Source organism: Megachile rotundata, chromosome 2 (assembly GCF_050947335.1).
Source record: "Megachile rotundata isolate GNS110a chromosome 2, iyMegRotu1, whole genome shotgun sequence".
NCBI lineage: Eukaryota > Metazoa > Arthropoda > Insecta > Hymenoptera > Megachilidae > Megachile > Megachile rotundata.
In genome coordinates, this window is record NC_134984.1 from 4,133,083 (window position 1) to 4,205,171 (window position 72,089).

The following is a 72,089-nucleotide window of genomic DNA, read 5'->3' on the forward strand; positions in this document are numbered from 1 at the left end:
CTATTTTTATTTAAAAATGAAAAATAGTACTTACCTGTCAACAGTATGGTGGTTGAACTGAAACTGAATAAAACATCTGCGGTATGTGACTTCCAAAGGAAGAGAATTGGTGGGGCAAATTCCAGGATTCCATACTTTGTTTATACGTTTCGTTGTAAGGTCATTTAGATTGTAAATATAGAATACGCAACAAGAGTGCAATACGCTTTGGGACAAGCCGTCCACTCTTCATCAGCTCCTACATTGTTTCAAGTTTGCCGACCGCTTCGAACGTAAAGAAGGACAGCCAGTGAAAAAGAAGACACAGCATAAACAAATCGGTATATGTCGGCGAAACAATACCAATGCAATGCAGTATTCTCTCCGTAAATGTTAAAATTGTATCGCCACAATTGAAATCAGTCAAGAATTAAAACACGATCGGTCACCGAAACGACGAGGATCGAATATCGGTGAGACATATACTAATGCAAGCAAAGGAAAAGATTGTAACTTTCTTATTTCAAACTATTTTTTCATGCAACTTTTACTGTTGTATTTGTCTAGATTTCCTGATTAAAATGACACCAAACATGATATAATTACGTTAACAATTGTGTGTGTAACGAGTGATTAAAGTTTTTAACATAAAAGAGGACGGCGAATGGAAAAGAAAGAGAAGCAGAAGATTGACGCGTTCGGCAAACATTAAACACTCGTGCGTCTTCTGCCTTTTAAATTCAAAAATCAAAATTCTTTATTTTTGGGGTTTCATCAATGAAACTTTGATTATCGTATTCGTTTCGTTTTTCTGATTAAAATGGTACCAAACACGGTATAATTAAAATCATAATTACTTGTATAGCAAGCCTTTAGAAGGAATTCGCACCCCTACCATAAATGTTACATCCCAAACTTTTATGGCTTGTTACATAAGTAATTACGATCGTAATCATATCGTGTTTGGTGTCATTTTAATCAGAAAAACGAGACAAATACGATGGTAAAAGTTCCATTGACGGAAAACCAAAAATAAAGAATTTTCATTTTTAAATTTAAAAGACACAACAGGCACGAGTCTTTCATGTTTGCCGAACGCTCGAAACTCTATCCCTCTTTGTCTTTTGTATGGCTGTCTCTTTCTACGTTCGGCACACTACAAAGAATGTAGGACCTACCGTAAATGTACAATCGAGACCGGCAAAAGTAACATTTACGGAGTGAATACTGTATTAGTAACAATAGTTTTTCGCTAATAACTCGAAAACTAAAGCTTCCCCTTAATTGCGGATAAGGAAAAAGTTGTTCAGAATCGTGTCCCTGATAACATATTAAAAGGACATTAAAATCGTTCAAAGTTGATTTCAAAACTTTTCAACAATTTTTCGCTAATATCTCGAAAACTAAAGCTCTCCGCGAAATTTTTATATGAACAAAATTGTTCAGAATCATGTCCCTGATAAGATATTAAAAGCGCACTAAAATCGAGAAAAGTTTATTTCAAAAGTTGCCGGTTTTTTTGCAATAACAACACTTTGCAATTAAAAAATGAAAAATTTTTTGATAATGGTACCAATGGGGAGTCAGAATCTACCAGATGCAAAAGGTTTCGTTCCGATCGGTCCATCCAGCTAGGCGTAATCGGCGGGCACACATAGAAAATAATAATAAAAAAAAAAAAAAAAAAAAAATATATTGATCGAATTGAGTAACCTCCTCCTTTTTCGAAGTCGGTTAAAAAATATCCGCACAAGAAACGTATGCAGCTATCGCGGCGAAAACAAATGAATTAATGACCATGATCATGCAATTATTAATATCAAAATGTAAAACAAATGCACGGCGCCAAAAGGCGCTGTTCGTTCAAGGGAAGTGTCCATAGTCGAGCGCCAGAAGGCGCTGTTCGCTGAGAGAAAGCGTCTATAGCCGAGCGCCAAAAGGCGCTGTTCGCAGCGAAAGGGTTAAAGAGACGTTTGGTGAGACCACAGTGGTGTCGTGCGCGAAATGCTGGTGAACGGCCGGCAACACCACAGTGTTGTCGTGCGCGAAATAAAGGTCAACGGCCGGCAACACCACAGTGGTGTTGTGCGCATAGTATCGCTTAGTGGCTGGCGACAAAACGTTCGTAGTGTTTGCATTCTGTTGGTGTCTTGTTTCGGTAACAATAAGTTACACGCAGCAATAAGTTTTTCATATTTATAAGTACTTGTGTCCTTTTATCATGGCAGACGAAAGAGACGATACAATTATTTACGATGAATGTGCTGACATCTTGTCTGACGTTCCGGACGAGTTGGCTGATTGGGAAAAAGACATTAAATATAAAGAAAATGAAAGTGGAGCAGAATCGTCTGAAGATAGCGAAATTCTTACAAGAAGAATTCAGCGAACGCTACAGTTGGCAAGTGATTCGGATGAATCAGACGAAGAAGACAGTGCACAATGGTCAGACTTTGATTCACCGAGGACCAATAATAAATTTGAAGGGTCTCCGGGTCCAAACATATTTCCCAAAGATACAAAGAACATCGAAGATATCGTAGAATTATATATTGGTAACGACCTGTTCGAATATATTAGCAACGAAACCAACAAGTACTACAGCCAAAATTGCAGTAGAAGGAAAGTGGATAAAAAAAATGCCAAATTTGTCGACCTTACGGCACCCGAACTTAGAAAATGATTTGGGCTTACTATTGTTATGGGAATTGTAAAGAAAGCAAGAATCGATGATTATTGGTCAAAGAATCCGTTGATAGACACTCCAATATTTCGCAAAACAATGTCCCGCAACCGATTTAGACAAATATTATCATTTTTACATTTTTCCGACAACAACAATAAACCGGATAATGCCGACCGGCTTTTCAAAATGCAATTCATAACTGATTATTTTTCCAAAAAGTTTAAAGAAAATTTTAATCTTAGCCAAAACATTTCAATTGATGAAGGAATGATACCGTGGCGTGGACGATTAAATTTTAAAGTTTATAATCCGTCGAAAATTACAAAATATGGCATACTCATTCGGATGCTGTGTGATTCTACTACAGGATACATTTCCACATTCAAAATATATTGCGGCGCTGGACAGCCTTTAGCAAAAACAGTGATGGAACTACTGACACTTTCTTATGGAAAGTGGCATCACCTGTACATGGACAATTATTACAACAGTGTAGAACTTGCGGAGAATTTACTTAAAAAGAAAATTCGTGTTTGTGGAACAATACGGCAAAATAGAGGATTTCTGGAAAAATTAAAGCGCGCAAAGGTCAATGTATTTGAAGCTTGTCATCAACGGAAAGGTGAAGTACTCGCACAGCTATGGAGAGCTTCGAAAACTAAAATGATACGAATGATCTCTACAATACATAATGCGACTTTGACTGACACTCAAAGAAAATGTAGAAAAACCAATCACACAATAAGAAAACCTGAAAGTGTATTAGACTATAACAAATATATGAAGGGGGTGGATCGGGCAGACCAATATTTGAGTTATTACCCTATATACAGAAAAACTATAAAATGGTCAAAAAAGGTTTGCATGTACCTCTTTAATTGCGCATTATTTAATACATTCAGTACATGTGTAACGTCTCTGGGGAAACCTTTTTTTTCTTTCTACCGGCATCATCGCGACAATCTTCTATCCATCGATTAGAATAGTAATTATCGACCGTAGTTGCCAATTATCGACAGTACATTAGGTATCTATTACCATATCTATCAAATTCGACAGTCGGTAATCAATATATACAGGGTGTCCCGCAATTAGTGTAGGACCCGAAAAGGGGTGGTAGGTGGGGCGATTCTGAATAACTTTTTCCTTTGCCAAAATATTGGTTGAGGCTCCATTTTCGAGTTATTAGCAAAAAACACTGACCAATGAGAGCGCGCATAGACCAGGCGCGCGACAGCTTCGAATATGACGGCCGATCGTCGTCGTGAACAAATATATCAATACCGTCGGTATAATGTCGGTATATCGTCGGTATAACAGGAAGCTATTAGGTGAAAGTTAAATCGAATAATGAATTAAGAAGTTAAGAATAATATTAAATTCTTCGTAATTCGTGAATGGGAGATAAACCAATTAGTTGTTGCTTACCCAGACCAAGTATCTTGTATTTATTTTACGCCTTCAAAAAGGAAAAAGAATAAATTCATGAAAATTCATTCTGTCGATTATTCGACAGAATAAATGAGTACCTTCCCTATGAAATGGGATAAAATTGGAAAAAAATATCTAATGCAGTACCTCATTGAAGTGAAATAAATCAATTGCTGCGTACGTATAATTTTAAAAATACAGAAACAACTTAAATAAAACTTACCCATTGATTCATGAAAAAACTAGCTTCCATAAAAAATATTTGTGTCACCGGGTAGATCCACCGATCAGAGCATCAACAGCTGATACCCTGGCAGGGTCAATGAACTCTCAATTTATTTCACTGTCTCTTTCTAAAAATTGCACAACATAAGCACGACCGGTAAACGAACCGAATGAAAACGCGTGAACGATTATTCATAGATATGTATGTTTAACGATACATTCTCTATAACGCTATATTCTCATTATAAGGTATCCGAATTGAGGAATCGATATTATATTGTATTTTATTAGAAGACATTGTTAATACCGACGCGGTATCGATACATTTGTTCACGATGACGATCAGCCGTCACACTCGAAGCTTTTGCTTACGCTTTCGCGCGCCCGGTCTATGCGCGCTCTCATTGGTCAGTGTTTTTTTCTAATAACTCGAAAATGGAGTCTCAATCAATATTTTGGCAAAGGAAAAAGTTGTTCAGAATCGCCCCACCTACAACCCCTTTTCGGGACCTACACTAATTGCGGGACACCCTGTATATATACAGGGTTTGTCCAATAAGTATCCGGACTGATTTTTTTCTGCTAGTTTGGTAGGTCAGGGAGCAATCTCTATTAGCTAGATCGATGCGGAAAGTTGTTATGTATAATAAAAATCTAGGTTCATTTGTTTTCCACCATTTGTTTCGTTTATATCGTGCTTGAAGTAGAAGCGTATTTAACGTTCGCGTCGAGAATCAAAATGCAACGAAACATCGAGCAGCGTTGTGCGATTAAATTTTGCGTTAAGCTAAATAAATCTGCTACGGAGACATTTAATATGATTCGTCAGGCCTACAAGGATGATTCCATGTCCAGAACGAGTGTTTTTGAGTGGCACAAAAATTTCAAAGATGGCCGTGAAGACGTTGAAGACGAGCAACGCGTTGGACGACCGTCGTCGTCGCGATCCGATACGAATGTTGACAAAGTGCGGGAAATTTTGAATTCCGATCGCCGTTTAAGCATTCGTTTAATTGCACAGGAATTAAATTTAGCGAAATCCACTGTTCATTCAATCGTAACCGACGCGACGATTTGCAAATGCACCATCACGACAACGCGCCGAGTCACACGTCGTTAATTGTGAGACAGATACTGACGAAGCATAACATCACAACACTACCCCAACCACCCTACAGTCCAGATATGGCACCCTCTGATTTTTTTCTGTTCCCTCGCATTAAAAGAAGCCTTAAGGGCAGGGCCTCGCAGTAACTGTGCGCGTACACTAACACGTGACGACACGTGTACATATAGGCGAATTCGAGAGAGAGGTCCGATTTCGTACTTTTCGTTTCACGTCTCGAAAATTGCATAAATTCACTTTCTGAGGATAGCTTTAGCACCGGTAGATATGCCCAATATCGGGCTGCTATCGATTTTACGCCAACAAACCTCACATTTTGAATGAAACGAAAAATTCTTCGGACGTCAACGTGAGACAGACAATCAAGATGGCTGCCTCTAGACACGTTGCGCCGTATTTTCCGTTTTACGTAAAATTTAGGCATTTACTCACCGAAAGCGATAGCAGCCCGACATTACTGTAATGGTACGATGTCGGCTTGGTCCATTTTTTGTCAATTTATCGCTTTTTGAAGACGTGAAACGAAAAATACGATTTCGTGCACTTGCGCCTGTCAACGGTGTTCCGCCATACAATTATAGTTTCACGATTTTCCACTTGCAGCGCTTGTAGTATTTGTCGTGAGTTTTCCTGGTTTCGGTCAAGTTACCTACCACGTCGAGGAAAACACGAAACTGTCGGTAACTGCATACAGTTTTCTGGACTAGGTATGACACTGCGCATTCCACTGCGCACGTCACGTATTCAATTCAATTTTCCACCTTTAACTTTTCCGGGCTTTATTAACAGAGATAGTCTTCGACCATTCGCTTTCGCCAACAGTGACGAACTGACTCGCACGAACAATTACTCATCTCCACGCACGCTGACGCATTCTCGCCCGAGATTATTCTTATCAGGCATTCCTCGAACTCGGACACCCAACGCGACATTCGAACCGGTCATCTAAACAGCCTCTCGCAAACGCAACTCAATATCTCATTTCATACGCACCGACATTCTTACAGCTAGACTAAATAAAAATTAATACCATATAGTGTATATACCAAAGCAAAATAAAATCTCAATTTCATCAGTATCGTCGGATCTTATTTCTCAAAGAGAAAAAGAAGTGCCATCTCGGTTACCGGGAATCGAACCCGAAACTTCAAGAATCGTAGTCGCCGACTCTACGCATTTACCCATACAATTTCATGGAAATTCGTTTTCTAACAGTCGTAATGGAGGAATCACATTACACCGAATTTATATAACAGAAAATAATATAATTATATATATAATAGTATATGCAATAGTATTTAATATAATACTGGAACTATTATGGGCAATATCACTTAACTCAACCCATATTAAAAGTCTTACAAAAAAAAATTTAAAAACATAACATGCAAAGTAAATGTTTTCCCCCAAACTACTCTATAGCGGGGGGATTCGATCCCACTCCTAGAAAACATCCACCGATTACGAAGCAAGAGTCCTACCGCTTTCGCTAATAATGCTGTTGTAGTATCATTTTACGTTTCTGAATATATCCAGATATGACGTAAAATTAATAAATGCGGTTTTTCATTTTTTACAACTACAATTTGCAATATAAAAATCTGAAAAAATTCTATAATATGCGCTATATGAATCTCAATGTTTTAGAATTTTTTCAGAATTTTTATACGAGATTAAATAGGCAAAATAGACCAAAAACCAAAATTTCGTTTTTTCCTTTTTACTGCCCCCATGATTGAGATAGGTGGTTGAAACTTGGTATAAGGTGTCTTCTTTTTTTATATGCTATCGACTGGCGTATTGGATATTTTATTTGGCTCAAGTGCATTTTTGATTATCCCCTCCCTTTCCTCGAGTTGCGCTAGCTAGGTTTCGGAAAATTGGCTCGAGCCCGTATTCCTGGAAGTTGCTTGACGTCTAAAAATAGATTGATAGATATGGCAACAGCGTAACAATCCGGCAACGATGCCTTCGGGTCGATGACTTTCTTTGCCAAAAATTGGTGGGTAACAGGAGTAGGAGTAGGTGGCTAATAGAGTTTAGGTATATTTCTAGATCTAGTCGATAGAGGACGCAACCTGAGTTGTCTACTTTATTTCCAGTTTTCTCCGCTCATAGACATTGTCTCTTCGATCGATTCGGAGGTAAACAAAATCGAGGCCCTGCCCTTAAAGGACATCGTTTCGGGACGATTGAGGCGGTTCAAGCGGCTTCGACGGAGTGCCTGAACAGTCTTACGCTTGCCGACTTCCAGGAAGCGTATAAACAATGGAAAACCCGCTGGCAACGGTGTATTGATGCAGGAGGGGCATACTTTGAAGATTATTAACTCAATGTACGTATATCTTCAACGCACTTCATTTTAGGACATCAATCCGGATACTTATTGGACAAACCCTGTATATTTTCATTTATATTAATTAACTTATGATTTTGATTTAGAGTAGGTAATATCTTCCATAAAAGTAATTGAATATTGAGTTAGAATAATTAAAACAAGATAATATATTATTTTATTTTATTTTTCTAATAAATAGTTTTGTATACGAAATTTCCGTTACGCTATGATGTGCCTACGTGCCGCGATACTCGCCCGAAATCCTTGAGATCAGCGCTAATCCTAGAAAAGGATAGCGATACTATTTCTATTTACGGCATTATCAAACATTAAATTTATTAATTAATTAAATTAAATTATATACGTAAAATCAGTCATTACTAAACTATTTATGGCCGGAACCACAATTATTTCCTTCAATTAAAAAGCTGTAATTCGGAATAGATTCAGCTCTCGTAGAATTCGTGCGCAGTTGATTAGAAAAGGATAGAAAATATATTTTTCGCTAAAACACCGTTATACTACTATTTTAATATCAAATTGTTAGCCAGAAATTAAAAAGCGACATTTAAATTTTAACTAAACCGTTCGATTTTATAATTAATGTATAATAACCAAGTTATATGAAAATTTAGATATTCTGACGTCACAGAAATTCCAGGAATTCGCGAACCTGCGAGTATAAAAGGGCGAGCGAAACCCGTCTAAAATCAGAACAGTTTTCGCAGTCAAGCTAGTTAGAAGTCTCATTACTAAGAATTTGAATTAATAAAAGAATACTGTTCTCGCTTAGCGTCATTTCCGTAATCGATTACACCGCATTAGATAGTAGAATAAATCTGTCTAATTTTGCGAAAGCGTATTTAGGTGCGTTTAGAGAATCTCACTTAGGTCGAATTCCTCGCAGCGGTAGACTATAAAGCGCTAATATTAATTAATATCGTCAAAGAACATTTATACAAATCAATCGTACAAATTGAAATAAATTTTGTCATTGCGATAGCTTCGAACACGAGAATCGAATACGTATAGAAGCGAAGTTAACTTTATCAGAGACCAGAATTAGATACGGTCCAATATAAAGTATTAACCAGCGAGTTTTATATCGTAAATTCAAGATTATCAATCACATATTGTTTAATTTATCAAATTCTATTATTATTATTATTTCAAGATCTATTTAGTTTCTCTATTCTAATTAATCATTTATAATTTCTATACTTTTCTTTATTTGTTGTTATTGTTAATTGTTAGTTTCATTTTCTTATCGTTTTATTGAATAAATCTAATTGTTGAAAGATTTTGACCTGTGGATTTCACTCCTTAACTGCACACCACACGAATCCCACAATCTTTATTTGCAAAATCGAGTCGTTTAGGGGTGAAAGCCGCTCTTTACCTTTTAGCGCTTGTAACTATCTGAACTTAGGTTCCAGGGTTGTTACACGATTAGTGAAATTTTACTCAGGTATTTTTAATTTTGCGCCGCTTCCGAAAAGGTTGAAATGTATTTAATACACTACCTAACGAGTAAATAGGTTTCATTCATATCTGTGACGTAATTGTATGATTGAATGAAATAGAAATTATTTTATAATTTTTAGTGTATTTCGAAGTTGGTGTATTTTTTTTCTTAAAATTATTTTATATTATTTTCTATATCGAAGGCTCTGGAAGCCCTAGCTCTCAATTGTTTATTCCGTTTTCCGGTCGCCACGTTTCCAGAACATTTGGGATCCTTCTCGATGCTTCTCGATGCACCATGCGACGGACACGCACACTCACACACACACACACACATACAAAGCGCACAACAAATTAACGCTTACAATCTTATACTTTATTTTCGGAACTAAAGTGGGTCACTTGAAATTACCAAATGTGTCACTCGGTGACCCACGGGTCATAGGTTGCCGACCCCTGATCTAGACCATATTTCTGTTCATGGCCTCTTGCCACAAGTCTGGCCTTGTATCTCGTTATTTGGCCATTCTCATCTCTTTTAATTTTAAAAACCCATTTGTTGGTGAGCACACGTTTATTTTCTGGTCTTGTTACAAGCTCCCATGTATTGTTTTCTCTTAACGCTTCCATTTCTTTTTCCATAGCATCTAGTCATAATTGCTTGTCGTTTCTCCCAAGAACTTCTTCAACCGTTTGCGGCTCCACTATTTCTGCTATGTTTGCCGCATGATATATTTTTCTTGGCCTTCCCACATTTCCAGTTTTCAATAATTTGGGTCTTCCTCGTGCTCTCTTTGGCGAATTGCGTATCTCTTCTAAAGCATCTTCAAATGTTTCTTCCTCGCTGGTTATTTTCCTAAATTCACCTTCTTCTTGCTGTTCAGGCGCATCTTCTTCTCGTTGAGATACATCTTCTTTTGTAATGTCATGTGGATTAAGTGTGATTTGTAAGGTTTCTTCACTTCCTGTAAATACTTCTGCTTGATCATTTAATATGGACTGGGGCTGACTGTTCTCAAAAAATCGTACATCACAACTTTTTATCACTGTCTTTGTACCCGGATACCACAGTCTGTACGCTTTCGACTCTGGAGAATATCCAACCATAACGCACCTTTGTCCCTTAGCTTGGAACTTTCCTGTTCTTCGATTCTTGATTAATGTGACTGCTCCGCTTCCAAACTTGCGAAGGAAACCAACATGTAGCTTTCTTCCTGTCCAGGCTTCAAATGGAGTCATCTTATCCAAGGCTTTTGTTGGACATCTGTTTCTTAAAAATGCAGCAGCATTGACTGCTTCAGCCCATAGGCTTTGAGGTAAGCCTGCTTCAATCATGAGACATCTTGCCATTTCAACTAATGTCCGGTTTGCCCGTTCGGCTATGCCGTTCTGTTGTGGTGTGTACTGTACTGTCAGCTCTCGTTTTATTCCTAATGATTTCAAATAAGCAGTAAATTCACCAGATGTATATTCCTTACCATTGTCTGTTCTCAATGTCTTGACACGATGACCAGTTTGTCGCTCCACTCTGCTTACATATTCCTGAAAGACTCGCAAAGCATCTGACTTCTGCTTTAACATATTTACCTCACAGTACCTTGTTTTATCATCTATGAACGTAATGAAAAACCTTGCTCCGCCAAGCGAGGGAGAACTCATAGGACCACATATGTCAGAATGTATTAATTCCAACACTTCACTCGCTCTTCTTGTCGATGGAGGGTGTGGACTCTGATTTATTTTGCCTTTCGCACAAGTTTCACAATCGTTTAACGAGTCTAACAACGTTTTTGACAACCCACGCACCATATTTTCTGTTTGCAGTCTTTTCAAGTCACTGAAATTTAGGTGTCTAAACCTCCTATGCCACTTCATTGTTTCACCAGTTTTTCTACATTCTGCCACTTGTGCAATGTGGCTGTGCTTATCGATTATTCTATATAAATCACCTTCGCGCTTTGCAATCATAGCCACTGTTCCATTCTTTCGACGCACTGTTGCAATGTTTCTTCCAAAGTTTACTGAGTAACCACTTTCAGTAACTCGAGCCACGGACACTAAATTGTTTCTGAACTCGGGCACATATATTGTATTTTGCAAGTTTATATCGTTCACATACTTTCCTAATTAATCCACTTACCCGCAGTCTCACATTTCCGATTCCTCTCGATTCGAGCGAACTTTTCGCAGCTGTGAATACGTGACTGTTATATCGTTCATCAAACTGTTCAAATTTCCCGCGATCATTGCACATGTGCTTCGTCGCACCACTGTCTAAATACCATTGTCCTTGTCACGTCCTGGCATGATAAGGATTATGAAAAATAAATTTTGTGGGATTAAAAATGGATTTGAACAGGCTTTCGGCCACGCGGCACTTCCGTCCGACGCGACGTTCCGACCGGGACTCCCTCGGGTGAGAATTGTACGGCAGAAATTTTTGCGCCGCTGCCTGGTGGGGCGAGTCATGCGCCGCCCATTGAACTTAGAATTTTTCCTCTCTCGCGTATTAGGGATTCATGTGCAATAATTACGCAGGACTTCCTTATCCGCGGAAAGCGCGATTCTGTCGGCTTTTTCGCTCACGGACATTTCAGAAGTATATATCACTTGAATTCGCACTCTTTAATTTTCGCCGAGAATATGTATGACATTTTTATTCCTACCCTAAGGTGGATTGTCACACGACACATAGAAGTTGCAGATCCCGAGGAGAGAGACATAGAAGAATATATTTTGATTTAATGAATGAATTTTATAGAGATGAAAAACCACGCTGCACTTTACCTAATTTTTAACTTGACTCGAAATTTAAAGACTCTGGAATTTCTGACATCGCTTAATAATTACGCATTTTACGCATTTTACAAAGATTTCGCCGGAATACTGAATATTAATTAGAACGATTAATGATTCTATATAATTAAGAAAAATATTATAATGTAAATAAACAAAATATGAGCTTAAAACTAATTCAAGACGATTCGCAGATCGTCACATCCCCTTTCGCGTGACTGTGTACTCAAAACCACTTCAGCCAGCATGGCTTCACCTTGACCGTATGATGGTTTCTTCTTTGAAATTTGATTCGTTCGGCAATTCACTGCTATATGTCCCTTTTTGTTGCATTTGAAACACGTTGAATTATAGCTCGACTGTTTGAGGTTATGTTGCGTGCGCGCATGCTGCTTTCGCATCCGATTCTGCTCTCTCGGTTTTGAACTTTCTTTGAGTAAAAAGGCATTATCTTGATTTTCATCTTGCTGGATTTGTTCATTTTGTCTTGCTTCTTGTTCTACCAACTTGACTTTCAAAACATTCATTGTTGGCACATCGTCTCTCGACTCGATCGCGACGCAGAAACTGGCATACTGCGTCGGTAATGCATTCAGCAACGTTATCGACAGGAGTTCTTGCGTATCTTGATGCCCGCTTCTTCCAACTGTTCCGCTTTACTTTGAAAAGCAGTAATAAACTCCGCCATACTTTGGTTGTCTTCTTTTTTCAATTTATATAGCTGTTTATATAATACGGCCTTTCTTATTGGCCCCTTTAATTCGTGTAGCTCTTCTAAAGTCGTCCATGCTTCTCGAGAAGTCTTGGCCTTTTTTACGTGGTTTAACTGTAGATTGGACACACCGAGGATGATTTGCGCCAGAGCCTTTTCATCTTTGTTTTCCCACTCATGTGCATTTTCTTCCGTCTGCTCTACTTTTCCGCTAACATACTGCCATAAATCATTCCACACTAAAATACTCTTCATCTGTATCTTCCACGATTCATAATTCGAATCTGTTAGTTTTTTTATGGCGTGGTTTCCATGCGTGGCCATTTTACCTTCTTTTCTTTTTCTTTTCTACGCGTCGTTTTACCTGAATTTCCCTCACACTCACTCGATTTTTATTATCCGCGCAGGGGTAGCGTTGCCTGGGCCCATAACCTGATAGATTTGAGCTTTATTTTATATATATATTTACATTTATGTATACTTTATACAACACGTGTCTGATGGGCGAGATAGAGAGACACGAACAGAAGCACGCACAACGCAACAGATCGGTGACGCACACGCCGAATATCTTCTCTTTCACCAAGTATCATTTTTTCTTAGGCATTCGAGATCATGATCCATTGCTTCCCTCCATTCCTTACTCTCGCTGCACTTAATAGCCTCATTATAATTTTCCGGACTTTCTGCACTAACATAATTTACATAAATACAACTAACATTCGCTTGAGGTGTATACCGGTCTGGTTGTTTTCTGTTTCTAGTAGTTCTCCTCAATACAGGTATTTCCTCATTATTATCCTCATTTACACCTTCACAATTTTCGTTACTATTATCTGAATTTACACTTTCACTTTCAGAATTTTCATTCATTTCTTCATCTCCATTAAAACCTACTAAATTTTCACTATCTTCTACAATATCAACATGATGAGCAACGATGACTTTGTTATTAACTAATACCCTATATCCTACATTTTCATAGCCTACTAATATACCTATATCCGCTTTTCTATCCCATTTGTCGTGTCTTTTAATTTCCGGTACTCGAACGAAAACTTTACTCCCAAATAGCTTCAAGTTACTAATATTAGGCCTCTTTCCCATGAAAATTTCATAAGGTGTCTTTTTTTCTAAACTATTTGCTAAAGTTCTATTCTTTAAATACGCTACAGTTTTTACTACTTCAGGCCAAAATCTTTTGCTCAACTTTGTATCTGACAATAGACATCTAACTGTATCCATTATTGACCTTGATAGAAAGTGAAATCGAAAAGTAATAATCTCGCGATGTTGAATATGCGGCAGACGCGTGGAGACTGGTGCGTAAAAGAAAGAAAAAACAAAAGAGCAGATCGGCAAACGCAGGACATTACTGCCGAACTGCACGTTGTTACGTCCCGGATCGCGGTTCACGTAAAATAGGAGAGGAACTCACCGGTATTGACGCTAATTGTACAATCTTTTTGGCCATGCGGTACGTACGCCCGTCATCTGCCAGGGATCCCGGGTGTTTTAACGTAGCACAGTGACTTATTCTCGATACTTCCCGTTGATTGTTGATTTGGTATGTCGATTGGTATTAGTTTCCACTCTATGTTCGCGACGCGGTTATGAGTAAGCGGCGCGACTTGTACTGGGGTTGGGAGATGGAAGGATCTTACTAGCTTGCGTAATTGGTATCTACGCCCTTGTCACGCCGAAAGAGTTTAAAGAAAAAGGAACAAACGCGTACGCTCGAAAGCCTTTATTATTATGTTGTGTTGCGCAAGAATGCGGGGCCTTATATATATACATATAGTGGAAGAAGAGCCCCCTTCCTTATACCAGCTCCAAGGGCCGTCCTGAGTCATATGAATGACTCCTTAGTTGCAGGGATGACTCCAGAGTCCAGGGTTTGCCGGATTACTCATGGAACTGAATCACGGGAGGATTCAGTGTCCATGATCTAATCTGCCCTTATCGGCTCGTTACACCCTCCTCGTCGCTTTCTTTCCATGAGCCAAAATAAATGCAAAGACGTCAAACACACTATTGATACCGTGCGGCTGATTCTCGCACCACCGTATCGTGCGGACCGAAGTAGCTTGATTATGTCTCTAGGAAACCCGTGCGGCTGATTCTCGCACCACCGGTCTCGACTAAATCAAGGTAACTGCTCTAGAATATAATGCTCGTAGGGATTATACGAATAGGAGGGTTTCTTGAGGCACAAATAACTGTATGATAAAGATAAAATGAAATAAAGGTATATTCTTGAAACGAAATATGACCAATTTTACAGAGATATACTTAATGGTTACCGCGACGTAATAATGTAGAGTTGGAGGTGAGTAGGGACGGGAGTAACAGTTAGAGAATCTAACTTGTCGGGGCTTGAACCCGTGGTTTGGAATATCGGGGCTGGGACCCGTGACAGAGTAGTGCCCTGGAATGATCCAGGCACCGGAAAGAATCGGAATGGAAGCGCTACCGTGCGATCTCCAGGCCCTTTTATATTGCCTACTGATCACGGAGAGGGGAAAGAATTTTGTCAGTCGTTATCTGTTGTTTTGTCTTTTGAAAAGGATGTTTATGTCAGAGATATTGATTCGGCGAAAGGACTTAAGGGGTTGAGATAAGGTTTATAGGATGTTATCTGGGTAGTTCTAATGTTACTTATGATTACATTGCTGATTTGGCGGTCGATTATATGCGTAACGCAAAGCGTGAGAAGCTCGAAGTAGCGAAAGTATATGAGTATAACTTAATAACTAACTCCAACGTTGGATGACGTCACATGACTAACTCCAACGTCGGACGACGTCACAACGTATACTCTCACGCACACACACATACACAGTAAACTGCGAACAAAGGATTTTATAACGGAAATTTGACCATTTCTAACAGACCTATTGTATCTTTCGGCTGTTCCATTTAATTCGTGTACATACGGTGAACATGGCTCAATATAAATTCCTTTTTCTTTTGCAAGTTTATACATGTTATTATTCAAAAATTCTATACTAAGACAACAACTTGCGAGACCTAAATCTTTAATGTTAAACACTTCGCTCAGTCCTTCACGAATCTCTCGCAATCTTTTCTCACTCTTTGACGCATATAAAATATCATCGACATACAGAACCAGAAAAGTACGTTCTTTCTGATTCGCATCAAAATAAAAACACGTATAAAATATAAACAGCGACTCTTCTATGTACTCCGGTAACTCCATGAATATTTCTTCGTCCAATTCTCCATTCAAGTACGCGGCAACTACATCCAATTGATGAATTTTTAGATTTTCTCTCGCTACCAGAGCCATTAGTAATCTTACAGAATCTAGACGAGCTACAGGTGCAAAAGTTTCGGCAAAATCAATTCCCTTACTTTGGGTGAATCCTCGCGCCACTACTCTTGCTTTTCTACTTTCCAGGTTTCCATGTGGTTTCACTTTATTTCGTAGAACAATTTTGCATGTAAAGACTTTTCTACGAGGGTTGTCCGTAAAATAAGGTTCCCAATGATTTTTCACTATGAAAAACATGTTTATTGGCATTGAGTAATATGTTTTTGGAAAGCTTAGACTTAACCCTATTTTTCGACGCAATTGCCGTTCAGATCAATGCATTTTTGCATGAGGTGCACCATCTTTTTTATGCCCGCATCATAGAACTCTCCGCCACGTCGCGAAGGTAGCTTAGAACGGATGGCCGTCCGCAACGCTGTTCGTCATGGACATCTGTACGTCCGTCTTTGAATTTTCTGCACCATTTTCGCACGTGCTTTACGCTCATACACTTTTCTCCGTAGATTTCACATAATTGGCGATGAATGTCCACCGCTGCAATGTTTTTTGCACACAAAAAACGAATCACAGAGTGTAATTCGCACCTAGCGGGAGAAGCGAGTGGGAGCTCCATTTCTAGCGATTGTCATGCTAAAATGGAGAGTCGCAGATAGCTCGACGTGGCGGGGTCTGAAAGAGGAAGGACCAAGCTACACGTCAGTACCGCCAGATTTCACGTAACACCGTTTCTCGCAACTACAGCTCTTTGGGAACCTTATTTTACGGACAACCCTCATATTTTTCGGTCGCTCAACCAATGTCCACGTGTCATGTTTTATTAACACTCTCATTTCCTCAGCGATTGCTGCTAACCATTTTTCGGATTCTTCGCCGTTCATCGCACCTTTTAACGATGGACCGATCAAGTTTGCCATCTCCATTGCTTGCAATGGATCATCCGTAACGTGAAAGAACACGTCATCGTCTGTATCGGAGTTATCTTCCGTACTGGATTTATCCCCCTCGGCTCATTATCGCTGTTCTCAGGCTCCTCGCGTGATCCTCGAGTTTCGTCGGGAACAGATCTGAAATGGTACGTCCTTTTCGGTCTCCCTCGATTACCTATACGCAGTATCTTTGGTCTTCCCGTTCCTCAAACAAAACGCGACGGTGACGATGGTTCCATGGCCGGATCGTCAGCGCTATGCGACAACGGGTGAACGGGTTGTGTCGCAGGTCGCTCATTGTCTTCGTTCAGGCGTTCCGGCTGGTTTATCTGTAGCTCAATCAAACCTTCTTTTTCTTCATCAAGCTTCTGCGTTGTCCCGTTGGTGTCTTCGGCGTCTCTTTCAGCTTCCACCAACCCTTCTTCGAGAAATTTGACATCTCTGGTTACCACAACCTTTTTATCTTCCGGAACGTACACGCGATACCCCTTGGACTCTTCAGAATAGCCAACTAGTACGCCCTCCTTCGATCTGGGCTCAAATTTTCCTCTGCCTGGCTCCTTCTGTAGAACGTACGCTTTCGCACTGTACGCTTTTAAATTATTCAAGTCCGGTATACGCTTGTACCAATACTCATGGCCTTCGAGACTCGCTGTCGGGCAACGATTTCGCAAATAATTCGATGCGGTAAGTGTCTCCGCCCAAAACGCACCACTCAGTCCTGTCTGTGTGAGCAGACAATGCGCCATATCTACGAGAGTCCGATTCTTTCGTTCAGCAACACCGTTCTGCTGCGGCGTGTGAGCCACGGTCAAACGCCGACGGATACCGCTTTCATTTAAAAATTCATCGAATTCGCGATTGCAATATTTACGCCCGTTATCTGTCATTAGGTATTTTATTTTCTTACCGGTCTGGTTTTCAACCCGTGCCTTGTACACTTTGAACGCTCGTAACACGTCACTTTTGTTTTGAAGGAAGAATACTTCGCACCACCTACTATAATCGTCGATAAAAGTAACGAAGTATCGCGCGCGCCTAAATGACTCCGTTCTTGACGGTCCCCACACATCCGAGTGCACTATATTCAACACTTCCGAACTCCGTTTAGAACCTTTTGGAAACGGCAACACTGTCATTTTTCCGCGCAAGCACACATCACACGGCTGAGACCATTTTTCACTGCTAATACTCATGCCGGTTGCTAATCCTTCTTTCGATACCTTGAGAACGTCACGCACATTTAAGTGTCCTAGTCTACGATGCTTCACATCTATATTTACAGCACTAATGTTTTTGTTCACAAGATTTGCCCGCTTGAATTTCTCACAGAAATAATACAGGTTTCCTTCGCGCTCAGCTAAGAGTTTTATTTCTCCGCTCTTTCCGCGCACAATTGCTCTATCTTTTTCGAATAAAACTGTACGTCCATAGTCCGTGATTTTCGCGATAGATAATAAATTTGTACGTAACTAATTTACTAATAACACGTCGTTGAGCGTCACTGACATCGTTTGTTTTCCGTCCGTTGTTACAATGCTCGCCGTACCCCGCGCGTCTACGTTAATTTTCGCATCACTGGCCAATAACAATTTTTCCTTTCCGACGGTCGCATTCATGCTTCGAAGGAGAGTTTCGTCGTTGCACATGTGTGACGTACAACCACTGTCTAAACACCAGCGTCTCTCAACAACACTTTCACGGACGCGTTGCACTTCTTCCGACGGAACCACGTGAAACGCGTTTTCTGTACTTTCGATGACGATTCGCACTTTGTATTCTCACGCGAACCTTTTGAAGGACATTCCGAAGCCTTATGCTCAAAACAATGACACTTGAAACACTTAAGAGGGGAAATACCTTTAGATCGATGAAAATAGGCTGATTTTTGTGAATTTTTTTATATAGGATATCTTTGTTTTGCGTTTTTGAAATTTCAGGTATAATTTATTATAACTATTGCCTATTACACAATATTTTTTGTTTTTAAATACATTTAAAAATGGCGGAATTATAACAGTCCTTCCTGGAAGTGTTTGGCGCATCTCGTGAATCGGTGTGGGTTCTAGCCTTAGATCCATTGGTCTGAAACAAGTTTGCAGACAATGTTTCGAAAACTAACATTCACAGTTAGTAGATGAACCTCAGAAATGTGCAAAATGTGTAAAATTAAAGAAATGGCGCGCTTTTAAAGAAAAACTTTGAATTTTATTGAAAATTTTTGCACTATTTTGCAATAAAAAGGACTTTAATGTTCAATTTATTTCATACATTTAGGTTCATATGTTAGATAGTATTGTCATGGATACGTGGAAAAAATTTGAGCGCGATTGATAAACTAGTTTTTGAGTTATCAGCCACACCAATTTTAAGAACGTAGTTTTGAGAAAAACGCGTTTAAAGTTTCAGTCCTCCGCACTGAGCGCGTGTATACCCGCGGCGCTAATCGGTCATAACTTCAAAAGGGTTCCGCATTTCGGTTTAAAATTTTGAGACTATATTTTTAAGATGTTGCACTAACATTTTATGGAAAAAAAAATTTTCAATTTTTTAAGATTCTAAAGGTATTTCCCCCCTTAAAACGGAAAGTTTTATTTTCTTGTACCGTACGTTCAGTCATTTGACGGGAATTTTCTTTCTTTCGATCTCCGCGGCCACCTTGAAATCTTTCTCGGCTTTTCTGCACCCACATTGCTTCGGATTTTCCATCGTCTTTCTGCTGAATTCTTGAATCATGTTCTTCAAGAACTTTCTGTCTTATAATTTCAGCGCTCGGCACAGTGTCATGCGATTCCATTGTGCATTTCAGTATAGCGAAACTCGGCGGCAAACTGTTCAGAAACATGTAAGACAATAATTCTGGATTTATAGGAATATCCAAAGATTCCAACTGTGCTGTGACATCGAAAAATTCCATTAATTGCGTGCGAAGATCGACGCCTTCGACCATCTTGAACGTTGAGATACGTTTCAGCAAGCTTGACTTCTTTACAGGTCCCGTCGATGCAAATTCCGACCTCAACCTACACCAAACTTGCGCCGCTGTATCTAACCCTTTTACTAATCGCAATAAACTTGGATCAATTGCGATTATCAGATCTGCCCTTGCTCTTGCGTCATCATCATCCCACTTTTCCTGATCGATCTTGAGCTGTTCTTCTGTTAAACCTGCTTTCATTGTCGGCCTAGGTATTTTACCGTTGACAAATTTCCAGGTACCGTTCTTTACGGTCACAGCTTCCATTTGCATTACCCAACTATCGTATTTATCTTTTGTAAGTGGTCTGATATTAAACGTTGACGACGCCATCTTGAAATCTTTTTAACACTTTAACAACTATTACTTTAACTTAACTCGTCTCTCGTCTAAAGACCTGGGCCCATAACCTGATAGAAAGTGAAATCGAAAAGTAATAATCTCGCGATGTTGAATATACGGCAGACGCATGGAGACTGGTGCGTAAAAGAAAGAAAAAACAAAAGAGCAGATCGGCAAACGCAGGACATAACTGCCGAACTGCACGTACACGCTCACGCACACACACATACACAGTAAACTGCGGACAAAGGATTTTATAACGGAAATTTGACCATATCTAACAGACCTATTATATCTGTCGGCTGTTCCATTTAATTCGTGTACATACGGTGGACATGGCTCAATATAAATTCCTTTTTCTTTTGCAAGTTTATACATGTGTAACATCCCTGGAAAAAATTTTTCCTTAAACACTACGACAGTCCAATACCCCCCGGTAGGATAATTAATTACCGACAATGATCGCCAATTACCGACAATAGATTACGTATCGACTATAGATCCTATTCGACTCGACGATCGATAATCAATATATATATATATATATGTTAATTAACCTGCAATCTTGATTTAGGATAGGTACTATTTGCTATAAAAGTATTTGAATATTAAGTTATAACAGTTAAAACAAGATAATGTATTATTTCCTTTTATTTTTCTAATAAATAGTTCGTATAAGAATTTCCGTTATGCTATGATGTGATTACGCGCCGCGATACTCGGCCGAAATCCTTGAGACCGGCGTTGATCCTAGAAAAGGACAGAGATACTACTCTTTGTCTCCTACTTCTATCTACGACGATTATCAGATATCAAATTAATTAAATTAACTAACTTAATTTATATATATATATAAATTAAAAAAACCAATTAATATCAAATTACTAATAATCGAAAACAGAATTATTTCCTTCGATAAAGAAAATCGTAAATCGGAATAAATTTGACTCCCGTAGAACTCGTGCGCAATTGATTATAAAAGGATAGAAAATACATTTCTCGTTAAAACACCGTTATACTATTATTTTAATATCAAATTGTTAGTCAGAAATTAAAGAGCAATATTTGAAACATAGTTGAACCGTTCAAAAGTAAAATTAATATATAATAACGAAATTATATGAAAATCTAGATATTCTGACGTCACAGAACTTCAAAATTCAACGAACCTGTGAGTATAAAAGGCCGAGCGAAACCTGTCTCGGAACAGAACAGTTTTCGAAATCGAGCTAGTCACAACTCTCTGATAAGGAACAATTTTCGCTGTTAAAGGGCCAACAGATTCATAATACTTGACTGGTCAAGCGGGTGTTTGCCATTCGGGTACTTGGTCGCTGGGTCGTTTAGTAGCCAGTGAACAACAGGCTCCCCGTTCAAGCGATCTTGTAACCGGAACTCCGTCAGGAGAGCGCGATACTTTGCGCCAGGAAAGGCCAAGACATCGAGCGAAAGCCCACAGCTACTCATATTTGATCTTTTGTCAAATTGCTAACGCGCCATCAGTTTCTTAGAGCTCGCTCTGAGAGTCCTTTTGGCGGCGGTTCTGCAATTACGATTTCATAATTAGAGTCAAGTTTGATTTGCTACCCTGTTGGACGTATATTGTTCATCTGACTCTGGATCGCTGGGTCGTTTAGTAGACAGTGAACAACAGGCTCCCCAATTAAGCGATCTGGTTTGGGGTGTCAGTTTGCGCTCTGACAAAAAGGGCCATGGACCTTAGTTGTCGAGTCAAATCACAAGAGTAATTATTCCGAATAATAATTCATTAGATTTAGATAAATTTTGGTAACTTGAATTAATAAAAGAATACTGTTCTCACTTAGCGTCTTTTCCGTAGTCGACTACACCGCGTTAGATAGTAGTTTAATCTGTCTAATTCTTGCGAAAACGTATTTAGGTGCGTTTAGAGAATTCCACCTAGGTTGAATTCCTCGCGGCGGTAGATTACAGAGCGTTATCATTATTAATTTTATAAAAATTTCATATATATATATTTGCGTCTAGAAACCGAATTATACTTAGATAGGATTCAATACTATAAGCAATAGCGTCAAACGCGAAAATTGAATATCAAATTTAGTTAATATTACGAATATCAGAGGCCCGATTCAGATACAAAGTATTAACCAGCGAGTCTCATATCATTATCTATCACATATTGTTTAATTTGTCAATTTCTATTATTTCTATCATTATCTGTCTTATGTATAATTTCTACTATTATCATTATCAAGATTTATTTAGTTCCTTATTAATCATTTATAATTTATATATTTCTCTTATTTTGTTGTTATTGTAGATGATAGTTTCATTTCTTATTGAATAAATTTAATTGTTGAAAGATATTGATCTTTGGATTTCACTCCTTAACCGCGCACCACACGAATCCCACAATCTTAAATTGTAGAATCGAGTCTTTTAGAGGTAAAAGCCGCTCTTTACCTTTTAGCGCTTGTAACTAGCTGAACTTAGGTTCCAGGGACGTTACACATGTGTAACGACTCTGGAACCTAGATTCAGATAGTTACTAGCGCTAGTAAGGTAAAGAGCGGCTTTTACCAACTGAACGACTCGTTTTGGAAAATAACTAAATATAAAGATTGTGGGATTCGTGTGGTGTGCGGTTAAGGAGTGAAATCCACAGGTCAATATCTTTCAACAATAAGGTTTATTCAATAAAATAACGAAGATGATGAATTTAACAAATAACAAGTAACAAATAACAACAAAATATGAAAAGTATATTGGTTTGATCAAAAGAAACTAAATAGACTTTGATATAATATTGATAATAGAAATAATAGAACTTGGTAAATTAAACAATATGTAATAGATAATTGTGAATCTAACTAAATCTGATTCTCGCTAGTTAATACTTTATATTATTTCGTACCTAAGTCTGATTTCGGATAAAGCTAACTTCGCTTTTATATAATTACTGAATTTGATATTCTATATTATTTAATTCTTGTTTCGAACGCTATCGCAATGACAAAGTTTATATTGATTAATACGTTTGTAGTTTATATAATGAATATTCTTTACGGAATTATTAATATTAGCGCGTGATAGTCTACCGCAGCGAGGAACACGACCTAAGTGTGATTCTCTAAGTGTACCTAAATACGCTTTCGCAAAGTTAGACAGATTAACGATTTTATCTATTATCTAACGCGGTGTAGTCGACTACTGAGATTACGCTAATGACAGAACAATATTCTTTTACTAATTCAAGTTCAAAATTTATTTGAATCTAAATGAATTAATTACTCGGAACAGTTACTCTTTTAATCTGACTCGACAACTAATTGTCCATGACCCTTTTTGTCAAAACGAACACTGACAGCCAAAACCAGATCGCTTAATTGGGGAGCCTGCGTTAGCTAGCTACTAGAACGACCCACGACCAAGTATCCAAATGGCGTATACCCGCTTTACCAGTCAAGTATTAAGAATCGTTGCGGCTCTTCACAGCGAAAACTGTTCCGGTTATACTTATCTGAAGACTTCTAGCTGGCTCGACTTCGAAAACTGTTCTGCGATTTTGGCGAGCTCCGCTCGGCCTTTTATACTCGCCAGCCTGGCGAATTCTCGGAAAACCCCCATAACGTCGAAATATAATAATTATCGTATAAATTCGTAATTAGACATTAATTGTACAAACGAACGATTTAATTACATTATAAATATCGCATTCTACATTATGGTTTACATTTCTGATATAAAAATAGTAATTTAATAGTGTTTTAATGAAATTGCATTTTCTATCTCCTTCTATGTACTACGCACGACTTCTATACGGATCGGAGCTAAATGTATAAGCATAGGATGCTTCTAGAACATTCCATTGAATAATATTATAATTTACAATATATTCTGCAATAAACTAACATCTGACTCTATTTTCGGATGACATAATATTAATACGCCTGATATGCATTAACTGATTTGTTCAACTAATATTTTTTGATAATTAATAATATCGAAATTGTAAAATGTATTTCTATCCTTCTCTAAGACTACGCGAGAATTCCAGGAAATTCGGGGCGAGCTTCGCGGCACGTAAACACAGAGCATTGCGGAATTTTCCTTATAGAATTATACATTTATTACCGACAGTTTACTGAATTCTTATGATACTCGATTTGTCTAATGTCGCGGTCGGTAAGGGAGAAATACAGTCGATAATTGAAGAAATGACACTGCAATAAAAGTTTAAAAATTCTTCAGGGATGTTACACATGTTATTATTCAAAAATTCTTTTCCGTTATCACACCTGAGTTTCATTACCCGTTTTTCCGTTAAATTTTCAACCAAATTAATATATTTTTCAAAACAAACATAAACTTCATCTTTAGACTTAATCGGATAAACCGTTACAATTTTACTATAATCATCAATAATAGTCAAAAAATATTTTTCCCCATTGAAACCTACTGTATTGTGTGGACCATTTAAATCAGCATGAATAATTTCTAATATATCTTGAGCTCTTTGTCTGTTGTTTTCAAATCCTACATTGTGCAATTTTATTTCGTACACATGTACCACATTTTAATCATTTTCAATTTGTTCTGGTATACCATCAACTAATTTTTCTTTACTCAAAATGTTTAAATATTTGAAATTTACATGACCAAGTAATTTATGAAATCTTTCTTTAGCTGACATTTTCTTAAACATTTTCTCTGAACTATAAGTAGACATTACTTTAACAAAACTTTGCATTTTATATAAATTATTTACCTTTTCAGCTATTGCTATCAAATCTCCTTTTAGATTGAATATTCTAGATGTGTTTCCTTTTGAAACAATTTTATTATTATTTGTTACTTTTCCATAATTTATTAGGTTTCTATCCATTTCCTTTACAAAAAACACATCTTTAATTGTTACTTCACTCGTACTGTCACCTAAAATGAAGTCACAAATTACATGTCCAACTTTAGTCGCTTTGAGAATTCTCCCATCTCCTATTTTTACATTTATGGGATTCTGCAACACAATAGATTCATTATAATAATTATCATTGTTAATTATATGGTCAGTACATCCACTGTCTAATATTCATTCGACCTTACTTTCGCAATTATTTACTTCGATTTTGTTACCTGCAATTTTCCTATTTACTTCTACAAAAAAGGAATTTGAACCGTCGTTACGATCGTTGTTGTTATTGTTGTAGCTGAAGCGTCGTGGGCCTGCCTGTTGAGTACCTCGCTGCCATCCTCGCTGCCATGTGCCGCGACCGAGTTGCCATGAACCTCTGGCAAAACGATGTCTCTGTTGTGTTTCTTGGATATTTCCACCTCCTCGCTTATGACCTCCTCCTCTTGCATCTCGTATTGAATTTGGAGAAAGACTCAAGTTTGTACACTCGTTCATGTAATGTCCTTGTTTACCGCATTTAAAACAGCATCTGTCTCCTTTTCTTTTACTCTTGAACACGTTAGCACTATTGTTATCTTTTCTAGCATAGTCTTTGTTTTGCTGTTCAAACGATCTTATTTTGCTTTCGACAAATTCAACCGTCTGATCTTCTGTTTTCATAACATCTGTAAGGTCACCAATATGACTCATGGAACTTGGCAATGTTCTTAATAAATAATTTAACTTTTCTTTTTGAGTAACCGTTGCACCAGCATTTTTTAAATCGATTATTAATTTTTCAAATGCAAATATTTCTAAAGTGCGTTAGAAATGTTTTTAAATAAGTAATATCCATTGTTCTATAATTAGAATTAAAAAAATTAACAATTTAAAGAAAAAAAAATATAAGTTCAGGTGGGATCGAACTCGCGCCAAAAAGAGTATGCAGCAGTTTACGAGTCAGACGCCTTAACCGCTGCACCACCGACACCGTTGAAAAACCTTCAAACATTTAGGTATATAACGAGCGTACCATAAAACTAATTAATTAAGTTAATTGCATTGTTGGAATCCATAGATCAATTGTGTGAACGTGAATCCTCTTAAAATTACTTAATGCATCTTTTATGGGAAAATGGCATAAAAATTCAAAGCAGAAGTTAGTTTTTCGCGCGAAAAAATCGGTTTTTGATTTTTTTAACTACGGCGCACCTCACCGAAAAATCTGAAAAAATTAGAGAATAATAGTTGTACTAATACCTAACTACCACATTAATATAAAAGTAGTGCTCCGACATCTTCACTAAAAAATCGCATTTTTTCGGATTTTTTTTCGGTTTTTGATTTTTCACGACTACAGTTTGCGATCAAAAAATCTGAAAAAATTCTGTAAGATGCGCTATCTAGACCTCAATGTTTCAGAATTTTTTCAGAATTTTTGTACGAAATTAAATAGGCAAAAAGGGCCAAAAACCGGAATTTCGTTTTATCCCTTTTACTACCCCCACGGATGAGATAGGGGGTTGAAACTTGGTGTGAGATGTTTTTTTGGGATATGCTACCGACTGACAAGTTGGGTCTCAAATTCGACTCAAGGGCACATTTGACCACCTTATCCGGCTATACCCTCTCTTATGCTGAATGGCAATCAAAACTTTAAACGCGTTTTTCTCGAAACCACTTTATTTGAACTGGGCGGACAAATAACTCGAAAAGTTTTTAACTAATCGACTTGAAATTTCGTGGAGAGGTGCAAAATAATATAACGCAGTGAACATCGTACGGATTTTTTGACTAATTAAATACTTAACTTTTTATTAACAATTTCATGCTGAATTTTCTGTCGTTTTTCGAAACTTTTTGTTCATATCTACACTAAATTAACAATTATTAATATTTTTTAATTTGCATACGATGTTCCATAGATTTTGGTATATAATATGAGAAAATTTTGGATTTTTGGTCTTAGGACCATGCGTTAATGAAAAAACAGTCCGGCCATGTAGCCCTTTCAAAGAAATAGTGTTGTTGCTTGTCAACACCTACAGCCGCCATTTTTATTGCAAATTGTTTATAAAAATTTACCAACCATCTTCAAAACATATCTAATAAAGCCTTTTTTATTCTGACCTTATAACTTGTACGGTTATTACTTTAAAAATTCCCGAAAATCATCTTTTTCTGTGACTTCTAGAGTGGTGTTACCCCTTAAATAACCCTTTAATAGCAAATATAAAATAATTTTCAGAAAAAAAATACACCGACTTCGAAATGTACTAAAAAGTATAAAATAATTTCTATTTCCTAATGAAGTAATTTCTATTGCATTGAATCATACAATTACGTCACAGATATGAATGAAACCTATTTACTCGTTAGGTAGTATATTAAATACATTTCAACCTTTTCGGAGGCGGCGCAAAATTAAAAGATTTTCTTGAACATGTCAACCTTTGGACAGCCGAACATAGGCAAAGCTTGTATAGCTATTTTTTTTTCTATACATATAACTCGACAGCACGCCGCGAAATAGGTATTAGTGCGTATAGAATGTAACTATGGTCTATCTAGATTCATAAAGTATGCGACGGAAAGACTCGATCGCCGCATATGCTATAAAGATAGAGCCCATCTGCTGCAAATTTGGTAATTCCCGCGTCGTGGGCTCCGTTTATAGGTTCTTAGATCCATGGCTTCCACATGCGAACGAAGTCGATTCAATTTCATTTATATCAGAAACGTTGCGAAATGAAGATGCAGTCGTTACATTTACGTATATTACCAGATATATCTATAATGGTTCGTATTCTTTCTCAGGATTTATTAATTTCCAATACGCCATACCACAATCAACTGGTTATTGGCAGCAACGTTTACTGAGGTATTTTTAATTTTGCGCCGCCTCCGAAAAGGTTGAAATGTATTTAATACCCTACCTAACGAGTAAATAGGTTTCATTCATATCTGTTACGTAATTGTATGATTGAATGAAATAGAAATTACTTCATTAGGAAATAGAAATTATTTTTGTTAAACAGTAATCTCAAACATTCTATTCATTTCACTTTATTCACAATTAGACTTAACTACACGAAACCATGTGAACTCTTAAGGAACTAACATTTCAAGGAAATTAAAACAGAGTAATATAACATCCGGTTTTATCGGATCACAATCGATAGAATTCCTGATCGTCAACGGTAGATGTCGCGAACATCCTTCAATTTTATACTTTTTAGTGCATTTCGAAGTCGGTGTATTTTTTTTCTGAAAATTATTTTATTTCACGCATTTTAGTGAAATGGGAAGAATTGTATAGGATACTGTAAGACAGTTCTTCCGGGCTTTTTTTTGTCTGCGTAAATACCATGAGCATAACGCTGTCACCAAATTTTGTTACGTGAACAAGTTGAAACGGATAATAATTTAGTGGAATAATGAAATTTTTACAGGCTTATGGCCACGCGGCACTTTCGTCTGTCGTTAAGGCCGGGACTCCCTCGGTTGAACTATGTTCTTTCGGTTTCTGTTTCAAGGACGTCCTCCCTTTGTGGCTGCACGCCGCATGTTTCGTTACAGCGGTGAGCGAGATAGCGCGGTGTCAGGTTTAACGGCACTAGACTTAGCGACTGGGCGAACGATTCTGATGTTTACATCGCGCACGGATATTGTGTTTATGTTTCACAACTGCATGACACTGACGATTCTTGACGTACTTGGTTTCCCGAAAAGATTATTCACTTCCGCGTGAGAGTTCAATAATTTACTGAGTACCCATTCCATTTATTTACTCGTATGGCAGGGAGACACGTTAAAGTTTTAGGTTGAATAGAACTAGAATAAAGAAGGTAATATACTATTGCCCAAACGGCTAGCAAACTCTACTATGGATTACCGTTGCGTGTAACCCGTGTTTATTGTCCTCAGCTATCACAGGACAAGAACAATGTGCGGCGAGTCCAGATACCAGAGTCCTTGTTTGGGTAAGAGGAATATAGGAAATAGGCGGTGAGATAAAGTAATACGCTTGAATTATATTTTATCAGAAACTTTAATTATACTTCTTAAGCACTGAAAGGTATGTCTTTACTCATCAAAGAAAACTGTAAGAATGAGAAAAACTCGTCGAAGGAAAAATCCGTTACGAGTCTATAGACCCTATGGGTCCTATGGTGAAAAACAAACATCTGCAACCTCTTGAGTCGAAACTCCAACGAAGGTGAAAGTTTACGACCCGATGATTTTTGCTAAAGGCAACACTTATTGTGTTGAATAAATCCAACAAGGAATGAAGCGTGCGGAGCGTCCAGTCACCACTTCGGAATAGATTTGAGTTGAAGGATATCTACGGCGTGCGGCGCGTCCAGACACCACCGAGATATAAAAGGGTTGGAATGATTTGGAAATAAAGAGCCGAAAGCAATAAACCCGTATTTGGTTCCACGAACTGATTATTAACAATCGTGATTTTACTGCTAAGTACTTTATTTTATTTCGATATGCAATTACTCAAAAGCATTCAACCGAAGGTTGAATTTAAATGTTGGAACAAGAATCGATAATATTTCTAAGTACGAAATCGCGAGAACTGAATGTGTCGAATATTTCTAAGTATCAATCGAATGAATCGAAATATATTCTAAGTTCGATTTGGTGGGTTATAGAAATAATTCAAAGTATCAAAGTGGTAAAATCAAAATATATTCTAAGTTCAAAATATTAGAAGACAAAAATAATTCTAAGTATCGAGTAAAGAAATACGAATAGGTTCTAAGTTAGATATTGGAAATTGAAATAATTCTAAGTTCTGAGATTGGAAATTGAAATAATTCTAAGTGTCTAACGTCGAAAAATGATTTGAACCTAAGTCCGAAAATGCCAGAGTTATATAAGGAATTCGTTGAGGAGACCCATTGCTCGGGCCGCGAGAAGTGACCTGCCGGAGGTCGGAATTAGAAATCGCTCTAAATGCATGTCACCGTGGCTTTTTATATCGTTTGATCGAAGTAGTGGGAGTAGTCTCCCGAGTGGGGAGCGTTGTGATCAGCGCGGTGACTAGAGACCGACTGCTGCTTGATTGGACGAATCGAACGCCGCCTACTGGGATTTTCCTTATGCTACTCTCTTTCGCTACGCTACAGACGCGTAGGAGGGGTTGCCTGCGTGACGCAGAACTACCTGCTCTGCGCGTGAACTGTGTTCCGCTTGCAAAGTACAGGAGTATGAATTTGTATGAATTAGGAATCGCTTTAGAGAATGCATGTGACAATATTTCGTTATCCCTAAGGATAACTTATCACATATCGAAGATTTCGCAGGTCCCGAGGAAAGAGAGCACACATTACATTATTTAAACGAAGAAAATTAGATGGAATAAAAAGCCACGCTGCTCGATTACTAATTGAAATAAAAATGATTTTAGAATTTCAACTTGCTCTGGAATTTCCTGTTACAATATTAGTTCTAAATCTCAAAGATAAATTCTAAATTACGAAGAAAATGATTCTAACATGTCTAATACTTAATAAAATAATACTAATTTGACGACGACCGCAAATATGAACAATAATAGTTAACTAATTCGACGACGACCGCAAATATAAACAATAATAATAATTAAACTAATTCAACGACGACCGCAGGTCATCACACCCCCCCCCCCCCTTACATTTCAAATTTTGAGGTACGAAAAAATTCACTTTACACGCACTTAAATTTTAGTGTCTATGTAGAATGTTCGAAATTAACTTTTCATCACTCACGTGTCAGTTTTTAACGTTGATAACGCAACGACGTTTCCACATGTCAGTTTTTAACGTTGATAACGCAACGGCGTTTTGACATGTCAGTTTTTAACGTTGATAACGCAACGGCGTTTCCACATGTCAGTTTTTAACGTTGATAACGCAACGGCGTTTCCACATGTCAGTTTTTAACGTTGATAACGCAACGACGTTTGTGTTGCACTCGCGCACTGTTTGTTTGTGTCCATCGCGCACGTCTGTAGTTTTCCGGGATCACTTTTCATGTTAAATTCGGGGCTTCAGGGGTTTACAAGGATCGACAGTTTTTCTGCTACTGAAGACGACGGTTTCTTAAGTGGGCTTGGGAGGGCATTTGGGCGATGCTTTGATGTCTTCCTCTTCTTTGGTCGTTGATCTCAAGGGAGGGTGGGTTGGGAAATCGCTCGCTTTTAACTATACTTTAAATGATTAACGCGAAATATAGAGAATATATACAGGGTGTTCAGAGATTTAGTAGCCAGCGTTTATCTCGTAAACGACTGGTACGAGAAAAAAATAAAAGAGGAAAAATTGGTAGTGTTTTTTATAATCAACATAAAGAAATATACATATATATTTTTCGTGTTTATACTATTTTTTAAGATATGAAGGTAACCTTCAGTTTTTTTAATGGAATGGTATATATTTTTTTATATCATATGAAAGAGCATATCGAAACGAATTCAACGATGTATTATATCATGACCTTGAAATCCATTTTGAGTCAAAAGCAAACGAAATATTTCGTATTACTGTACTTACCGGTATTTCTTACTGATATGTTTACATTTCGTGTTCAATGTGGTTTCCATTATCATAACACCATTATCATCACCTAATCATAACATAAAACCACCGAATATGCTTTCTAGCTAATGAAAACCACATTGAACACGAAATGTAAACATACATGTATCAGTAAGAATTATCGGTAAGTACAGTAATACGAAATATTTCAAATATTTCGTTTGTTTTTGACTCTGTAACGTCTCTGGTACTAGACTCAGGTATTTTACAGCACTTATGAAGCAAAGAGCGGCTTTTGCCTATTAAGCGACTCGTTTTTACTATAACTAATTCTAAAAGAATGTGGAATCGTGGTGGCGTGTGGTTAAAGAGTGAAATCTACAGGTTAATACCTTTCATTAATTAGGTTTATTCAAATAATGATGAGAAAAAGAGTTATAATTAACAATTACTTTAGTAAATATAAAAATGTATGTGTGACTGAATTCTATAAGCAAATTGGAGTATAATAGACTTATTGGTGACGCAAATCGCAGAACGGTAGCTAACTACTTCAATTACGTGGTTTTTATAATGATATACGCAACGCAAGAAAATAACGCAATTTAATAATGGATCTGGATCCTAACGAAACTGGCAGAACAACATTTGGTTAATTACAAAACTCTAAAATTTGTATTAAACGTGGAACAGTCACTCCTTATTTGACTCTAAACTAATTAGATTCATGGCCCTTTTTGTCAGAACACAAATCGACACCCAAAACCTGATCGCTTAATTGGGGAGCCTGTGTTAGCTAGCTGCTAGAATTACCCAACGATGCAAGAATCAAGTGACCGACGTGTGACCAACAGGGTTGCAAATAAAAATGACTCGACTTTAATTATTTATTGAAATTACTGAAACGCCACCCAAAAGACACGGGCTTCAGAGACCAAGCCGCTCAATGATGGTGAGCCTGCGTTAGCTGGCTACTAAACTACCCAGAGCGAACTCCGAGAATCTGACGGCGAATTAGTAATTCAGGAAAATAAGAAATATGTATGAGTGACTGGCGAGCTCTCGTTGATGTCTTAGTTTTTTCTGGGGCTGAGCATAGCACTCTCCTTATGGAGTTTCAGAGACAAGATCGTTTGAACGGGGAGCCTGCGTTAGCTAGCTGCTAGAATTACCCAACGATCGAGTATCCAAATGGCTGATACCCGCTGTCCAGTCAAAACTAAGAATCTTGTAGGCTCTTACTAGTTAAAACTGCTCCAGTTAGTCGCTTCCTAAGAGGTCCGGCACGTAGTGTTACGGCCAGGGGTGTCCAACGAAATAATCCTTTATTTCGTTCGTCTCGCTGACTGTATCTTTCGATTATTTCTCTCAGCTTTCGGGTTAGCGCAGCTCTTAGGCGTACGTCGTGGCCCTGGGTCCCGTGGAAGCAGCTGTCATTGGAGACGTTGAAATATTCCTATGTCTTCGCCGTAGTTGGTTAACTACGTCTCGCGTGATTTATCACTGAAGCTCGGAGGTTTGATAGTATAGTTCAAGTCGTGCAGGTATTGAGTATTGAAGGAACACAGTATAATTACATATCAGTATATTCTTCAACAACAAACCCTCGAATAATATATGTGTGGTTCTTGTATAAATGTCGTTGTCTTTGTACTCACTCGACGGAAATGGGTAGTCGATTACGACTCCCTGGGAGATAGCCGGATATGATATGTCTGTAGATAGATCGCTGATGGACGGCCCTGGAGCAGGATGACCTGTCTCCTAGGTAACCGGTGGACGAACTGGCGTATCGGGTATGAAAAGGGGTGGCTTTTATATTGATAGCGGACAGAGGAAATCGTTCTAGAAGGTTCTGATCTGATGCAAGAGGACGTTATGGTTAGGTGTGATAAAGGAGAAATATCTTTGTGCGGAGGTTATCTAGAGGATGTTTATGTAACGTGACTAAAGGAGTAAAGGAGTTTTGTTCTTGAGAGGATGTGGTCTGGAGTCGATAGGGATGTTATGATCGCTTTTATCTGGGAGGACGTTTATGAGACGTGGCTTCTAGGAAAGGAGTTTATCTGGTGGGAACGGAATGTCGAGTGGTGCCATTATTCCTACGCTACTTGATTACATGTGATCCCTAACTCTAAATGATTATACGCATGGAATACAATATGTCCTAAAGCTACGGTTACACGTGGAGTAAATAATATCTTACAAGCTATGGTTATATGCGGTTTGACTATACGATGCGTCTTACATACTATGGTTACATGTGCGTCTTATACTCTATGGTTACATATGTGTCTTATACTCTATGTAAACGTCGGAGGCCCGACGTCACAGTAGTACTTCCAAGATTGTTCTGCGCTCGCAACCGCTGCTGCACGCCCTTTTATACCCAGAATATCACGGGTTTTTCCCGCTCAAAAAGTAGTTATTATTTTATTACGCTTTATTTAGTAGCAAATATATATTAGTTTGATTAATAAAAATACGCATTGATTTATTATTAATTAGTTTTTTACAAGTTTTCCCGTTAAATTGTATTTTTAATAATTTTTAGATACGCAAATTATAAGTGTTTTAATAGAAGAAATAATTAATCGCAAACAATACATAAAATAATAGCTAAAAATATAACGCAATTTATAATAAGTGAATAATTAATAATATATATAATATAAACATTTTGTTATAAGTATTGAGCTTCCTTCGCACAAATGCCGGATGCTTATAAAGAATAAGGATTAGGTTCGATTTTATTATACGTGAGAAAACATGCTTCCACTGCGTAAATAAAACTTTATTCGAAACAAAAAAAAAACTCCTTTGTTCGAGCGAGAGCTCTCCTTCTTTTTTCATACAGGGTTGCCAACTGGCTAAGTTCGAACTTTTAGTTAAATTGTTTTCTCTCAATTTCAACACATTTAAATAATAATTTATAATAACTGTGTTTCGAAGTATATCTTCTGTCTCTTTCTAACTAACGCGCGCGCCATCGATCGGTGATCTACTCTAAACAATGTTGCGCGCGTGAGCCTACCCCATCCCATTACCATGCGAATTTTTATGGCGCGGTCGGTAATTTGCGGTCGGTAATACAATAGAGAAAGATGTTAGAATTAAAATGCTTCTCTGTTTATCGGCTGGATGATGTACCCGGGGACGTTACAACTCTGAATGAGTCTCAAGGTCATGATATGGTACATCATTGAATTCGTTTCGATACGCCCTTTCATATGATATAAAAAAATATATACTATTCCATTTAAAAAACTGAAGGTTACCTTCATATCTCAAAAAATAGTATAAACGCGAAAAAAATATATACTTCTTTATGGTGATTATAAAAAACACTACCACTTTTTCCTCTTTCATTTTTTTCTCGTACCAGTCATTTACGAGAAAAACGTTGGCTAGTAAATCTCTGAACACCCTGTATATGTATATGTATATAATTATTTATGCTATTATATTTTCCTTTAACGAAATTCTAAACTTAAATCATGACCTTTTCAATCGCGTAGTCGTTTAACATTTTCAATTTGATAATTCAAGATTCAATTTTCAGGAGGATGTTCTTTTATATCGTAGTACTCAGGATCGGGGGGTTCTCCGAGTAAGAATTCATCGTCGCTAAAGTCTAACTCGTAGTTAAAAATTACATCATCGTCGTCGCTACTATAACTAGAGTCTACTCTATCAAACTCGAAATATACAACTTCGTCTTCTTCTAAATCTATGTACTCTACATTATCTTGCGGCGCTATATTTTCATTATTTTCAATAACATCACTATCTTCAAATTCTAAGTCCATATTTTCATAAACTACACTATTTTCACTAATTATGGATAAATCTGAGATATGACGATCTGTATCGTCCATATCTACATTTGATTCACTATATTCTATATTACCTAACCTAGATATTTCCTCCGCGAATATGTCTTCGGAGGTTGAATTTAAAGAACTTTCAGAGGTCGAGGCAGCCGAATTTTCAGGGATTGCAACCGAAATGCCTTTTAAGAGTTCAATATTTTCACTTTTCGGCTCCTTCTTTTCAGGGGTTAGGGGTGGGGTTACGTCACCTTCTGATGAGTCGAGATCGATCAGGATGGCTGTGGGGCACTCTTTCTTCCTATCATCGGTGATTTGGTCGGGGCCTGGGGGTTTCAAGAAAGTAGACACGAACTTTGCTGCTCGTTGAGGTTCTGGCTCGTTGATGCTCGTGCTCGTGCTCGTACTGTCCAGAGCACGAGAGAAAAGTAGCGGGACGGGAACGGGGCAAAGAGGGTAGGCCGCTAGGACCACCTAATCGCCACTTTTCGACTCACGCGTAGCTTCCACCGTTCATCCGTAATGGTGTGGTTTTACATAGGTATAGAAACAGATATTGCTACTATATGTTAAAAAACTCTATCTTTTTCCTCTTACGCGATGCGTAAAACTTTTGGACACTACGACAATGGAATGCCGCTCAACGTATCGCTCGTTCTGTCTCGCTTGTTCTACATATATCTGACCCACTCTCCGCGTCACGCGACCGATTAATGTATGTGTGCGCCTCGACAAATAGCGTGTTGTTGCCGAAAATGCGTGTGACAATAGGCGGCAACGTTACAATCCGACCACTGCGATGCTCTTTTCGTCCCTCTAGCCCCGTTCCCGTCCCGCTACTTTTCTCTCGTGCTCTGGACAGTACTCGTCTCCGGGTTGTCTCGAGATGTTTTGGGGGTTGATTGAAGACGTACGTGGGCGTTGGTGTACACATCGAAGTTCCGGAACATTGCCGCTACATCACCGACTTCTGGCTCGGACTCCATCTTGGGACGGCCTTCCTCCATTGGTACGCTCGTCTCGGGCTGCGGTTGGTCCACCATGCAAGGGGGCGTGGTCGGTTCCTTCGTATTTTCCGCAGCGGGGCCGAACCTTTCGGCGTTAGAAAATGGAACTCACCTTTCACCCAAGAAGATAGCTCGATCTGTATATGATATGCGGACGCCTCTGAAGCAAAAGTCCGTTCCCAGTATCCCTTCTGTGATCATATCAATATGGGTAGGGACAACGTAAAATTTTATGTCCATTCCAAGAATATTTAAGGTTACAGTTCCTAACGTCTGTAGGATACCAGCGGCTACTCCGCGTACTTGCACTGATTCACTCATATTTATCTGTGTCCCGATTTTTAAAACAGATATTTTCACTAAATTTATTTCCGCACCCGTGTCGATCATAAACTGTGTTGTACCGATTAGCTTCGGTGAATCTATCGAAACCAAAGGCACTAACGGTCCTGGATGTATGTATACTTGCGCAATCTTTTTTACGTGTTCTTCTGGACCTATTGTTGTTCTCTGGCCGCCTCCCGCCGTTGGTCCGCTGCCGACTGAAGGGGCTCGCCGTTTCCCGCCTGCCGATTATTGTACTCACGTCGCCTACATTCATGAATATCATGGCCCCGTATTTTGCAGTAATTGCAAAATTTCGGAATTCTGTGTGGATGCTGGTCCCTTTGGAAACTATTTTGCCTTTGTAACGGCCCTGGTTGATTGTACCGTCCCGGTGAAGATTCCCTTAATAGTGGACGATTTCCTGGTGGTGCATTTCTTGATATCTCGGGAGCTGGGCTTCTCCACGATGCTACTCGACCTGGAGAATGATTCCTGTCTTTGCGTGTTGTGGTTTCTCTCACTTCGAAATGTACGCGTCTTTGTGGCGCGGACGGTTTTGCGTAACGTTCGCGATCTCTCTCTAAAAGTTTATACGCGTCTGCGGCTTCGTCTATCAATTGATTTAACGCGTAATATCTACACGCTTTCACCTCCGCACGGATTGAAGGATGTAATCCCATATAGAAACAATCGCGCACAAAACTATCGGTGTCTCGCGCCTGTTCAATCGTCGCACAAAAATCTAAAATGGCTGATCTAACCACACGTACTCGCTGCGCGTAATCTAAAACGTGTTCACCTTCTGCCTGGAAGATAATCGTCAATTGTCCTCTATAATAATCCACAGTACGATGGAGTCCGAACACTCGTTTTAAACGGTCACACAGTTCATCCGGCGTATCGATTAGTCTGTCTTCGACCGCGATAAGAGCCCGACCGCGTAGTTTATTTATTAGGAGTCGCGTAAGCGTCGGATGCGCGACTAACGGCACTAGTTTTTGAGATCGACGAACTGATTCTGTATACACGAACATGTCATCTTCCTTTCCATCGAACGCGGGCACTGACTCTACAGCTTCTTTCAAAATTAACCCGATCGATTCGAATTCCCTTTGGGACGGTAGAAAATCGCGGGTTTGGGAAGCCCTGTCTTGGCTGTTTGGGATGGCAGAACTTGCACTGGTGTTCGCCCGGAATTGTTCAAACTCTCGTTACACAATTTCTAACTCCCGGAGAGCTGCAATTGAAGCGTCGTCACTGGATTGGGTGATTCTTTCACGCTCACGCTCCAAAGCCTGGGCTTGATCCTAAAGTCTTCTTTCCTTATTGGCTAGTTGCTTCTGTAGATCCAGCAAATCTTGTTCCGAGGGTCCACTCGTCTTCCCCGAACGAAGATCCATTTCCGAAGTTTTCCTCGTATCCTTGGGCATTGTGGAGGTTACTGGGCAATAACTGGTGCGCCTAACGGTACTATGGTAATTAGGATACCGGGGAGCGCCTGTTCGAAAATTCCCATGCCCTTACGGACTGGAATATTCCACCGCTGTCACCAAATTTTGTCACGTCCTGGCGTGAACAAGTTGAATAAGATAATAATTTGGAATAAACGACATTTTTACAGGCTTATGGCCACGCGGCACTTTCGTCCGTCGTTAAGGCGAGTGTCCCGCGGCGGCCATCTTGTTTGCATAGATCAGCGTCTGTCTCACTCATGCACCTTCGAAAATTCGACTTTATTCTGTACAGAGTATTTATTACTATCTAAAACGACCAGAGCGGCCTGTAGGGAAGTCCACTGATGGCCGCTGTACTCGGAAAAACTTCATTTTCGCAATATTCAAGCGTTAAAGTCGAATTTCAGAAATCGCCTCGTCTTCTTCGCACATCGCATTGGTGTGAGAGAAACGACTCGATTTTCTGAAATTTTTTTGAAACTCTTGTACGAGAGAGAGAGAGAGAGAGAGAGAGAGAGAGAGAGAGAGAGATTTTTTAAAAATTAAATCAAAATTTTCATTCAATTTATATTATATATTTATTACAAAAAATTTTATAAAACAACTTTATAATTATTAGTGAATTTAATGATTTTTCCTCGGCCACCGCGCCGAAACCCGCCTCCGCGCTCGCGCCGCACTCCTGTGCCGCGACTCTAGTGCCGCCACGGCCTCTTTGGGAGCTGCCACGGCCTCCTTGGGAGCCGCCACGGCCTCCTTGGTAGCCGCCACGGCCATCGCCTGAATTTGCGCGCCTGCCTCGGCGCGACCGGCCGTGGCCTCCCCGTCCGCGCCCAGCATGGCCTCCATACAATAATTTTTTTAATAATTTTTTTAGCTGAAACAGAATAATAAATATTACACATTTTAATTTTCAAAAAAGGATCACCGACATGTATTATCGACAGTAATTATAAGTTTCTGAAATAATTGCGACAATATATATTGTTATGAACGCATTGAATTCTACTGTTTTTCATCGTTTGCCAGCTACTTGTCAACTGTTTCGTTTCTTCACGAAATCGTTGAGCAATCAACATGGACACACATTTCCAGCCAGATTTCGATATGTTCGTAATAATAATATTCCACGAACATGTAATGTGTTCTAAATAAATGCATCGAAAGAAAGAAATATCAAATGCTTGACTTACCGCGCCTGTTGGCGGCCCGTCGTCTGAACTATTTCTTGGCTGCTCCTCCGTCGCCTTGTTGTCCGTCTCCTTCATTTCTCTTTGTTCTTCTTCTTTCGATTTTCTTTGCTCTTCTACCACTTCCATCTGCATATAAAACGATTTATTTATTTTTTTATCGTAATTACTATCATGTAATAATATTATTTTCTTATATTCATAATGTTGTACATACCTTGCTTGATGCGGCTTCGGCCATGATTTCTCTTGTAATGACGAACAAACGATGATCGCGACCGATGGCGAGTCCCGATCATCCACACACATACAGGGTGTCTCACAACTCGTCTAACTCAAGGTAAAGGGATGGTAGAGGATGTAATCCTCACGCTATGATTGGTGCATGCTTTTCGCTAATAATTAAAAAACGAAGCTTCAAAGCCTATTTTTGCAAAGGGAAATCTTATTCAGAATTATATCCTCTACCACTCCTTGACGGGAGTTACACGAATTGTGAGACACCCTGTATACAAGTATCGAGAAATAAACAAATGCCTTCTCACCAAGCATTTTTCGACCGGAAAAAAAATATATCACAGTATAGTTCGCGACATTTTACTGCGATAACGTACAAAAGTAAGGTAAAACGATCGCGAATTATATTTTTTTTTCTTTTTTTCTATTTTTTTTTTATTTCACTGTAAGTGTACACTGTGTGTTTCAAACAGTGGGTGAAAAATTGTGAGAAAAGAATTATAATATTACTATATTATAATATTTTTTTTTCTTTTTTTATATTTTTTTTTTTATTACACTATAAGTGTACACAACTGTGTGTTTCAAACATTGCGTGAAAAATTGTGAGTAAATTTTGTAATATGAACACGATAAATTTGTGCATTGCCGAAGACGAAGAAACGGTGGTAAATGTGTATAATACGAAAGGAATGAAGAAAACATTGCCCCTTTCAAAAAGAAGATATTCACAAAGAAGGGCGTGGCGCAAAAGAAGAGAATGCTTATTAGACGCTCAGAAGAAAAAATTGGAACATGTTGACGGCATAACTAACAAGAAGAAGAATATTGGTGTGCAATTTGTAAATCAGCCGTCAACATCCGACAGGATTTATTGTCCGTCGGAAGAAATTGAGGAAAATACCATATCCGCGGATAATTCAGACCTGGAAGAAAATTTAGTAATAGAAAAAATAAGAACGACCCAGTCAGAAAAAATGTCCCCTATCTACAATGGCTCGAGCATTGTGAATATGCACCATATGTTTGAAGAATTGAAAAAAATGAGCAACCATGCCGAGAACAGGGAAGACTGTGGAATAAAATATCTGGAAATAACCGACATAAAACGGTCGGGCCTGAGGACAACCCTCAGCGTAGTGTGCACTATGTGCCATTATAAAGGTGAAATCCATAGTCAACCTGATGAAGTTCAAGAAATGAATATCAATCAAAGTGCCGTGGCTGGTACGATATTTACTGGTGGCAGCTACGCCCAATTGGAAAAATTTCTTGCTGCAATGAACATACAATGTATGTCGAAGAGGCAATATGTAAAGCATCACGATGAAATCGTGAATTCGTTGATTGCTGCAGCAGAAAAAGAAATGATAGCAGCAGCTGAAGAAGAAAAACAATTAGCTATTGAAAGAGGAATGCATGTTACCGGAGTACATAGACAGCCGGTATAACAGGGGTATGCCCATTAGGGAACCCTCATTCATAATAGAGGCAAGAGAGCGCTTGAAAAAGCGAAAGAGAACTGTTTCAGAATCTAGTACAGAGGTTGTAACAGTCCGGCGTCGCACTGTACTGTAAAGTGCAGTACCATCGACCTTTACCTATGGTTGACAATTGCATTCTGCAATTGTACTCATAGATCATGCTATCTATCGAGTTTCTGGACGCTGGTAAACCGCAAATAACTAAAAGCACTTAAAACCCTTTCTCTTCCTATAAAGCAGAACTCGTAATTAGTTGCACATTTCGGAGCGATTCCTGAGTAACCGCCCACCGTACCCACACTCCCGGTGTAGACTGCCGTGTGACGTCGTTCTCCAGGGGCATCGTACGATAGATTTGTCAGAATCCATCCGTGAGTAAAAATTTTGCTTGCACTGTTAATAATTTTTATTGTTACAGATTATTAAAGTAATTAATACTATATTTACGTCTATAAATATCTTACATATATACATAAAATAACAATAATATATGTTAGATATTGTTTTTATATATCACAGACTTCGTTCATTCTTTCAGCATCCTCGCCTTCCCCACTCTGCAGCCACATCCATAATGAACATCGTTCCCATTCATAAATCGTTCAAGGACAAAATACCAACGGCTAATTGACGTCAACGATTCCACAAAAATACATTCAAGCTAACATACATGTTATAGTAATTATTATTGTGCAAGGGCAGTGGCGTTCTGGGTGGGGGCCCAAGACGCCCTGCACGCTGCCCCAGGGGGGACGGTGGTGCCTCGGTGGTTCGGGCACTGCCGTAAGGATTAGTTTTGGCTTTATGGGAGGGAGGTCTTTTCCGATCTTCCACGGGATGACAGAAATGGTACAGAGGCCCCAGTCGCACAGTGGTCCAAATCGAGAAATTCAGTGACATTTCATGAAAAAATCAACTTTCTAATATGAATACCTACCTAGTACACATTGATTCCTAAATGTCCACTGATGTCGGAAATGAAAAAATTAAGAAAATATAGTACCACTTTTGAATGATATGAGCATTCAAAGTTGGATATTTTAAAAGTACAACTATCCGCCCGAAAAATCGGGTCTTTTTGTTGAAGATTTACTCAGGGTCTATTTGAATATTTTGCCTTCATTTTTTTTTCTTAATAAAGAGCATTCTTTCTACATTAGAAATATGCCCTCCGTTAATAGTTACTGTACATAGTGCCTTTAGGACATAGCGTTAAATGAAACGAAGAAAATTCTTAAGAATCGTTATAATTAGCAAGACAGATCTTTCAAGTCCCAAGGAGTCCCAGTATGTAACAAATTGGAATGTTTTCAGTAGATCTTCTTCTTTATAATCATATAAAAATTGTTTCCCCCCACGTGCCACTGTTGAAATTATCACTATTTGAAGTTGAGCGTGGCATGTCCTTATTCGCGTATGCGTTTGCATCCGCTATGGAATCCCTGCATCGCAGTAAGTTCGTTCCTCGAACGAACTGTTTAGATGAACACACTTAAGATGTTTATACTATGACTCTGAGAAGACTTCGACTAAGGCTACAATTTTCTGACTGCAATCAGTTATAAAATACTTTTAAGAAAAAAAATACACCGACTTCGAAATGCACTAAAAAGTATAAAATAATTTCTATTTCATTCAATCATACAATTACGTCACAGATATGAATGAAACCTACTTACTCGTTAGGTAGTGTATTAAATACATTTCAACCTTTTCGGAGGCGGCGCAAAATTAAAAGATTTTCTTGATCATGTCAACCTTTGGACAGCCGAACATAGGCAAAGCTTGTATAGCTATTTTTTTTTCTATACATATAACTCGACAGCACGCCGCGAAGTAGGTGTTAGTGCGTATAGAATGTAACTATGGTCTATCTAGATTCATAGAGTATGCGACGGAAAGACTCGATCGCCGCATGTACTATAAAGATAGAGCCCATCTGCCGCAAATTTGGTAATCCCCGCGTCGTGGGCTCCGTTTATAGGTTCTTAGATCCATGGCTTCCACATGCGAACAAAGTCGATTCAATTTCATTTATATCAGAAACGTTGCGAAATGAAGATGCAGTCGTTACATTTACGTATATTACCAGATATATCTATAATGGTTCGTATTCTTTCTCAGGATTTATTAATTTCCAATCCGCCATACCACAATCAACTGGTTATTGGCAGCAACGTTTACTGAGGTATTTTTAATTTTGCGCCGCCTCCGAAAAGGTTGAAATGTATTTAATACACTACCTAACGAGTAAATAGGTTTCATTCATATCTGTGACGTAATTGTATGATTGAATGAAATAGAAATTATTTTATACTTTTTAGTGCATTTCGAAGTCGGTGTATTTTTTTTCTTAAAAGTATTTTATTTCACGCTTTTTAGTGGAATGGGGAGAATTTTATAGGATACTGTGAGACAGTTCTTCCGGGCTTTTTTTTTTGTCCGCGTAAATGCCATGAACATAATTAAGTAAAAGACAACATGGATATTCGTTTTTCAATTTTTTTTTTTATTAATTGTAAAATTGGTAAATAAAATCGGCGATTGCATGTTGACTCATACACCACCAGAGGCACGGAGGCATACATAGAATTCAATATACAGTATTCACTCCGTAAATGTTAAAAAGATTACCGTAAATGTTAAAATTGTATCCCCACTACTGAGGGGATCCCCCTCGAAATCAGTCAAGAATGAAACACGATCGGTCGCCGAAACGACGAGGATCGAATATCGGTGAGACACATACTAATGCAAGCAAAGGAAAAGATTGTAACTTTCTTATTTCTTACTATTTTTTCATGAAACTTTTACTGTTGTATTTGTCTAGATTTCCCGATTAAAATGACACCAAACATGATATAATTACTTTAACAATTGTGTGTGTAACGAGTGATTAAAGTTTTTAACATAAAAGAGGATGGCGAATGGAAAAGAAAGAGAAGCAGAAGGTTGACGCGTTCGGCAAACATGAAACACTCGTGCGTCTTCTGTCTTTTAAATTCAAAAATCAAAATTCTTTATTTTTGGGGTTTCATCAATGAAGCTTTGATTATCGTATTCGTCTCGTTTTTCTGATTAAAATGGTACCAAACACGGTATAATTAAAATCATAATTACTTGTATAGCAAGCCTTTAGAAGGAATTCGCACCTCTACCGTAAATGTTACATCCCAAACTTTTATGGCTTGTTACATAAGTAATTACGATCGTAATCATATCGTGTTTGGTGTCATTTTAATCAGAAAAACGAGACAAATACGATGGTAAAAGTTTCATTGACGAAAAACCAAAAATAAAGAATTTTAATTTTTAAATTTAAAAGACAGAACACGCACGAGTCTTTCATGTTTGCCGAACGCTCGAAACTCTATCCCTCTTTGTCTTTTGCATGGCTGTCTCTTTCTACGTTCGGCACACTACAAAGAATGTAGGACCTCTACCGTAAATGTACAATCGAGACCGGCAAAAGTAACATTTACGGAGTGAATACTGTATTAGTAACAATAGTTTTTCGCTAATAACTCGAAAACTAAAGCTTCCCCTTAATTGCGGATAAGGAAAAAGTTGTTCAGAATCGTGCCCCTGATAACATATTAAAAGGACATTAAAATCGTCCAAAGTTGATTTCAAAACTTTTCAACAATTTTTCGCTAATATCTCGAAAACTAAAGCTTTCCGCGAAATTTTTATATGAACAAAATTGTTCAGAATCATGTCCGTGATAAGATATTAAAAGCGTACTAAAATCGAGAAAAGTTTATTTCAAAAGTTGCCGGTTTTTTTGCAATAACAACACTTTGCAATTGAAAAATGAAAAATTTTTTGATAATGGTACCAATGGGAAGTCAGAACCTACCAGATGCAAAAGGTTTCGTTCCGATCGGTGCATCCAGCTAGGCGTAATAGGCGGGCACACATAGAAAATAAAAATAATAATAATAATAAAAAAAAAAAAAAAAAAAATATATATATACTGATCGAATTGAGTAACCTCCTCCTTTTTCGAAGTCGGTTAAAAAGGCGAGAGTGTCCAGACGATTTTTTCTTCAAAAAAGTACAGCTAGTTTAACGTTCAGTCTTTTGCGATCTTGTACAATCATTAGCAAATACATATTTTACAAGGGGTTTTTTATGCCGCAAGGCTTTTTCCCCTAATTCGAATCATTCGAGCCAATAAATTATCATGATTTTTCAGGCTCAATTACGTCTAAGCAATTTTTATTGACCCTCCTCCTCAATCTAATTCATCCATTCCTTTGAAATACGAAATTTCTCCATGTTGGAAAGATTTCGACAATACAGTAATAATAATAATAATAATAACAACAATAACAACAACAACAACAACAACAATTATGATACAGTTTTTTTTTTACCTATTGATAGCTTAGTATCTCTACATTATCTGGTTCAAATTCTGTGATGATATCTCGTACGGTTTAAAAGTTACACCAAAATGTCACTGAATTTCTCGAATTGGACGACTGTGAGTCGTGTTCTTTAAGAGTTCCTGGGGTCTCACTCATGAGTTGGAGAATGGACCATCGTGGGGGTTTTAGTAGGTAAAAGTCCCACATAACCCCGCGCCCTCCCCCAAGGGTGCGGGGTATCTTTGGAAGATTTCCCCCATGTAAAAAAAAAAAAAGAAAAAAAAATATTGTACTTAAACGTGTTGTATTATTGGAGGAAAAGGGGGAAAGGAAAAATTGGGGAGGAAAGGAGAAAATTAGGGAAAGGCAAGAATAAGGAAATAATTCGGACTCGCCGTTAATGATGCGCTGCTATATTTTCCGCGTACGCTTAACACTGTACACTCGCTCTCTTGACTCTACATGAATCTCACTCTCTCGATTCCGGCCGTTTCGCGTCCTTTTGTTTCTTGCGCTCTCTCTCTCTCTCTCTCTCTCTCTCTCTCTCTCTCTCTAGCCCTCATTCGCTCCTCTCAACCGCGCGCGTTTACAAAATTACAACAAACGATAATCGTTTAACCTCGTTGTTACATAAAAATAATATTTAACATAATCATATATTTTATCTGTTGTAGATACTTTGTAAATGAAAAAACCGAATCAAGCAGAGAAGAAGTAACAGCTGATCTAGCAAATATGGAACAAGATCAATGACAAAGCAAGAGCGAGTTTCCTCCACTCCTATTTAAATAAAAGACATCAGATAACGATCGGGTTGACGCGTCAATAACAGTAATCAGAAAACGGAATGCACAAAGCGTGAAAAAATATAGTATTGTAAAAAATGTCACTGTCCTACATGTGTTTCAATGAACGATAAATAAATATAATTTCTATGCAGATTTTATTGAATGTTGTGGAGTCAGAATGAATTGAGGAGTCGAGCATAAGAGATTGTTTTTCTAAAACGACACATATGTTAGAACGACGCCTAATATATTTTTCATTCCTTCAATAAAGATTTTCTCTGAATTGTATTTCAGAAACCTTATAATAATAATTTTTGACGTGTTTTGTTCAAACGTATGCTTTATCAAAGTCACCGGATCTCATTTTACAATACACAATAGTATGGAATCGGAGAGAAAATTTGTATATCGGTTGCCGGGAATCGAACCCGGAACCACAAAATTCCTAAGTCACCGGTGCTACGCACTTACCCACACAATTTCCTGAAATTTCAGTTTCTAATAGTCATAATACCGGAATCACATTGCACCGAATTTTGATAACAAAAAATAATATAACACATTATCTCTTGCCGCCTGTTAATTCGTCTTCTTATTATAAAATATATTTGAAATAATTATGAATAATTATCAAAATGTGACATTAGCTTTTACTGCAAAAATCTTTTTGAATTATTGTTATATATGTCTATATCCATAAGATAAAAAGAAATTGTATATAATAGTACATGCGGTAGTATTTAACATAATACTGGAACTATTGTGGACAATATTACGTAACCTAACCCATATTAAAAGTATTACAAAAAAGTAAATTAAAAAAAATATAACATGAAAAAACTAAAACTGTTCAACCAACGGGATTTGATCCCTAAAGATTACAAGGCACGATTCCCATCAATTTCGCCAATAATACTTTAGAACTGATTTTCTACGTTCCTGAATATAAGGAAATATGACGTAAATAAATGTGGTTTTTCATTCTTTACAACTACAGTTTGCAATATAAAAATATGAAAAAATTCTATAATGTGTGCTATGTGAATCTCAATGTTTTAGAATTTTTTCGGAATTTTTGTACGAGATTAAATAGGCAAAATACGCCAAAAACCGAAATTCTGTTTTTCCCTTTTTACTGCCTCCATGGTTGAAATAAGGGGTTGAAACTTGATGTAAGATGTTTTTTTTTTTTATATGCTATCGACTGTCGTATTGGATATTTCATTTGGCTCAAGTGCATTTTTGATCATCCCCTCCCTCTTTCCTCGAGTCGCACTCGCTAGGATTAGGAAACTTGGCTTTCCGTATTTCTACAATTTGCTTGATGTCTAAAAATAGATTGATAGATATGGCAACAGCGTAACAATCCGGCAACGATGCCTTCGCGTCGTTTCTCTGCCAAAAGGTGGCGGGTAATAGGAATAGAAATAGGTGGGCAATAGAGTTTAGGTATATTTCTAGATCTAGTCGATAGATGACACGACGCGAGTTGTCTAGTTTACAGATTTTCTATTTCTAGTATTCTCCGTTCATAGACATCGTCGCTTTGATCGATTCGGAGGTAAACAAAAACGGGACACTCCCCTTAAGGCCGGGACTCCCTCGGTTGAAGTATGTTCTTTCGGTTTCCGTTTCAAGAACGTCCTCCCTTTGTGGCTGCACGCCGCATGTTTCGTTACAGCGGAGAGCGAGATAGCGCGGTGTCAGGTTTAACGGCACTTGGAGAGCACGGCTGGCTGTCGTGGCGAGCGCACGTGTTCGGGGGTCGCTCCGCGATAAAGTTCAATTTTGGTGGGTTGTGAAAGTCGCAGAAATTAAATCAATTAATTAATAATGTAAATGTCATTAGGGATTTAGAGTGAGGGAAAGGGCGAATGAGGCATATTGAATGCACGCGGTGATTAGTTTTGACTATTTTCGTATTTTCATGATAGATAGTAAATAAATAAAGGCGTCGGTCAAGCATGCTTCGATATATCGTACGAACACGTGGGCATCTCCGCGCGAGGGAAAGCGTAGAGCGTAAAGGCCGGTTCGCAAACATCCAACATGACCGGGGAAGGGGCGCTGCAGGCGCATGGAGAGCGGCCCTTAAGAACGAAGCCTAAGGGCGAAGTGAAAGCACGCGGCAAGAAGCAAGATGGCGGAGGAAAGATCGCCGCAAGCGCATGGAGAGCTGCCTTTAGGGACGAAGCCTATGGGTGAAGCGGAGGCACGCGGCAACAAGCAAGATGGCGGTGATATGGCGCGTTTTCAAATGGTAAGCGGATAGGTTGAAGCAAGAAGAGTGAGGAGGAGAAGAGGAAGAGGCGAGACGACACGGAACGAAGTGAAGGAAGGAAGTAATTAATTAATTAATAAATAAGTGAAGTGAATGAGATTAATAATAATAGAGATGTTGTATGTGAATGAATACAATCGTGTTTGTGGCGAAATACTTTATTATTGACAATAGCGCGATGCGATAACTCTGATGGTCGAGACTCGAATGTCTCCCGAAAAAACATTTTCCGACGAAGGAGAAAACTCTCTCCTTTTTAAGGAAGTTCCGAGTGGAAAGGGCCGAGGGCCTCTTAGACCCGCCGAGCCAGCGCAAAATTATTTACAACTTAATGACTCTATTGACTCGACGGGTCAAAAGGTCTCTGACAAAATCTAGACCTCGCTTTCCACTCGGAACTTTCCCTGTCGCCACAGTACCCCCCTACCAGTGACTTGTTCACGAAAAGAAACAATTACAATGTTCATCATTTCGTAAAATGTTATTATTCTATCGGACAGAGGAGGGCTAACGAATTTGCACAGTTAATAACCCTAACTAACCTATGCTACCTAACTTACAACTAATATATACAACTAGAATAACACTAACGCATAAAATTACAACTTAGTTCTATAAAAAATGCAAATTCGCCTAATTTAAACCAGCCTGAAAACGCACTGGAAAACGAACTACTCTACCTGAGCGTGTCGTCAAGCGGTTCGAATTATCATCGCGCTGTGATACATTCCGTTCGGTGCGAGTTTGTACATGTAATTCGGTGCCTTCTTCACAATTGTCGGATTCTAACTCTAATTCGCGGGATATTAAAAACGCGGGTTGTAACCGATCTATTGATACTTTTACATTTTTGTCGTTAATCCGAATTGTGAAATTTTTCTCCCCACGCTCAATCACTTCGTATGGACCGTCATATGGAGGTTGCAATAAACTCTTAACCGCATCATGTCGCAAGAAAACATACGGTGATTCTAATAATTCTTTAAATATAAACGTTGTTTTTTTATTATGACACGAAGCTGGGCGGGGTTTTATATCTTTTATCCGGTCTTTTAATCTTTTAACAAAACTAGAATTCGCCTCCTGATTTGTCGGTACGAAAAAATCTGCTAGTAAACGAATTTTAGTACCGTACAACATTTCCGCAGCTGTTGCCTTTAAATCTTCTTTAACTGTAGCGCGAATGCCTAATAGAACAATGGGCAAGGTTTCAACCCAATTGTTCGTGTCATGGCATTTTATGGCGCCTTTTAACTGACGGTGTAGTCGTTCGACCATACCGTTAGCTTGGGGATGGTAAGCAGTTGTACGTATATGCTGCGATCCTAACAGTTTACAGAGTTCTTTGAATAATGATGACTCGAATTGACGTCCTTGGTCCGTCGTAACTCGCAAAGGAACCCCAAAACGAGAAACCCATATAGAAATAAACGCTGAGGCAACAGTTGATGCTTCCATGTCGGCGATGGGAACGGCTTCTGGCCATCGGGAAAACCGATCGACGCAGATCAGACAATATTTATACCCCTGCGAATATGGCATTGTTATGATGTCTAGATGGACATGTTCGAAACGACCGGCTAAGTTCCCGAATGAACCGTTGGGTACAGACACGTGTCTTGTTATTTTACATTTTTGGCACTGTAAACACTGCTGTGCCCAAGTTCTGCAATCTTTATTGATGGATGGCCAGACGAAACGGTCGACAACTAATTTTTGGGATGCGCGTACCCCTGGGTGCGAAAGGTTGTGTAAAGAATTGAAAACACTTCGCCTTAAGGGCCTCGGAACATAGGGTCGCACAACGTTATTTTCTAAGTCGCAATAAATCTCCGCGTCTTGATCCGGAAAACGGATTTTCTTTAATTTTAACGCTGTTGACGATTCTAACAGACCTCGAAGCTCACTATCTATATTCTGTGCAGCTTCAAGCGTCTTGTGATTTACAGCTTCCGAAATAGTATCGACGCGGGACAATGCATCGGCAACTTCGTTTTCTAATCCTTTAATATATTTAATATTGGTTGTGAATTGACTGATGTAATCAAGGTATCGAAACTGTCTAGGTGAACATTTATCTAAGTTTTGTGAAAAAGCAAAAGTTAACGGTTTATGGTCACTGAATATTACAAAATCTCTACCCTCCACAGCATATCTAAATCTAAATATACTGTTGTAAGACTGCCCCTATCGCAAAATTCGACGCATCGACAGCTAAACTAAGCGCGGTGCCAGGAACGGGGTGAGCTAATATAGTCGCGTCGGCTAAAGCACGTTTCGATTCTTTAAATGCTAGTTCCGACTTCTCTGTCCAAGGAATTAACGCATTTCCCTTTTTCGAACCTTTTAATAATGAATTTGAAGGACTTAAAATTCTAGCAGCCCCAGGTACAAACCGACGGTAAAAATTGATCATACCTAAGTACCTGCGGAGCTGTTTTACCGTTTCGGGTTTCGTAAAATTTACGATAGCGTCCACGCGTTCGGCTAAAGGTTTTATTCCAGCCGATGTAACGGAATACCCGAGGCAAGATATTTTCCTTCACGCCGAAAACACATTTCGCGGGATTAATTACAACGCCGTATTTACTAAATCGCTTGAACAAGATGTCTAAATGTTCGCAATGCTGCTTCTCGTCTTCAGAAGCTATTAAAAAATCGTCTATGTACGCGAAAACAAAATCTAAACCGCGGGTTATCTCATCGACGAACCTCTGGCACGTTCGTGCAGCATTCCGAAGACCAAACATCATGTTTTGAGCCTCGAATAACCCGAAAGGAGTAGTAATTGCGGTTTTTTCGATATCGCCGGGTGCTACGGGTATTTGGTGATACGCTCTCACCAAATCTATTTTTGAGAATACCTTTTTCCCGTACAAATGATGGCCGAAATCTTCAATATGCGGGGGTGAATACCTGTCCGGTACCGTACGCGCGTTCAACGCACGGTAGTCGCCGCACGGTCGAAGGCTGCCGTCCTTTTTGGGAACCACGTGAAGGGGTGAAGCCCAGGGACTCTTCGACGGCCGGATTACTCCTTGTTACAGCATCAGGTCGAACTCCTTTTTGACCTGCTTCAACCTGTCCGGCGGCAGGCGATGAGGTTTACTGTAGACAGGTGGTCCTGGCGTCGTCTCGATGTGGTACTGCACGCTATGTTTTACGGTTTTCCTTGTAAATACTGGTGGTCGAGTCAGATCAGCATATTTAAGCAGGAGCTGATGATAAGCTGAATCTCCAACTATCGTTTTCACGGATGTCATATCCGCAGCGGCTTCGTACCCGGTCACTGACAAATTCGTCATTGGGTCGACGAGTCGCTTGTTCCGCGGATCCACCAGCAAACCGTAATAGGATAAAAAATCCATTCCCACGATGGGCGTGCTTACATCGGCGACGATGAAACGCCATTTGAAACTCCGCCGCAATTTGAAGTTTAGGTTCAGCGCAATTGTGCCATACGTTGCAATCTGTGTACCATTCGCTGCGAACAATTCGTACTCGCACTTTTTCGCTGGTACGCGCAGGCGACTTCGGGGAAAAACGCAGACATCGGCGCCTGTATCCACCAAGAAGTCCGTCTTTGTAACCTTATCAGTCACAAAGATGCGGCGGGTCACTGGACCGTCGTAGTGTGCCGCATTCACCGACGGCTCGTCTCGTTTCCCGACGGTGGTACCCAGGAACATGGAGCTTGGCATCTCGTGGACCGCGTCTTAAATCGCCAGTGATACCAGCATAATCCACGTCTGCTGGCACTTCCATCGCGGCTACGGCTTCGACTTCCGCTGCGTCTTCTCTGTGGTTTGCGAGAACGTCCTTGTCTTTGCGTCACCTCGCTCAATTGCAAACGCAGCTTCTGGATTTCTTCTCGAAGCTCCATCACCTCGCTATCACGAGACACCGATAAAAGATGTCCACGTTCCGGACGAATCTCGTGAATCCTGTCCGCCATTTCCGTGAGCGCCGTGATGTTCGTCTCCGTCGCGGCTGCAAGCACACGTTGAGTGTTCGCGGGCAACCGATTTTTCCACAACGTCACTATAAAATCATCCGGCACTGACGGAGTCGCGAGCTTTTTTAAATCGCGGAAGAACTGCGAGGGTGTGCGATCACCGATTTCCTCGCCTTCGAGCAATTTCCGCACACGAGTACTGTCCGATTCAGTTAACCGTTTCATTAGTTCTTTTTTTAAGAGTTCATGTTGTCCTGACTCGGGCGGATCGACCACAATATCCTCAACCTGCTCAATGTACTTTTCACCTAAATTAGCGATGGTGATATTAAACTTAGTCTCGTCTTTCGTAATGCGCGCGGACGTAAAGTGAGCCTCTAATAGTTTAAACCACAATGCAACTTTTAATGGCCAAAACTGAGGTATACGCAAATTTTGCGACACAACACTCACTTCGTCACTAGAACTCGCGCCCGCATCTCTAATTGAGGATTCGCACCTTCACTAACCATTGTCACTATTTAGTGTCTATACTTGATAAATAAAAAAACTGATAACACGAAAAAGTATTTATAATTCACTCACGACACCTCTTTTTCCGAAAATCACGTCGGCAGGTCACCAATTTGAGGTGTTGTACGTGAATGAATACAATCGTGTTTGTGGCGAAATACTTTATTATTGACAATAGCGCGATGCGATAACTCTGATGGTCGAGACTCGAATGTCTCCCGAAAAAACATTTTCCGACGAAGGAGAAAACTCTCTCCTTTTTAAGGAAGTCCCGAGTGGAAAGGGCCGAGGGCCTCTTAGACCCGCCGAGCCAGCGCAAAATTATTTACAACTTAATGACTCTATTGACTCGACGGGTCAAAAGGTCTCTGACAAAATCCAGACCTCGCTTTCCACTCGGAACTTTCCCTGTCGCCACATAATAATATTAATTAATTAATAATTAACGAATAAATTATTATAAATAGTGAAGTGATTAGTAGATTAATAAATAAATAAATAATAAATAGTTAACAGATAGGCAACTAATTCGGTGTAGTTTTAGGAAAGTGTTGTGGGAGTGCAGTGAAGTGCTAGGAGTGTTGCGGGTACAGGGGAATATACGTGACCACGTGCGCGAGTGCAGAGGAACAGTGCAAAGCGGGAAAATGGCGGAAAAGTGTTGGAAGAACTGCGGAAAACGCTCCAGCACTCTGGAAACTCCGAAGTCACAACGATGGTGGAGAAAAGGGGCCGCATTGAGAATATCCAGCATGGCAAAGGAAGGAACGCTGCAAACACTTGGAGAGCGGCCCTAAAGGGTGAAGCGAAAGGATGCAGCAACAAGCAAGACGGCGGAGGCATGGTGTGCTTTTCAAACGGCAAGAGGAGGGGAAGAAGCGAGAGGACAGCGAGAGGGAGAAGAGGAAGAGCAGGACTGGAAGAAGCGCAGAAACAAATATAGGCACGACCGATCAAACGACTCAAACCCGCAAGGGAGGAAACCGGTGTCAGCCTGGTCATAGCACCATGAGAGGGCACAAAACGGGGATCGACTGAGGGGGGGAGAGGAGGGAGAGAGATCAAATTGAGTAGAGGATCCTTCTGATCAACTGTTGATTCAACTAGGGACCCAGTCGTCAGCCTGGTCATGGCACCATTAGGGGGCGACAACGGGGACCGAGTGGAATCGACAGGAGAGAGGAAGGAGAAATTTTTACCGAGAGCAATGGGCTCATGTAGCGTTGTGGAAAAAGACTGGGGCGTAATAGGAAATGCGGGGAAAATCGGTAAGTGGCGATAACGCAAAGGGTTAAAAGGGCGCAAGGGAAGGGGAAACATCGCGAAAACGCGATGGAAAGCGGTGCGTGGAAATTTAAAAAATGAGCGGAAAATCAAATGTCGGAAATAGCGTAGGATATACAGAGGTGACAGGATATACTAAGAAGGCAACTTTCTTGTTGGGAGAGGGGGGTGGGGAGTGGGGGTGGGGACGGAGAGCCGAAATTTTCGAAACGCGAGAACAAAACAGGTAATTAGAAAGTGCGATGAATTAGAATTAAGCATAGGAAGACATATTATGACACTTAGGTGGGAAATGGTGGGGAGAGGTCGCGGTTTTTTGCCGTATGTTCGAGCCCACCGGGAGGCGGCGCCGAGGGGGCGTTACAAGGTCTGCTGGAGGTCAGTGCATTTTGCCCAGGAGCCTCCCCTAGATCTTGACGCAGCCCCTAGGACCAAAACCCTTTGGTTGAGAGCATCCATTCCCCACACATGGAACACATACGCGGGGGGTAGTCTTTCTTTCTTCCACAACTGCGAGCGATGGCCTAGATCAGGGGAACTATGCCGTCTCCGGTAGGAAAGCCTGACGGGTTGCCGCCACCCCCTGCCCAGGAAGCGGGGGCGGGAGACAGTTTTAGTGGGTATGCGTGGAAACCGTCCCTCTTCTAGGGGCACCGGAAGCGAGAGTCCCACACTATCTGGGCTATCTTCCCTGATGTCCGTTATTGGGTTTCGGAAGATTTACGGTATGACCCAACCTACGTATCATGATGAAAATTTACCAATAGCATTCTTATGACCCGAATATGCTGTAAAAAAAATTATAGGTTCGGCAAATGAAGTTTAAAATTTTTCCTAAAAACGACCTATAATGCGTGAAAATTTAAAATTTGGGTTTGCGCATGCGCGAAAATAGCACCATGATGACAAAAATATTAATCTAACCTAACCTAACCTTTTTTTTATCGTGGGGAAAATCTTCGAAAGATACCCCGCACTCCTTGGGGAGGGTGCGGGGTTATGCGGGATTTTTACCCGCTAAAAACCCCACGGCAACCTTCTCTGTCTGGGGGCGCTCCGGGACCTTTGGGTACTACTTTCCGGTGCGCCCCCTCTTTTGCACCTCGGTACCCTCCTCCGGGGGGTCTAATGGACCCCCCATTGGCACCATTCTCTTAACGGCCAGCTCCGGGAGGTTGCACCCAGAGCCCCATCCCCAGACGCCTGCGGCCCTGGCGGGTCTGCTGACTGCAAACCCGTCCTTTCGCCCTCCCAATCGTGGAAGGGCCAGGCTGCGCTAATCGCAGCCTCACTCCTACTCATAGGGGGGCGTTCTAGCCACGGCGGCCACGGGAGCTGCCCCGTGCCGCCGTACGCCCCTCTCTACTCCCGCGGGCGGGAGCGCGATCGTCGACGATCGCGCTCCCGCTCCGCCGCCTCCTTTTGCGACATTACAACTTCGCAAAAGGAGGCGAAAGCTATCCATGATCTCTCGCTGGCAAGGATTTCGCGTACGACCGTTGCCAGCGAGAGGTCCCAACCCACGTGGCACCTCAGTGCCACGCAAGGCCCCGCAAACGCGGGGCAGTTCTCCAGCGTATGCTAGGCATCATCATGCCCAGCATCACAGTGGTGACAGCATGGTGTCTCCTCTCTTCCTATCCGCCACAGGTACCCACCGAAGCATCCATGTCCGGTGAGTACCTGGGTCATCCGGTAGGTGATCCTTCCGAAGCCGCGACCCCGCCATTCACTCAAAACTGGCAGGACCGCCCCGACGGCGCGCTGTTCGGCGCAGCGACGTATCAGGTCGCCGCGCCAATTCGTGAGCGCGAACCGTCGGGCCTGACGTTGCAGCGCCTCCACTTCCGACTCTAACCGGGGCACCTCCTCCCGACGGAGATCACGGAGACGCCAGAAAACTCTGGCATCTCCCTCCGCCATGTAGTGGAAGGGGATATATCCAGCCAGAGCCATCGCCGCCCCATACGATACCGTGCAGTACCCTCTGATCGACCTGATGGCCAGCCTGCGCTGGACCTTGCCCAGCAATTTTATGCTGGACGGGCTGGCCATCAGGTCGTTGGCCCATATCGGGGAGCCGTATAGGGCCATCGACCGCACGATACCTGCGTAGAGGCGGCGTACCCTCTCGTCAGGGCCCCCCAAGTTTGGAAGGAGGCGGCCTAATGCCGCCGCCGTTCTCTCCAAACGGGGGACCAAGAGCTGGAAGTGGCGCTCAAACCGCCAGTGGCTGTTCAGGTGGAGGCCGCGGTACTTCATCTCGCCTCTCACCTGGACATACTCTTCACCTACTCGGATGAACGACTGGGGTGGAGCCTCCCGTCCTGGCGGGCAAAACCAGATAGCTTCTGTTTTGCCCGCCGATACTTCTAACTTCAGTCGTCGGATAGCAGAGGAGACTGCTGTCACCGCAAGCTCCGCAAGGCGGATGGTCTCGATCCAAGACCTTCCGGTGGCGAACACATACGTGTCATCGGCATAACACGTAAGGCGCGCCCCGGAAGGGAGGGAAACCCGCAACGCACGGTCGCACCCCAGGTTCCACAGGAAAGATCCTAGGACTGCTCCCTGGGGTACGCCACGGTCCACCGGACGCCAGTGCATCTCCCCGTCCCGGCCAGGGTATTCAATCCACCTGTCCCGCAGGTATTCACCGATAACTGCTCGGGGCACCTCGTGATAGATGAGGGCCTCCCTAATTCTCCCCCAGGGCAGGGTGTTAAAGGCGTTCTTGATATCCAACGAAACACCAAGAGCCACCCCGCCCTGGGGGGTAGCCGACTCCGCGAGGGAACGCACGCGCTGTAACGTGTCAATCGTACTGCGCCCCTCACGGAAGCCAAACTGGCAGTCGGCCAAATCGGGACCACCGCAGGACAAATACCTGGTGAGGCGGGCAGCCAGAATTCTCTCGAATAACTTGCCCACCTCATTCCGGAGCACTATTGGCCGGAACGAGGAGGGAGAACTTGCAGGTTTCCCCTCTTTTTGGATCAGGACCAACCTACCGATCTTCCATTATGAAGGAAACCTCCCGTGCTACATGCAGCTGTTAAATAGCCGCAGCAGTCGCGGACCAAGGACGCATAAGGCCTTTGCCCAGACACGGCCAGGGATGCCGTCGGAACCCGGAGCAGTGTTCCGGGCCGCCATGCGTGCAATCCCGGCCGCGAGTTTCTCCTCTGTAACCCCCATATCGTCGGACCATGGGAATGGGTCCGACGTGACCGCAGGTGGCGGTTCGTCATCCCTAGGAAATAGGGTATCCACCACCTCGGCCAAAAACTGGGGGTCTAAACTCTCCGTCAAAGGGGGCGCCCATGGTCGATGCTTGCCCATGACCATCATGGGCGCCCCCACGCGTCCTTCTTCAAAGAGAGGAGGAACTCGTCACACGCCTGGGCTTTCGCCTTCCTGATGGCCGCCTGAAGGAACGTCGTAAGTGTGCAATACGTCCCATACAAAATCTCTTCCCTCGCCGCATCACGGCGCCTTCTTCGGCGGGCACGCTGGAACTGGCGACGGGCATGATGGCATTCCCTGCGCATTTGCGCAATTTCGCCCGTCCACCAGTACGCAGCCCGCCGACGGAAACCGCCGGCCCGGGGCATAGACGGGTCACAAATCCTAGACAACGCAACCCGGAACCAGTCAGCTTCCGCATCTACATCCGCGACAGGCCCAGCCGGTATTTCCGGCCAGGCCGCGGCGAGGGAGGCGGCTATCAGGGCATCCTCGTCCAAGCGCGTTAGCGCCCATCTCCGCGGTGGTACGGCATTTGGGCGGCGACGAGGAGTGGCGGAGTAATCCGTATGGATATAGAGGTGGTCACTAAGTGTTTCCACCTCCTCCGCCACCCTCCGACCAGACACGCGGCGCGCCGCAGGGGGCGTCGCCCACAGAAGGTCGACGATAGATTTCCCCTGCGAACGCACACACGTGCTCACGGTGCCCCGGTTCAACAGCCGGAGCCCGTTTGCCGCCGCCCAGTCGAGCACCGCCTCTCCCCTCGCGTTGGTCCCGGGAGACCCCCAAGCTTGAGCTTTGGAGTTAAAGTCTCCCAGCACCAGGAGTGGACGGGGAAGACAATGTGCAATGCACATGGATACCCCGTCCAAAACTCCTCAAACGCCGCGAGGGTCCAGCTAGGCAGCGCATAGATGCCCACCACCACGGTACCATCCTAATTTACTGCCACGAATCCCCGGCCGCAGTAAATTAGCTCGTAGACCGAGGATCCGGGCAAAGTATTCCACACAATGGCCACGGAACCCGTTTCGTCCCCAAACCAGTGCGGATGTTTGGGGACTTTATATGGCTCCGCGGCCACGGCCAACCCTACCTGCCACTCAGCCGGGGTGTGGACGAACAAGTCCTGAGCCCTAGCCGAGTGGTTCAGGTTGGCCTGGATAACAGTGCCTTTGGGAGCCATTAATTTGTGATTTCCATCACCCCCTCCGGGGCTTCACCAATCTGCCCACCTGGCGCGCATCCATCTGTCACTGCCAAATGTGCGGGGTCCTTACCCTTAGCAGTCTCCACCGTTGCTACCGCCCGCTCCTTGCGTAACTGTCTGCCACGCCGCCGGGAAGACTGGGCGCACGATTTGGCGCCCAGTCTGTGCTCAGGCGGCCTCCCCAAATCGGTACACAAGGGGCACCGGGGGGCCGCTGAACACTGTCCCGCGACATGGCCAGACTCACCGCACTTGTAGCACCTGCTTGAGCGGTCTACAGATGCATTGCACCGCTGCCTCACTTGCCCCGCTTTGAGGCAACGGTAGCATTGGAGCAGGCGCGTGGGCAACGCCTCCACCCTGGCTGAAAGCCAGCCGACTCTAATCCGCTTGGCAGCCACGATCTTATTTAGGGCCGCCAGTGGGCAGCGGACCCAAATCGTACCAACACCTGCGGGGGATGTCCGCACCTCTCCGGTGCGGACATCGCTCCCGTTGCAACCCGAGGCTGCTACAATAGCTTCGCGAACCTCAGATGACGTCACGGAAGGGTCGAGGCCAACGATGCGGCATTCCCCACACTTTACTGGCCTCGACACCTTCACAACATTTTCATCAAAAAGGGCCCTGATGCGGCCGGCCAAAACATCAACTTTGGCCGCACCGCCCTCCCCAGGGATCTCAAGAACCACCATCCCGCCGGTCACCGCTTGCCGATAACGCACCTTAGCAATGCCAACCTCGACAAGCGGTACCTTCTCTCTGGCCTCCCTCATAACGTCCGCATATGACCTGGGACCGCCCGGTGCCACCGTAATGGTTACCGCGGCGGTCCTCGGAGGCTTTGGCAGACGCCGTGTGCCAGGCCTCTTAGGAGGATCCGGTGTGGGGCGGCCAGCCGCAGGCTTTTGCTGCACCACTGCAGTAGCCTGCCGCACCACCTTCTTCGCCCTCCTACCGACCACCTTCGACCATTCCTCAGTGGTCGTAGCAGGTGCAGGTGGCGGAGGAGGAGGTGATGGAGGAGGGACAGGGGCACCCCTTCCCTCAGCCGCTGGCGGTGTTCGGCCGACAACCCCACCCTGCCTCGCTGCACTGGGGGTCTTCCTCCCCTTGCTCTCCCTCGATTTCGCCTTGGTTGGCGGAGCGGTCGCAGGGCGCTGCCGGGCTGCCCGCTGGTCAGTACTCAGAGGAGGCCTGACGGCAGGAAGCAGCTCCTCCCGAAGCGCCGTGATCTCTCTTTCGATCAGTCGCTCCACCGCGCCGATAAAACGATCCACGTCACCCCCTTGCGCCAGTGGAGGAGCCGGAGGAGCAGCAAGGGGAATGGGACACAGCGCGGGGGGTCGGGGCGAGGGAGCCCGGGGTGAGGGCGCACACGGCGAGGGGACCTGCGAACGCACCACACTGGAGGGAGACCGATCCCCTCTAACCCGTATAGAGGTCCCTGACGAAGGAACCACCTCCACCTCCATGGAGCCCGGGGAAGGACATCGGACGGTATCCTCCCTGGTGGCCGACACGCTACCTCGGCGTGCCACACTGGGCCTGTCACGGGTCCCGACGCCCAGTCGGGACTTAAGCCCGTCCATCTCCCGCCGCAGCACCTCGACCTCCCTTTTCATGGCATCAAGCTCCAGATCCCTCGCGCGGAGCTTCTGCTGTAGAAGAATATTCTCCCGCTCCAGCTGCGGGGCGTCCACGGATGTTCGGGACTACCTATAGGAGTGCACGGCCGCTGCTAGAATATACCTGGTGGACTCTCTAATGGCTCGCACATATGTGCCCTTCAAGTTTTTAGAATTAGAGGCCACCTTTTCAAGCATACGGCCGTGCTCCAAAGCCTCAGCCACAATCTCGGCATCAGATTGCCCATCCATTCTCTTGGCGATATCATCAACCTCGTCAAGAGGAAGGGCAGCCCGGCACGGCGGTCGCGGATCCATGCTCGGGTCGAATACCGCCTTCTCCGCGGCGGATTCCGCCTCCTTACGGTGCGTTTCAAGGAGCTGCCTCTTAGCCTCCGCGCGCGCCCGATACTCTCCCGCAGTTTGCGGCTTCGTACGCTTGCGCGAAGTCATACGGCCCAGCGACGCTACCGAGAAGATGGAGATATCAGTCTCCTCGCCACTATCCGCGCGCTCCGACGCAGCAATAGGCGACCGGTCCCGCCTAAGAGAACGGGATCCGCCACTGTCGACCCTGGACAGCCGTACTATTAGGGTCTCAAAATCTCTGCGCCGCCCTGCTTCCACTAGCCCCCCGGATGTCGAGGGGCTAGGGTCGCTCGGGCGCGCAAGAACAGTCCCCGCAGATGATGGTGCAGGTGACATAGCTGTCCTCTCCTTGGCTAGTAGCCTAGCCATCCCTCTAGTGAGGACAGCAGCCTTAGAGGCCGTGGAATCCACGGACCCCCTTCGACTCTGCTGGCCTCCGTAATATGAGGGGTCGCCAGGGCAGTGCTAACACTTTCCCGACTTCCCCTCAACTCCTCCACATCATCACGAAGCGACGATCCCTGGGGATGCGCCGCAACCTCCTCTTCTTCACACAAAATTTGTTGTTTAAATGAATCCATAGAATTCCCACGAATGTGGTCGGAAAGGAGGTCCACGCGGGCAGAGCCGCCATGCTCGGGTAAGCCTAGATACTCGGGGGGTCAGCAGGTGCCCCCGAGGGAACCGTTCGAGACCGCCCTGTTTTACGCCTGGGCGACCACGCAATTCTCGGCACGGTTGCCTGTACACCTCAATTTCAGACGAACACACCTGCCCCCGTCGCCCCCGTTTTCACCCCTCAGCTTGAGCCTTGCCGGCTTGGGAGGCCCTACCAGGGTCCGAAAACCCCGCCGGCATCGCCTCGCGCTTCATCGGACCTACTTGAAGACGACGGGAGCACCCCTTTTATGCGGACTCATACCGCAAGGCAGGGGATACTGTGGCCGTATTCCGCCCCGCGAACCACACAGCGGATTTTTTATAGAGGTTTACTCCTCGCGAGCCAGTCGGGTAAGGCAAGCCCCCCGTTCCTGCAAAACATGACCACAAGCTTACGGCGTGTGTATGAGCCCCCCCACTGGGGACCCGCCGTTTTCCCGTTAGCATAGAGGCCCTCGGCCTTGGGTAGCCAACCACCGAAGTGATCGACTACCGAACGCGCAGTTCCTCTATCCCAGCGAACACCACGTGGAGGTGGGAGATCCGACTTGTGCCACCCCGGCACCAGTTCGTCCGCCTGCTTGTTCTAACCTAACCTAACCTAACCTAACCTTGAGGTTGGCGGCAACCCGCCAGGCTTCTTTACCGGATAGGGCATAGTAGACCTGGTCTAGGCCATCGCTCGCAGTTGTGGAAGAAAGACTTCCCCCCTCCCCCCGCCCCCCACCCCTCGCGTATATGTTCCATGTGTGGAGTGTTGAGGTTATGACGTAGATGGGATTGTTAAATAACGAAACAAACAGTTTAAAAATACTGAACTAATATATTAAAAGAAATGTGTGTAACAGACTTTGTACCAGGTATGTCCTGCCTATACCGACTCGCTTGTCGAACTGAACGAAAAACGGTCAAGCTGCTCAAAAAAAGTCAGCAATAAGACACGACTGCATAGATGACCCTGGGGTTTTCCCGGCATGAATTATAACCCTAGTCAACGGCCAGAACTTTACCTTATTTGGGCATGAATTTTTCGCTTACTTTAACATGGAGAATGGATGCTTCCAACCAAAGGGTTTTGGTCCTAGGGGCTGCGTCAAGATCTAGGGGAGGCTCCCGGGCAAAATGCGCTGACCTCCAGCTGACCTTGTAACGCCCCCTCGGCACCGCCTCCCGGTGGGCTCGAACATACGGCAAAAAACCGCGACCTCTCCCCACCATTTCCCACCTAAGTGTAATTTCTAGTTTTAATTCCCCCGCGTTTGCCTATTTCGCCCCAGTCTTCTTCCACAACGCTACATGAGCCCATTGCTCTCGGTAAAAATGTCTCCTTCCTGTCTCCTGTCGATTCCACTCGGTCCCCATTGTCGCCCCCTAATGGTGCCATAACCAGGCTGACGACTGGGTTCCTTGCTGAATCAACCGTTGATCGAAAGGGTGCTCAGTTCGATTTGACCTCTCTTCCTCCTCTCCCCCGCTCTGTCGGTCCCCGTTTCGTGCCCCCTAATGGTGCTATGACCAGGCTGACACCGGTTTCCTCCTTCGCAGGTTTGAGTCGTTCGATCGATCGTGTCTTATGTTTTCTCCTTCTTCTCTCCCGCCGATCCCACTCGGTCCCCATTGTCGCCCCCTAATTGTGCCATGACCAGGCTGACGACTGGGTCCCTAGTTGAATCAACAGTTGATCAGAAGGATCCTCTGCTCAATTTGACCTCTCTCCCTCCTCTCCCCCCCTCAGTCGATCCCCGTTTTGTGCCCTCTCATGGTGCTATGACCAGGCTGACATCGGTTTCCTCCCTTGCGGGTTTGAGTCGTTTGATCGGTCGTGTCTATATTTGTTTCTCCGCTTCTTCCACTCCTGCTCTTCCTCTTCTCCCTCTCACTGTCTTCTCGCTTCTTCCCCTTCTCTTGCCGTTTGAAAAGCGCACCATGCCTCCGCCGTCTTGCTTGTTGCTGCATCCTTTCGCTTCACCCTTTAGGGCCGCTCTCCAAATGTTTGCAGCATTCCTTCCCTCGCCATGCTGGATATTCTGGATATTCTCAATGCGGCCCTAACCTAACCTAACCTAGCCTAACCTAACCTAACCCTAACCCTAACCCAAACCTAACCTAACCTAACCTACCTAATGCTCCCTCTCAGTGAAAACAGCTGACACCACGTGGAGGTGGAGAGCATAGTCAGCCTCGGGCAGTTTATTTAAGTGGTCACCTTCGCCTCCACTATGTTTGTCGGTTTAGTAACCCACACCTGGATAGCAATCTCGTATACCCTTCTGTTTCGGCAAGGAGTGAAAGAATTTACGCAACGATGAGGAAAAGTGTTCGAGAGAAACAAACAGCACACGTTTCGATTTACAGTTTAATGAACAACAACAATTACGACGAACAAGGAACTTCACGGTTTAAACAAATTACAATTGTACGAACGCTAAATTAACAAAACAATAAAGAATACAGAAAAATGCTTGTTTAAACGTTTACGCTCGCTCTTTGTCTTGTCGCACTTAACGAGAACGGTTTTCTGCCTAGCGCGACCCGTTATCCGCGGTTTTGTCCTACGTCCAGGTGACGTAGGGCCTTACGTCACCTGGGAGGGGGATCGTTGGTATATGGTAAGGAAGTTGCCTACCTTTACGCGGGTAGGCCGTAACACCTTCACTAAATCAGCAAACAAATCCAAGTTTTGATGTCTACAACCTCTTCTCCATAAAAACTCACATAAGTGATAATCAAGATCCTCGTTCCTTATGCCACCTCGCTGCAATCTCATTCGTAGAGGTCTCCATTGCGACTCAATATCCTGGGTATGAACCCCAGTTCTTGAGTCAACAAACTCAACAGATTGATTAACTGTCAAGTGGAAATATCCTTCTTCTCCTAATATCGCATATGGCTTCCAGCAATCACTTACTATTACACTACCTGGAGCAATATGCTTTTTTATGAGAGGAATCAATGTATCCCTATCTCTTTTGTTGCCTGGACAAATCTCCAATCTCAAATATCTTGTTTCGTGGTCAATAGCCCCGAAAATCCATTGTCCATCTAGAACTCTGCCCCTATGGTACTTTCTCTTTTCAAACTTCATTCCATCTATGGCCACCAACTTTCCAGGCCCACCAAGTTGACCTGCAACATTAAAAATATCATCCAAGCGAAACATACAAACTTCCCTACAATAAGAATATATATCCGTAATTGTAGATCGCGATACAATTGCTCGTCCTGGTCGCTGGATCTCATTAATAGCGTTATCAACGCTCATCGCTCTGGAAAAGTAGTATGTCAACCGCAAAACATCTTCAGCAGGAATATTATGGCGCTCAAACCATGTGTTTTCCGCAACGCTACGTTCTATTCGATGTTTAGTACACATCCAACGCAATCCTAAACAAGTGGTTGACCCCCTATACTCTCTACTCGATGGTTCGAGAATCATGTTCTCTTTACCATTTTTCGGGCATTTCCTACGACTAGGAATGAGCCCTGTTTGCTTCAGCCAACTGATACAAAGTTCTCTTGAATTGAGTACTTCGTCACACAACCTTTCGATATTCCAAGTCCCCTCTAGGACAGAATCACGACTGGTCGATGCCATCTTATAATAACAAAGCAATTGAACTTTGGTAGTAAAAACGTGTATTAGAGAATGATATCTAAACACTATGTAGCAATAAACACAAAAAAAAACAAAAATTTGGAACAAAATGAAAATCGAACAGAATTCAGAAAAGGAAGTGATAGCAATATGAATAAACAGATGAATAAATAAGGAAACGGAAATTCTTTCAAATGTATGCTAAAAACAAAAGAAATCAGTTTAAAAGGTTAAGTAGCTTAAAATTGCTGAATTCTAGCTTTAGGCATTTCTTGAGAATTTTCGGCCAGGATCACATTTGCCGAAGGTGAAATTTTTTCAGTAAGTAACTTGAATCATGAAAAATATTTATACAAATTTTCATCAAGATCTGAAGGTTAGGTTATACCGTAATACACATTGGATTTCTGTCTTCCTCAAACAAAAAAGAAAAGGTTTAACGGCACTTGACTTAGCGACAGGGCGAACGGTTCGAATGTTTACACCGCGTATCGATATTATGTTTATGTTACGCAGCTGCGTATTACCGATGATTCTAGACGTAGTTGTTTTCCCAAAAAGATTATTCACTTGCGCGACAGAGTTCATGAATTTACTGAGTATTTTGCGTAATTGAAACTTCCATCCACCACGACGTGGTTTACCCATTCCTCGTAAAACTCATTAGACAAGTATTTATACTACAAGGGTTAATGCAAAGGGTCAAGCTGAATGAAAATAGAATAAAGAGGTAATCCTCTACTGCCCAAACGGCTAACAAACCTAATTCTGTGGTCCGTTACGCGTAACCCGTGTTTATTGCCCTCAGGTATAATGGGACAAGGACAATGTGCGGCGCGTCCAGACACCAGAGTCCTTGTTTGGGTAAGAGGAATGAAGCGTGCGGAGCGTCCAGTCACCACTTCGGAATAGATTTGAGTTGAAGGATATCTACGGCGTGCGGCGCGTCCAGACACCACCGAGATTTTAAAAAGGGTTGGATTAATTTGGAAAATAAAGAGCCGAAAGCAATAAACTCGTATTTGGTTCCACGAACTGATTATTAACAATCTTGATTTTACTCCTAAGTCCAGCTCTATTCTATTTTTATTTTAAATAGGCAACGACTCAAAATCATTCAACCGAAAGTTGAATTAGAAACAAGACTCGATAATATTTTCTAAGTGTCAACTAAAAAGAATCGAAAAATATTCTAAGTTCGATTTAGTGGGATATGGAAATAATTAAAAGTATCAAAGTGAATAAATCAAATATGTTCTATGTTCAAAATATCAAGAGACAAAATATTTCTAAGTATCGAATAAAGAAATACGAATATATTCTAAGTTCAAATCGGAATACGCAAAATATCTCTATAAGTATTGAGTGGAAAATATCGGAAATAATTCTAATTGTAAGTCGGAATCGAAGAAAAAGAAATGATTCTAAGTCCTAAGACGCGAAAATTAATGGAGACTAAGTCCGAAAATGCCAGAGTTATGAGGAATTAGTTAATGAGACCCATTGCTCGGGTCTTGTGAAGCAACCTGTAGGAGGTCGGAATTAGAAATCGCTCTAGATGCATGTCACCGTGGCTTTTTATATCGTTTGATCGAAGTAGTGTGAGTAGTCTCCCGGGTGGGGAGCGTTGTGATCAGCGTGGTGACTAGAGACCGACTGCTGCTTGATTGGGCGAATCAAACGCCGCCTATTGGGATTTTCCTTATGCTACTCTCTTTCGCTACGCTACGAGCGCGTAGGAGGGGTTGCCTGCGTGACGCAGAACTACCTGCTCTGCGCGTGAACTGTGTTCCGCTTGCAAAGTACAGGAGTATGAATTTGTATGAATTAGGATTCGCTTTGGAGAATGCATGTGACATTATTTCGTTATCCCTAAGGATAACTTATCACATATCGAAGATTTCGCAGGTCCCGAGGAAAGAGAGCACACATTACAATATTTAAACGAAGAAAATTACATCGGATAAAAAGCCACGCTGCTCGATTACTAATAGAAATAAAAATGATTTTAGAATCTCAACTTGCTCTGGAATTTCCTGTTACAATATTAGTTCTAAATCTCAAAGATAAATTCTAAAGTGCGAAGAAAATGATTCTAACATATCTAATACTTAATAAAATAATACTAATTCGACGACGACCGCAAATATGAACAATAATAATTAAACTAATTCAATGATGACCGCAGGTCGTCACAGTAAAAGACGACATGGATATTCGTTTCTCAATTTTTTTTGCAACAATAATCCTTTGCAACAAAAAAATGAAAACATTTTTGGTAATGGTACCAATGGGTAGTCAGACTCTACAAGATACGAAAGGCTTTGTTCCGATCGGACCACCCACCTAGGAAAAAACCGACGAACATGCATAGAAAAAAAAATAAGGAACACTCTTTCAGGGACAAGTACAAACTAATTACATCATGATTGAGGGTTCTTCATCCATTTGTTCTTTGTTAATTTTCTTTGCAAAAATTTCCTGCGCATGTGTATCTCTTACGGTTTAGGACTGCGCAAGGGTCAAAGTATCCGTAAAATAATAGCAGATCCTGCGCAACAAATTTTGTAACAAACCAAATTGATGCATTTTTAGAACGATACGGAAACTGTACCAAGCAATGGGAATAATACACCAACGTCAACGTGAACTCATCTTGCTGTATAAGTCGCGTGTCAGAGCGGTAAAGCTTAGTTAGTGTTTTGGTACAGAGCATTGTAATTGCCCTTTCTTGTCTTTCCCGTGCATAGCACGGGGCATTCCACTAATATTAATAACAATAGTTTTTCGCTAATGTTCCGAAATAAAGATAATAATAATAGACCTAGGCACTTCTGAGCCATATTACGCCGCTGCGTACAGGCGCTAATCCCTCCCGCACGGGATTAGTTCTATCGCAACGCCATCGATCGGATCGAAGGTTCAAACGATTACCGTTCCGATTTTAAAATTCAGATCCTTGTGAACCTTTAGCGAAAGCAAACGTCTAAGCAATTTTCAACCTAAATTTTAACCGCTTTTCCGAGTATTTCAACCAGTTTATATTATCGTTATAATTGTCCATTGTCGTGGGGTGAGCGTGCGTGTGAAGTGTTTAATAAATCATTTTGTGAACGTTTAAATTTATATCTTTTATTTTATTTTAATAACTTCACGTGACTCTGCCTAAACATCCTGTGTTCCGTATCCTCGCTAGGATAGAACTAGCGATCCGAGAATCGATCAACCGACTCGAGAAAACTCGTCGGAAAAGGTGATCACGAAACAGCTATATCATGAAAACTATTGTTTTCCGTCAATTATGCATAAGGTAATACTCGTTCAGAATCATGCCACTAATAACGTATTAGAAGGACATTAAAATCGTTCGAAGTTGATTTCAAAAGTTAATAACAATTTTTCGCTAATATCTCGAAAACAAAAGCTTTCCGCGAAATTTGTATATGAACAAAATTGTTTAGAATCATGTTCGTGATAAGATATTAAAAGCGCACTAAAATCGAGAAAAGTTTATTTCAAAAGTTGCCGGTTTTTTTGGAATAACAACACTTTGCAATTAAAAAATGAAAAATTGTTTGATAATGGTACCAATGGGGAGTCAGAACCTACCATATGCAAAAGGTTTCATTCCGATCGGTCCATCCAGCTAGGCGTAATGCGCGAACATACATAGAAAAAAAAAAAAAAATATACTGATCGAATTGAGTAACCTCCTCCTTTTTCGAAGTCGGTTAAAAAATGTCTTTACTCTAGGATGTAATTGTTTCATTTCTTTCCATTGTGTAACTAAGTGCATGTAATGTGCAATGTCCAATCGTAAGCAACATGACGGTAAATGATACGGCATATTTGCGACATAATTAAAATATTGTTGCAAATAATCTTTTGAATTTTTACAATTTCCGAAAGCTCGTACAACAGCCCCCATCAAAGCTTTATCGAAATCTGTCACTACTTGTTTGGGAATGGGGAAATTCGACTTATATGTACTCCCTATTCTTATAATTTCATTAAACCAGAACAATATTGTGTTAGTATTCTGCACTTCACTAGTGACAGTTGAATATCGAAAACAAACTACAAACGGAATAGCGTGCACAAAAATTGCCGTCAACTACCTACAATTGTCACGATTTTAATAACCAACAGAAAAATCAAGAATTTAAAGAATATTTCCATTATAGGTTGTAACAAGGCATATTTTCATTTGGTTGATTACCTTCTTTTTTTTGGTTATGCCTCGTTACGAGGATCCTCCCGAATCGCCAGCCCCACTCCTCCGCCCAAGCGGACCCCCTCGCCGCTGGGGCAGGTATGAATGAGCGAGCATGTGTGTTTTTCTTTTTTTTTTAAATTATGTCGGACGCTACGTTTTCTCCCCCCCCCCCCCCCCCCCCCCCCCCTCCAACACCAGGAAGGAACCACCGTTGTCCCCGGTCGCGGAGGAACCTCTCCCTGAGCGACGGAGACGCGGGATGGGGACACCGGCTGTCCGGTCGCGGCGCCACCCCGTCATCCTCCGCGGGGGCGACCGGCAGCCGACCACCGGGAAACGCCAGGCCTGGGGACAAGCCACCCTCAACTGCCACCTCGAGAGGGCCCCAGGACCTGGCCACCAGACACTATCGTGGAATGGCCCATCCTCGACGCCGAAATCCTCGGGGTGGGGGAATACCGCGAACCGGGGAAGAAGAGGATGGATCGAGGAGAAGCAAGCGAGCTGCCGCGGGCTAAAGACCGTTTTTTTTTCGAACGGGCTCCGAGTCTTTTCTTTGCCGTCTCGTTTTTGGTTTGATTTGTTTGTGGTGCGTTCCGTTTTTCTGCTGTTTTTCTGCTATTTTTCTGCTTGTTTCTGCTGTGTATTGTGTGCCTGCGTGGAGTGTTTGTCGCCGCCGCCCCAGTGTGGAATATTTTTGGAATACACCAGCGCAAAAAGGTAGGAGTCATCTCCGTACCCTTTTTATTGTTATTCATTTGCGCGTGGGCGAGGGCGATAAGACCCCTGGCCCCAGTGACGAGGACCCTAGAGGCCGCGGACGGTTTACACGGCACCGTCCCCTCTAATCTAGTCTTTTCTCTCGCTGTATTTCGGTATTTAGGACCAACGTCCCCTTACTGTCCACGACCCCTAAGAGGGCGTGTTCCTTCGCGGGCGAATACCGCAGCGTTTTCTTTGTACCGTTCTATCTTTGTACTTGCGCGTACCGTGAGCCCCCGCGCCGCGAAAGCCTCCCTCGCAACTGGCGAGTCGACCCCTTTTCCTCGACCGTTGCTTGTAACGCGTGGGGCCCACGCAAATTCATTTTTCTGTTTTGCTTACGTGGCCTACTTGGAGGCCCGAATAAAAGCATTTTCTATTGGATACGAACTCGCGGGTCTTTTACTAGTTTTTTTTTCTGACCCCCTCTGATTCGGCGATTACTACGGACGAGTGCATTAGCACTGGCGCCCCGTTAAATAAATCGGCCGTGGGTGTGAGCATCGGTGCGTGGAGGGCCGTTTTCCCTGACTGCCCCCACTCCAGGGAACCCCCTTCGGGCTTTCCCCCACCGATCGCAAGGTAGAATCATTTTCATATCACTCTCAAATCGTCATCATCAATGAAAATTAACACAAAACGGAAAAAATATGTTTACGTCCAAGAGTAAAGTGCCCTTAAGAAATTTGTTCTGGCAAAAATCAAAGTTGTTCCAGGTTGTTTCGACGTAGATGTTGTGTAGTCGAATTGCCGGAAAGCTCAGCGCTGAGCTAGATAACGTGGGATTGGTTTTTGGGTGCAAGAAAAGTGCAAATGGACAATTAACAAAGTTTATTTAAAAGTTAGATTCACGTATGACTTTGTACACTTACGATTACACGACGAAAACTTAACTGTACACTTTATTAAACGACACATAAAAAAATATATATATATAAGTTCAAAATGAAATGAATTGTCTTTTATTGGGCGACGCAGTCGCGCTTAGCTAAGTCACTTTGAACGGGATTAAATCTCGCAGAGATGCTGGTTCGTGATTATGTTAACGTGAGTCTTCGTAAATCAGTAGAACGCCCAAGGGTCTCACGCTCTTATATGTACTCGCCAGTATTCCGCGATTGGAGCATTCAATTTTTCTCCGTTGCGGCAGTTCGAGGATCCAAACAAAGCGTGGAGTTCCGCGGGTCGCCTGATTGGCCTAGCTGTTGCCGTGCGCCGGTTTGACGGTTGGAGTCGCGACAACAGCTAGGCTAGAAAAACAAGACACCGCCAACGACTTTTGCTGCTGTTGTGAAACGGTGCCTAGAAAAAGTGTATTTTTCGCGGTTCTAACGGTTTGCGCTATCTCTTTGTTTGGATTCTCGAACATACCGCCCGCCTCGAAACGTTAGTTTCGAAACCCGGTACGGCCGCGCGCGGAGAGAGGGGGGATTGTCTCGTAGAGACGTACATTCATGGGTCTGCGTTTTTGTGACGGCGGTAATACTTATCAATAAGACGTAAGAACACGAGGACGCTCGCAAAGGGGGGAAAGGGGAGTCTCGCAAAGACGTACATTTTCGGGACTCGTAGTTTATTTTGACGGCGGCACTGATACTCATTCTTCAGTGTCGACTGGTAATGGGCAAAGTTTGACGATTGGTCTTTTTAATATAGAGTTCGCTGTCTTGATCGTTACAACGCGTGTTAACCCGTCGTTGCCAGGGTGTAATTGAATTATTCTGCCTAGTTCCCATTTACATGGGGGAAGCAGGGGATTCTGGACAAGAACGAGCTGACCGATTTTCAGCGATGGGAGTTTTTTGCGCCATTTGCTGCGTTGTTGTAGTGTATGAAGATAATCGTTTTGCCAGAGTTTCCAAAACCTTTCAGTCTTCTGGCGCACTAACTGCCATCGCGACAATCGGTCTTCGTTTAGATGAAGGAGTGAGGGTTGCGGAGGGGTTGTAACCGAAGCTCCGATTAAAAAGTGGCCGG

The 72,089-nt window shown here is 41.9% G+C and overlaps 3 protein-coding genes across 3 annotated transcripts in view; 1 reads left to right on the plus strand and 2 right to left on the minus strand.

Moving 5' to 3' along the window:
• Window positions 1-520, minus strand: part of LOC143266620 (uncharacterized) — a 1,361-nt gene extending 841 nt beyond the window's left edge. The window contains exon 1 of the mRNA XM_076542039.1: window positions 1-520. This exon is cut by the window's left edge and continues 101 nt beyond it. The gene's annotated coding sequence lies outside the window, so the exon portion shown is untranslated.
• Window positions 521-2,200: 1,680 nt separating this feature from the next.
• On the plus strand, window positions 2,201-2,662 carry LOC105663073 (uncharacterized). The gene has a single exon (XM_012290038.2). The coding sequence runs from the start codon at window positions 2,201-2,203 to the stop codon at window positions 2,660-2,662; it is 462 nt and encodes a 153-aa protein (XP_012145428.2).
• A 14,522-nt stretch (window positions 2,663-17,184) lies between these two features.
• Window positions 17,185-20,288, minus strand: LOC143266621 (uncharacterized). Its single transcript, XM_076542041.1, has 2 exons — window positions 19,584-20,288; window positions 17,185-18,294 (listed from the first exon to the last, which is right to left on the minus strand). Exons 1-2 carry the CDS (start codon window positions 20,286-20,288, stop codon window positions 17,185-17,187), a joined length of 1,815 nt encoding a protein of 604 aa, XP_076398156.1.
• Window positions 20,289-72,089: the final 51,801 nt, after the last annotated feature.

What these genes read in the sequence shown, in the direction of transcription:
- LOC143266621 (XM_076542041.1), bottom strand. Translation starts at nt 20,288, where the DNA reads ATGGCGTCGTCAACGTTTAATATCAGACCACTTACAAAAGATAAATAC. An exon ending in GTCAAATGACTGAACGTACG is followed by an intron (nt 18,295 to 19,583) that starts GTACAAGAAAAT and finishes GAGAAATTCAAG; the next exon opens with CGGGCAAATCTTGTGAACAA.
- LOC105663073 (XM_012290038.2), top strand. Translation starts at nt 2,201, where the DNA reads ATGGCAGACGAAAGAGACGATACAATTATTTACGATGAATGTGCTGAC.